The sequence below is a fragment of the Primulina eburnea genome, chromosome 15, assembly GCF_022965805.1.
Source record: "Primulina eburnea isolate SZY01 chromosome 15, ASM2296580v1, whole genome shotgun sequence".
In the NCBI taxonomy this organism is placed as follows: domain Eukaryota; kingdom Viridiplantae; phylum Streptophyta; class Magnoliopsida; order Lamiales; family Gesneriaceae; genus Primulina; species Primulina eburnea.
Window position 1 is genome coordinate 1,298,443 of NC_133115.1, and position 72,089 is coordinate 1,370,531.

Genomic DNA, 72,089 nt, shown 5'->3' on the forward strand with positions numbered 1-72,089 from the left:
ATATATTGTTTTTATTCGAATTCAGACGTTCACACAAATATCTAATATAAAAATACACCAAAAGTAACATTGACTCAACCCACTACATAATATCTTACATGACAACGGAGATTACCTACAAGCAATTCTTTGATACATAAAATAATGTATTCAAAATATGACCATGTTCATACCATTGTTTTATCACTAAAAAGTAAAAATAAGGGACAATTAAATATATTAATATCATTAAAAGATACTGTCCTTTAAACTAATTTTGTCATAATTTACAAACAATTTTATAATAAATAAATATCAATATATAATATTTGTCACCGTTGAAAAATCAACACATCACACTTAAATTGTTATCTCATATAAAATATTTGATTTACATTGTCACTATCAGCGACAATTTTTTGTAAAAAAACAAATGACCTTATAACAAAGCATCGTTGTTAATGTTGTTAATGTCGAGTGTTCGATTTTTATTGATGATAAAGAATGCAATTATTGAGAAAACGATTATTGTAATCTCTACTGAAAGAACAAACAACACGTGCGGCACTTGAACTCATGTTGAATTGCTGCACTATCGTCTTCAATTTAAATAAATAAAATGATAAATGTGAGATCCTACAATAATATCCAATTTTGTCTGTACGTCATCTGAGTTTGCCAACCGAAATAACCCAAAAAAATGTACATAAATCCACACCCGTCCTTCCCCAACTTATGATCCAATTAAACTATAAATTCCACGTCAAAAAAACGCACAAGGTACGATACAATGGTCGACTCGCAAATTTAAATTACCAAAAAAAAAAAGGAAAAGCAAAGCCTAACAATAAGACAATTAAAATGGCCAAAACTGGAAATCAATAAGAGCAAACTCATCTCGTATGGGTAATCAATTTTACCTCTAAAAATCGCCTTTTCTTCAAACATATTCATTCAGTCACTTTTAGCCACCAGATGTTGAAACCCTTTTTTCGTTGCTAAGATTTGCCACCTTAAGATGGACTTGGAACACTAGTTAATATCACCCAGACGGTAAAAGTGGTAACCGAAAACCACTTTTAGAGAGGATATTATATTGGAATTAGTCGTCCAAATAATAATATGATCCTGCAGACTTCTGTTCCCGGTCCTTGGTCGAGTCCAGTTTGTTGATTCTTGGACGATAATTAGTCGGATCTCGTCTAAAAGTAATGTCCAGATGCTGCATACAGTAGTAAGACACATTGTCATTGGTGGTTAGAATTGGATGTACAAATTGAAGAATGAAATTTCATGGAGACCGAATTAGTAGTAAAGTTTAGGGGCTTACAGATAAGAATAGGTTCATTCCTGTCAGCAAAGATTGAGGCGAATTGGCAATGCAATCTATGGATGGCTTACCCTCGTACACAATAACCCTGTCAGCAAGGTATGTTGCCATTATGAAGTCGTGCTCGACAACAAATGCGGTCTTCTTTGCATGAAGTATAAATCTCTTAATGACTTTTGAAGCAACAATACGCTGCTCAGAGTCTAGATATGCACTCGGTTCATCTATTAAATATATGTCGGCAGGCTGCAAGCAAACCCAAAAAGGCAAATCATATATCATAAATCAGATGATGTGTCACTGTGGATGCAGTAATTCCGGGGACTGGGGTGACCCAATCATATTGGGAGCCCAACTTTGAACTTTTAAAATAAAATAAATTCAATTTTTTGGGTTGGGGGAGGGCCAATTGGTCAGGCCCTAAAGGTCATGGTGGCGATGATTCGGTAAAACCATACACAAACAAGCACACGTATGAAGCACAAAAGTAAAAATGTTGTATACATTCAATACAACTTAATCTCAGCATTTTCTGACATTTATCAAAATTGAAAGGCCGAGAAAAAGATCTTAAAGAATATGTTAAAGAGGACCAAAGCAACATGATGGATTTCCTGCAGATATTTCATATGATATCTACTATCTTATCAAGCAAAGACAACTCGCTTACAAAAATATAAATAAATAAGTACATGCAGGCAAAAAATAACCTTTCCAAGGCAGAGGGTCAAAGCAACTCTTTGCAATTCTCCACCAGAAAGATTCACGACTTCTTGATCCATTAGTTGCTCAATTAGGAGAGGCTTCATCACATCTGATACGAACTGCGGATGCATATAAGAATCACGTATTTTTTGATGTAACAGTATTCTAACAGTAGATTGGAATTTCGGACTGATCTTCTGTGGCTTGTAAGAAACATTGAATTCTGGAATCTCTACATCTGAGCCTTCTACTGAGTCAGGTTTCAAAAGACCGGCCTGCAATTCAAATGGCTACAAATTTTAGCGAAAAATGACCATATCATCACACAAACAATAAGGCCGATAAATTAATTTACCAGCATCCTAATGAACGTTGTCTTCCCTGTCCCGTTTTCGCCAAGCATGACAATGATTTGAGAATCAGTGAACTCCCCTTCCACAACCTTAAGTTGAAAATTACCCTGAGTTTTAGTCATGGTTGGATACTTATACCTCGCGTATGTCTCGATTTCCTCGGCACTTTCCTGGGGAGTTTCTGCAACCTGAGAGGAAAAGAAACGTACTAACGCAATCTTACTCAACACCAGAATTCCTGTTACGAGCTATATATTCAAATGAATTATTACAAGTTACCCTAAAAGTAAGAGATTCATCCCGAAATCTTAGATTCTCTGTTGGGACAAATCCAGCCAGAAATATATTGATTCCCTCTCTGACGGAGAACGGGAGTGTTACAACCCCATATACACCAGGCCTCCCATAAAGGCAGCAGATGAAGTCCGATAAATAATCAAGTACACTAAGATCATGCTCCACAACAATGACATAACTGAGAAGTAAAATATTTTTAGTGTAAGGTCTCGTAACAGAGAAGGGTGAACTCTGATTACTAAACAAGAGTACAAACAGAAATGTCATGAAACCTGTTGGGTCGGAGCAAAGATCTGATAACTTGAGCAGCTTTGAGCCTCTGCTTCACATCAAGATAACTTGAGGGCTCATCAAACATATAAATCTCAGCATTCTGTATAGCAACAACAGCTATAGCAAATCTCTGAAGCTCTCCACCAGATAAATCTCCCACATTGCGGTCCATAACCTGAGTCAGCTCAAGATCAACACAAAGTTCTTCTTTTACATCTCTCTCGTCTTTCTGAGTAAGAACTTGCCCAACATTCCCTTGAACAGCTTTCGGTATGTGGTCCACATATTGTGGCTTGATGATTGCCTGAAAAATGAATAAAAAAAATTGGAAAAGAAGAAGAAAAGCAACCATCAATAGTAAGAAAGGTGTCACAACTTGGAAGAAAGAAATGAGATTTAAATTCACAAGTCAAAAGGCTAGAACATGACAAGTCAATTATAATAAAAACTGAACTTCAACAGTCTCCGTTACAACAGGACTTGTCACTATTTTCCGTAAGAAATAAAATAAAACTCCGACTAACCATTTTATATAAATCAGGCAATCAGAAGAGACTAAATGCATACAATGATATTAAGAAATCAATGTGCCGTCACAAACTATCAAGGTAATTATGTAGGCTACATTCCTATAGGATTATCACCGGCCAAGAGATATTTTCCTGAATTCAACAAAAGCAGAGATCATTTCAAAAGTTTTGAACAATGTAGTGACTCAAGCAGCGTCAAAATCACTCCGTAAACAAACTTCAAAATAGAAGCAGCCAATTTCTGCAGAATTTCTAACTAAAACACAAACATGGCATCTCTTATCTCGACAGCAATTTCTTTTTAATCAGAAATTACCTTCAAATTATCTTCAAGGATACGCGTAAAATAATTTTGCAGCTCAGATCCTCGAAAGTATGTCAAAATTTCCTGCCAATCAGGAGGGTTCTGCAAGACAATTTTACACGAGAAGCATTGAGAAACAAATTAACCTCCGATGGAAAAAATTAAAAAAAGTTAAATGCCTTACATTAAAGCGTCCCAAGTTAGGCTTCAATTTGCCAGCCAAAACTTTCAGAGCAGTTGATTTTCCAATGCCATTAGTTCCAACCAAGCCAAGAACTTGACCAGGTCTTGGAACAGGTAATCTATGTAAAAAAAAATTAGAAGGTTAGCAAGTAATAGCCAAAAGCCATATACTGAGGGTAACAGCAACAAGGTCAAACCTATGCAATTTAAAGGTGTTGGGACCATAACGATGTGTGGTATCCTTATCGAGGTCTTTTGGCAGATTGATAATCTGGATGGCTTCGAATGGACATTTCTAGATAGCAAGTCAAACATTTTGTGAGTTGGGGAGCTTGAAAATTTAACACTAAGGCAAAGAAATGGTCCTCTCACTGGACAGACCTTCACACATATACCACACCCAATACACAACTCCTCAGAGATGAAAGCAATCTTCGATGCAGGAGTCACCTCAATGCAAAGTTTGCCTGCAATTATAGAGAATATCATAAATACAGGCAAAGAACTACAAATCCATGCAACAAAAATAAAAATCAATTCATTAGAGTAGCTTTTGGTATAGTAGTTTAACACGTCTCTAAAGCTGGATTGGTGGAAATCAGAATTAAATTGTAAAAATTCTGAAATATTTTTCTCTCTTTTGACTACTATATAGCCAAATCTTGATGCTCTGTGTGCAGAAACAAGCATCCCAGACACTGCAACCGTTTTTCATAATTGAGGGAAAGTAGTCCACATTCAAGCGTACAGATTTCACCCAGAGAATAAACTTTGGGGGCCGAGGGACAATGGGCAGGCAGGCAAATGCAGTTATGAAGACATAATAATCGATTTATATTGCAAACAGCCAAACAACAAATTAGCTGAGATATATAAATGACGTATAAATAGATAAAGTAATACGCATGGAGAGGTTATAAATCCACATATGAAAGGTTTTGATAACAATTATTTCTATGAGCCAAATGCAGCCAGCATACATGAAATAATGGTAAGTATATCGCGTGACAGTTGACTCTGGGCAATAATTATGCCCCTCATTGTTGTTTAGAGAAACCTATTCAAAGCTAATTACTGATGCATGATTGGGTTACACTCAATAAGGGAGCAGGATCCAGATCCGGAGCCGGAGCCCGAGCCCGAGCCCGAGCCCGAGCCGGTAAAGGTTTTATGTTCAATCCAATTAGAAGGAAATATAATCACATTAGATACGGCAATGTATTTGGAGGAAAATTCAAAAATAAATGAAAAACATTGTCCACAAACTTTAAAGCAGACCTATCCTTTCCCAAGAGAATGCTCCACAATCCACATCCTCACCTACTCACCTTATTAAAATTTTGAGCTAATCCACAAGAAAAAGTGCATCATGATGATGCTGTTAAAAGTCACAAAGCCACATGAATTATTACCCTCAATATAAATATCCATCATCACCACAGGATATATAAAACCCTCCAAGCCAAATACAAAACTGAACAAAACCCAGAAAATACACTTTCGATCAATATCCCACAATAACCACAACATAAACCATGCATAAAAATCAACCTCAGAAAAGGAGAAAAAATTACCGGTTTTGACAACAGGGCAGCTTTTTTTGCACTCCTGGCGACATTTTTTCGGCTTGCACTTATCGGAGCTCACTATAGCGATACGCGTCAGTTTCTGATCCGCCATCCCTCTCTGTATATCTTCGATTGATCACTGGCCAAATTACAAGAACAAAAACAAAAACAAAATTGAAATCAAAACTTCAAAAACCAAACAATTAAAGTAACAAAAGGAATTGCGTACAATCAAAGAAGAACTGGAGTTACCCCGTGGATGACAGAAGTAAAGAGGGAACGTGCTAATATTCTGGTGGCACACGACAGGCAAAAGAAAATTGGGTTAGGGTTCCAGGACGATATTCGATGAAATCGCATTATTTGATGATAGATAAAAAGACGCTTTCGCTGCTTTCAAAGATGTTTGTGAATGTTGGTATTTTATTGTATTTGAAATAACTGCGACGTCACGATGACGTCACGACGATATGAATTATTTTAGTTTTTTCATTTTTTGTAACAATAATAATAATAGTGTATTGTGATTTTTCCGACTTATTAAGATGAACATAATTATATAATGTTGCTCTAATGTTTGTTAGTTTGATTGACTTATATATGATTAATGTATCTTTTTAATTTTTTAAACTTCAAATTAAATAAAGATATAAATTTGTGATTAGAGCTTCGTAATTATTATTTTTTAACTTCACGTTAAACAAAATTAATTTATTTAATTGATATATCGATGCATCACTTTGTATTTTTTCCTCACTCTTAGTTAATAATTGATAATTTTTTAATTGAATTAATTAATTTAATGGTTACATAACTATGCATTATGTTGAATATTTTATTTTTGGTGATTAGAACCAAACTAAATTTTAGAAGTAAACCAAACTCAATATTCTAACTGATTAATAACCTAACTGATAAATTTGTATGAAAGATATCGTGAGCTAAATTGATTCGTGGTCGAATAATTTAGATCCACCGAATATCTATCATTTCGTATAAAATCTTTTCACTTTATAGTAAATCAGTTCAATTAGTGATTAAGGATCAGATTCGACTGTTTAAACTTTCCGTTTTTCATCGATCAAAAATTAAAGTTCAAAGAAGCGGTCAGAATTCTGAATATATCAGAAAAGATGACGACATGGCAACAAAGACATCCACATGCATGCACGATAATATTTTGAACAGGTTACTGTTGCCGATTGAAGGTATAAATAAATCAATTGGCTTGAACCAAGACACGGTTTTGACTTTCAATCGTACAAAATAAACTGATAATCTCTCGATAAAGATTTTAAATCCCAACCAAAAGTTAGCTCACCCAAATAATTCATTATCAGATCAGTTCTATGATCATTTTTGTACTTAAAAGTTTTCAGTACTATTTGTGAAGATTCGGTCATATGGTGTTTAAGTCCGGCTCAACAATATTCATTTGATGGATGTAGATATACACTAAATTTCAAAATTAACTTTTGATCCTTTTTTTTATTGTGAAGATTATTTGCACACAAATAGATTAACTATTTTGATAAATAAATTTTTTTAAAATATATAAATAACTTTATATAAGATAATGTGATTTATCTTAAAAAATTTGATTTTTGTAAAGTTATAATAAAAATATAAGAATATATGGAATAAAATATTAAAATATAAGAATGCAATATCACTTGAATCGAAAAATGAAAATAAGAAAAAATTAAAATTAAAACAAAAATAACAAATTTGTAAAAAAACAAAAAACAAAAACAAAAGTAATGATTAGTTTAAAGAATTATATTTGCAATTTCTGTTCAAGAATTATATTAGTACTGTTGTTGTCATGGGTATTGCTGGTATTTTAAAAAATAAATGTGAATATAATTTCCCAAGGGAATTTGCATTCCCAATTTCATAACATACTAATAATATTTTTGAAATAAATTCAGAATATGTATTCTTAATCCTTTCATGAAAGTGCTCTCTTATTATTATAAATTAAAATATAATTAATTTAGATTTTAAAATAATTGTATCCTATGATTTCGTACCCACAAAAATACTTAACACAAATTCTTTAATTATTTTTTTATTTTTCTTATTCGATTTTTAATTATTATGCTGTTTCCCACTGTTTAGTTCTATTTTCTTGGTTCTGTTTTTCCTTTTTACGTGGCAACTATTACCAACACTCCATGATTAATTAGATTAATTGATTGTTTCATCTTTTTTTTTTTTGCTGGTTTAAAAACATGGAAATCAACAGCGAACTTGTTTAGCCACAATTATTACAATCCATTAGAGATCGCAACTTGAAGTTAACACAAATTCTGCGTCCAAGACTAGAGGTGGGGGAAAACTATTTTGTATATTTTATGCCCGTAAAGATCTTTTAATAAGACAAAAGGTACATAAAATTTGCATATATTTAATAGATTTCTCTCCTCCTCCATTTGCAATTCAAGAGATTAATCTGAGGATGAACCCAAATGATGACGCCGGTGATGGTGACAGTGATGTTGATGCTGGTGTCTATGTCGGTGCCGGTCTAGATGCCGACTCTGTTTAGCTCTATGCTGCTCATCAGAATCTGAAGCCTCTGAAGAACTTGAATGATGAGACTTGTGCCTGCGTCTCCTCTTTTGATGCCTGCCATCTTCTGAGTTTTCTGGTGAACTTAATTCCAAATGCTGTTGCTTCTTTCTCTTGTGTCTCTTCTCCTTTGGTCTCTTCCGTTTAGCATCGCCAGAAGAAGGTCTACTGCCGTGATCGTCGCTTAATTCAGCACTTACTGGCAATGACCTTCTATGTTTGCTCTTGCTAGACTTTTTCTTGGCTTTTCTTGAGGAGAAGTTGGTTAGCAAATCAGGTATGCTGGCTTCTCCAAGGAACCCTGCATGTTAAATGATAAAATTAGCATTACCGAACCTTGAAAATGATCATCACTAGGTGGATGGACTGGATTTAAAAAACATCACCTCCATACTCATCAAATATGTCCTCTGCAACTATCTGCTGATTGGGATCATCAGGGTTGAACCCTCCGTGTGGAGGACTCATTCCCGGCTTCTGTTTCAATTCCCACTTCAGAGGCTGTGGTGGAGCTCAAAAAAATTAGACACCGAGAGAGACTAATTTATGGAACTACAACTGAGCAAGCTATAATTAAAATAATAGCAAAAACAGTTACAAAATTCCAGAAGCTAAAAAATGAAGCTGAAACAAACATGAACTTCATTTTTGTCTGGCTTCGATTTCTTAAACCCAAGTACTTTTTGAATGTACCTCAAGGAACAGCAAAAAGATAAGAACATAGAAACGTGAAACTGCAACCTGAGGCAGATAACTGTATAAGAAACTATTTAGGCCATTCATAAATTCAAAACTCTTGCTATACAATTTCGTAAAGTTCAAAAGAACTAGGATGCAGAACGTCATCTACCTATCATTTTGAAGATTCAATTTTGATCAACCGGCATAAGACCTAATGCATACTCGTGATATCATGTAAGCAAGGGCCAAGCTAGATTCTTAGTCTGAATGTGCCTAATCATATGCTGCAGTTAAGTAAACGTGAACACTGTCTGATATTGTGTGTATAGATAGACTTTCAAACCAATCTAGCATCTATGTCTGATAGAAAAAATCATAGTTGCTACTTAATCAACCAGTTCGGAATTAATATATTTACATTAAGGCATAATACAAGTAAAGCACGAAATTAAAAATTTACCTCACTAAATTCAGTTTGAGCAATGATAGTTGTTAATGGATCGTCCCTTTTCAATCGACTCTCCTCATTTGGCATTATAGCATCCTTCAGTGGGCATTCACGATCACCACTCTGGTGGCCGAAGTTACCACATCTAAGACATTTCACATTGCGGATCTCAACTCCAAATGGCTTCGCCCTGACTAAAACACCAGTTTCTAACCTGGACGAGGATGACATTTTTGTTTTAAGTAGTAAAGAAGGGATCTCACAATATAACGGTCTAAAAATCACACAATTATCGAGCGATTCTGCCACATAACAGCCCCTACAGAAGGAGAAGCATGCAAACAAACCTTGGAGCATTTTTAAGGACTTCAAATTGTTCTTCTGTAGGTAATGCACGCCCATATAGGTCTTTTGGCCTTGATTTCTTTTTCTCCACAGTAGAGGGTTTAGTTTCCACATTCCTAGCACAGGCGTGGGATTAACTTTTGTATCTCAACATCAGAAGCATGACTAAGAAACAATTTAATTCTCACAACAAAAATCAGAAGCATTACTAAGAAACAGCTTAATTCTTAAAACAAAAATAATAAGATGGATACATTCAACATGATAGGGAGCTATCTATCGCGTGCATGGTATACAAACATTGGGCCAAACTATTACATTGAAGATGAGGCGGCATCAAGAGATGGATCCTGTTCGTGATTTTTCTTCTCGTCAGCAACCTCAGCAGCTTTAGCACTTTCTGCATTGTAACCAGGAGGTTTCACATACATAAAGCTCACAGCTTTCATCATCTCCAACTGCACAACGAGTAAACGAAAATTCGATAGCATAAAATTCTCGTTTTTACACCAAGTTATGTGCTTCAGTAATAATTTAAAGTTACCTTTTCTTTCTCTTTCTGAGAAATGAGCGCAGTTTGCCTGAGAAACTCCTGCTCCTGTGCATACTGTTCAAGAAAAAAATTGATCAATTTGCTATGATATTTCCTCGGTCATTACAACATATCAATGTTTCATGACACACTTTCACAATTCAATTTAAAACCCTAATTTCAAACTACATTAAAACCGCCAAAAAAGAAACAATCCAACATCAGAATGAGCGCATACGCACGAACCTCGCGGGAAACCTCTTCGGCACGGCGCTGCTTCTCCGCGTGAGTCTGCTCAGCGATCCATTTGCGGCGCTGATTGGGGTAAGAGAGCGGATGCCACGGCTTCTGATTGAGGAAGTTGTGTGACCATGCCGTACCGGACTTTGTCCTGTAATCAACTTCCCCCTCTGTTTTCTTCCCCAATCTAAACCCTCCTCCCTGCTCATCTTCCATAATCGAATCGGAATACACACAATTACTTCGTTTTTTTTTTTGTATCTATTCTATTCTAATTTTGAGGACATGACCGTCATCTCTTCAGTGGATATATAAATTTATCAAAATTGTTTTATGTCAGAATTACACGTTAATTTCTCGTTGTTTTTTATAATTATATTTTGATTTTTTATTTAAATATAAATAAGATAAATAAAAAATTATATATTAACTCGTTGTTTTTTATAATTATATTTTGATTTTTTATTTAAATATAAATCAGATAAATAAAAAATTATATAAGTATATAACTTGTACATCGATATACTAGTAATGATTAAGATGGATATTATTTACGATTAAAAAAATTTATGATACTGTAAAAAATATTTTTTAAAAAACTTTGTTCAACTTTTTTTTTTAAAAGAAATTATCTTTTAAAGTCTATTTCAAATACACATCATTCTTTTAAAAAAATAGTTGATGAAAGTTATTTTACAAATTTTTTTGTCAAAAAATTAATTTTATGGAATACATCTTCAACATCTATTTTTTTATATTATATCAAAAGGTCTCATAATCGAGTTACCTTGTGATATTATATTGTAATTGTTTTAATTAATAAAATAATATAAAACACGTTTAAAATAAGAATACATGTTTATAAATCTTAATAAAATAGTTAAATATGTATTCAGTCTTTGTGGGATCAAAAAATTTTCTGCAGTATTTGATTCGCACAAAAATTATTTTGCGCTTCATGTGCCTACAATTATTTTTCAGATAAAATTCAGTACAAAATATTGAAAATCTGACCATATATATGATATTGTAAAATAAATTGTTTTATATATGATAATAAAGATAAAATTTTGAGTATATAAAATTGAAACAACTATAAATATCAATTTTTTGTACACTTGTTTGTATGCTCAAATATCATATATTAGTACGCGAACTGAAATATTTTATAATGAAATATCATATATTAGTACCACATATTTTATATTTTTTTTATCAATACTCATCCGAAAAAAGATGAGTCATTATTACCAAAATTATACATATTTGGGTACTCAAAAATCATAGATTAGTATCAAATTTGAAATATTTAATATTGAAAACATCATATATTAATACTAGATTTTCAAGGTGTTGTACCGAAATTGTCGGCAAATAATTGAGGGGAAGGAGACCAATCCAACCAATGCAATAAATGTATGCTGAATGAAAAACGTGGGTTGGCCGAGCAAATTTGAAACGGAATTTGAATACGCGTTTTTAACGCGTGTTCACACGGTCAAGGAGCTCTATAAATAGAGCTCCCCTCTTCATTCTGAAATCATCCCTTCTTTGAGTTTTCTCTCATCTTATAAGCATTTGAGTGCTTAGTTCTATAATATTTGTGAGGTGTTTGTTCTCCTGTATTAAGAGAGTGTGTGTTCTCTTTGGAAACACAGTGAGTGAGTTGTACACCACAAAATATTATAGTGGAATTCTTTTCATCTTGCCCGTGGTTTTTACCCTAATAATTTTTAGGGGTTTTCCACGTAAATCTCGGTGTCCATTTTATTCTTTATTTTTGGGTTTTATTATCTCAAATTCCGCACGTGGGACCAACAGAAATTTCATCAGAAAAAAACATGTCATTAATATCAAAAAAATGTATACATGTTTGTGTGCTCAAAAATTATATTAATATCATATCTATAACATTTAATTTTGAAATATCATATATTTATTCCAGATAAAAACATATATTTAATTATCGCGATATGGATTTATTGATTATTATTTTTTTAAAATAGGAGATCAAATTGTAAATCTATAATAATAATAAATAATGTACAAAATTATTAAATAAAAATAATAAATCTAATCATATACACGAATATATCTTTATGAAATAATTATAAACATATTCGTTTTATGCATATCCGTATCTAAGGTTAGAGATATTAACATTTTTCTCCATTTGAATTTAAATATTTCATTATCAAATTGCCAAAAAAATCATTTTGGGTTTTTTATGGATGAGTGGTGAGATTGTTAAGACGATTGTGTAATATGCGTAGAATATCTTCGTGTGTAGTTTAATCGTCACCATTATTATTAATACAAATTAGTATGACTATATTTTAAAAAACATAAACCCTATGTTGCGAAATATTATACTTAAATAAACTATTCACGTTAAATAAAAACATAAAAAGAAATTTCTCGAAATTGTAATTTAATGTTATCTGTCACGTTTAAAGAAACAATACAATACAATTCAGGATATTTATATAATAATATTATTTTTTATTTTCATTTTGAATTGAAAAAGAAAAACACACACGAGCTTTTTTAATCGAGAGAGATGGCTGAGTGGATTTTCACTTTAAATTTGTATTTTATTAATCCCAATTAAGTTAAACTATTATATTTGTTTGGAACTCACAAACAATTCCGATCGAGGGTCAGAATTTTTCGAATGAAAAAAGGGCTTGAATTGAATGATCTATCTGTCACTCTAGAAATTTTCATATGGGGGACGGACCTAAAGCGATATTCGAGTTGGTGGAGTATGTGAACATTTGATCAATAGTTAAAAGTTCATTTCCCCCACTTATATCTTCTCGAATGATTCTGTCGCATAAGGCTTGTCTAGAATGGTTTACTTGGCTAGTTTGGTTTACAGGGTATTGCATTAACTCGATCTACTCAGTTAGAATCGGAAGATAATGACTACGAGTTTTCACATCATCAAAAGAAAGATATGGAGGGATATCATGACATGTCAATTGATTTTTCACATAAACTTTAATCTCATTATGTACAATTATAATAACATAATATATATCATGGGTAGTTGAGAAGATATGAATATGATTGAACTGTATCGAGAGGTCACGAGTTCAAATCATCCCTGCCTTCTGCATTCTCAATTTGAGCCTGTCACACATGATTCGTCCAGTGTTGTTTACCCGGTGTTTGAAAGTTATTGAGTTGACCCTAGGATTTACCTAGAATACACAAAATATCGCGGTTGAGGGTTGTCTCATTAAAAAATAAAATATAATAACATTTCACCAAAAATTGTGACAGCGGATTCCCTTATTAAAAAAATAAAAATATAATAATAACATAATATATACCTTATCATTGTTTTTAAAAGTAAATTATATTGGGCTTATTATCATATCATAAAATACCAATTACAATCCCTTACCATATATTTTCACACATTTAAATATAGTAAGTATTACTCAAATTAACCGCTAACAATTCATTGATTTATTCTCTTTAATCCAAAGAGTATTTAGTAATTATGTAAGTACAAAGATATATAAAAGTTATTGATATATAAAAATTATTGTTTTAAATAAATTCCTTTTAAAACCAACATAATCGCTCTTTATTGCTGATTGTGTTGCATGAATTGCGTCAAATTAATTGTGAATATAGTTCCAAATTAATTTTATTTGAAGAGATTTCAATAATTTTTGTAGGACAGAACGCTAGTAGTAATGGTGCAACTGAAATCTTTTAAACCGCACAGCAGCTCAAGCACCATGGTTTGATCGTTCTACCAAGCAGGGATAATTATTGCACAGAACAATCTCCCTCTCAATAATTGCACTCCATGCAATCAATAGAAATCGAACCCGTGACCTTGGCTCTGATACCAATTGTAGGACCAAGCGCTTGCCGTTTTACCAAAAGCTATAGCTAGTAGTAATGGTGCAACACAAATCTTTTAAACCGCACAGCAGCTCAAGCACCACGGTTCAATCGCTCTACCAAGCAGGGACAATTATTGCACCAAACAATTTTTTACCTCAAGTAATGGAGAATAATTATTAAAAATTTATTTAACCTTGCATATTTAGGTTAACAATATTTATAAGATATATAAAAATTATATAACTAGGATCACGATGTTTGAGAAAGTTGTGAAAACATTCCTTGGTTATAATGTTGAAGAGAACATTGCTCATTCATACTTTTAGTCGTCAATAGACACCTATGATAACTAAAAACACATTTTCTTTGCAGTCACATAGACAGCCGTGAAAAACCAACAAACCATTCGATAACAAAATATATATCCAGCAGAAAAGAAAGATCAATGAATAACAACAATGGGAAAAAAAAATGCATGTGATAGAGAAGCAAAATACGAGCATATCAGATAAACGCGTATCACAGATGGAATAAAAAGAAGGTCATAATAGATGTTGTATGTTTGTATAGAATAACAGTCCAAAAACCTTCATCATTATTGTTAACTATAAACTCATTTTTTTAAATAGTTGTATAAATACATTTTGAACAGAAAAAACATTTGTATAAAATAATTCTCCTAACGCCTTAATGTAAATATTTTATAAAAAATTGTAAAATTGTTTTAATAAAAATATTTGATAAGTATTTATTTAGACTGAGCGTTCTGATTACACCAAAAAAGTGAAATAGAATATTATAACCAACTACACAAGAAGTAGTTAAAATAAGCAAGAACTAGATTGCAAAGTATGTCATGTAGAAGGCAAAAACTTGTGTGAGACGGTCTCACGGATCGTATTTGTGAGACGTATATCTTATTTGAGTTATCCATGAAAAAATATTATTTTTTATCCTAAGACTATTACTTTTTATTGTGAATATGGGTAGGGTTGACCCGTCTCACAGATTAGGATCCGTGAGATGGTCTCACATGAAACTCACTCCATGTAGAATGAGGGGACGTCACAACTTATGGTCATGATTTTTTATTTTTTTTAATGATTTGGTCGTTTAAGTGGATAAATGCGCCTTATTAGAACAACTTTAAATATTATCTAAATTTTAGACACAATTTCCGCAGTTAGCTGCAAACTTTTCTAGTATATATATAGGTTTGAAGAGAAATATAATTTTCTAATTTAATTTATTTCCCTAATATTATCTTTTTCTTGTTGAATTGATTGCGCATAATATTGAATGATATTTTGTCTTTCTAGATAATGAGATAATTATACAAATATTATCATGATATGATATCAATGTTCAAAAGGAGTTTGTACCTAATTAAACTCCTATTTTCCTTGTATAATATGTTTCCTTATGAAGATAAACTCTAGGAGAGATGAAGTTTATAAATAAGAGAAACAAGTACATTGTTGGGGGCTCTTGGATTGATTATTCACGTATTTTGCACGACACAAACTTTTCAGAGAAAATTAATTCACAATGTCGTTGTTGATCGAAGAAGTGTTGTTGCATGTGTTGCCGTGATTGTTGGAGACATCTATGAAGGAGTTGGCTGAAGATTTGTTTTTGTTGCTTCAGTTTTTGGCATCACGTTTTTGCTTTCTTGATTACTAGTGTTGTTAGTTGTTTAGAAAGCATTTTATTTTCTCAAAATTTTGAGGAAATTGATTTTATTAGTAACCACTATTAGTATTGTTTCTGTGTAAACTCATTGGTTTTATAGTGATTAATATTTGTCCTGAGGCACCGCGCAAGTTTTTATACTTCTGCAAATTTAATCTTGTCTATCATACTTATTTAAAATCAATTTGTATTACAAATATTAATATTCCGCTGTATGTTATCTGAAATATCGTAACATTTCGCACAATACTTAATTATGATAAGACACAAATTTTCTGTCACATACGGTATTTATCGATTTTGTTAGACAAAATAGGTCCCCTACCTTATAAGGTTAAATCAACCGCTTCCAAAGGTTAATACATTTCAGTTTTAGCAGTGCGCTGTAATTAAAACCTGGCCATGGAAAATTTGAACGAACAAAATCCACTCCTCAGTTGAAGAAATAATGAACTTATAAAAACACTTTTGCTTGCGAATGGTTAAGCATCCATCATCGCAATCGGTGCAAAGCTAGGTATGCCATAAATCTGTATCCCACCAACATCAGCACCATGATGAAAATGTCCGTCCACAGATGGCTCAAACCAACAGATTTGATGGCAGGATGATCTGCGACTCGGCAATAGACCCCATTTGCGCACTCATAGTAGTCATTCTCATTGTACTGAATCCCAAGAAGCAGCTTATAAAAGTAATAGCTGTAGCTCAGATATTTTAGCCAGACCATGAATGGAGGGATTTGTCTGACGTAGTATCCTCCGGCAATAAGGAATACCAAAGTTGTAACTGAGGCTAAAGTTGCAGCTTGTTTTACGTCCATGAGTATGGCGCCAAACGCCAATCCGAGACTTTGGGAAACAAGGACGCTTAAAAGAACAATTAGAAGGGAGAAGATGAAGGTGGCAGGGTCAGGTTTAAGGCCACCCATCCAATAAAAGATGAAGGTAAATATGGTTGGCAGCCCAAGTTCGAGAGGAAGATCTCCCACTGTTCTGGCTAGATAGTAGGAGGAGAGGCGGTACATCCCAGATGACCTTTCCTTCTTCAGCATGTTCCTTTCTTGGGGAAAAGTGAAAACAGCATTGTAAAGTGGGTAAAAGCCCCAAAACACAGAGAAAAAGGATAACATGGCTATCTGCAATGAATTAACTCTTAATTAGCATATTCGAAACTAGAATTCTACTTTAAACATGGAGGTGCTGAAAAGCTTACACGGTCGTCAATGTGAGACGGTGGAGTATGCCACCATAGAAGACCACCAAGAATCGCCACGCTTAGAACTTGAAAGGTTCTTAACCTGTTGAAGGCTTCAAATCTTCTCTCCCGAAGTCCTCGTAACAGTAGGACATGAAATTGATGCCACCAGGTTGTGCACCATTTTTCGAATTTCACTTCATCCCCTGCATCATTTGAAAACCGTGAGCCTTAAAAGCTTGCGAAAATGCGCAAGTTCTCTGATTTTGAAGGAGAAGAGTGGATACTTGCTTGTCGAGTTTTCTTTATTGTAGTTGTAGGTAGTTACATCTGAACTACACAACTCAGTTTTCAGCCTGGTAGAAATGTTCTTTTCATAAGCAGAGATGAGAAATTCTCTTACAGATGCTGGATCTTGCGGCCGACTGTTATCGCTGTGGTTGCTAGCCTGCTGGAAATCTGGTCCAATCCCTGGAAATATGACAAATTAGAACCCTTTTTTTTCCTCATATGGATATTCTAGAATATGCAAGTGTCTGAATTCATAATTATAATATCTGGCTAGCCAGAGTAAAGACATTTATTAGATAGATTAGAACAGCCTGTATGATGTCATTATACTCAACTGAAATATAAACAATCTGAGGGCGGGTTTCATTTTGTTAAACTCCATTTATTATTTTCGGAATGAAAATTTGAATAGAGTAATTGACATCTTTATGCTTCTTGAGCAGGAAAGTTGAATAAATGGGAGAAGGTCCTTTATCATAAACTATGTGCTTGTGCTAAATACTTGTTATGGAAAGCATGATTTTCTAATTACCATTAGCAAGATCAAGCAATAGATCAGCCGGGTTGACAATTATGGGTGTTGAAAACCCAATTGAAGAAAAATACTGCAAGGCAGTTGATGCAGGACCATAGTAAATCGGACATCCTTCAGAGAGCAATACTACCTTATCAAACATATGATAGAGTCGGCTAGAGGGCTGATGAATGGTGGTTATAACAGTTCGACCGCCACTAGCAAGTCCTTTGACTGTGTTCAGAATTCGTTGAGCTGTGGTGGAATCTAAGCCTGAAGTAGGCTCATCTAGTAATAATAAGCTTGGGTTGATGAGCATTTCTTGACCTATGCTCACCCTTTTTTTCTCCCCTCCTGATATTCCTCTAAAAAGTGGCCCTCCTATCATGCTATTATGACACCTAGTTAACCCCAGTTCTGTTATGACATGCTCCACATGCTGTACTTTTGCTTCTCTGGTCAGACTTTTGGGTAGCCGTAGTAGTGCAGTAAATAAAAGAGTTTCAAACACACTAAGATGTGGGTATAGAACATCATCCTGTGCAACAAATCCTGTACGACGTCGTATGGAGCCTGAAAAAGGCTGGCCATTGTAAGTGATCTTGCCTGACAAGTTTCCAGAGAGACGACCTCCAAGGGCTGTAAGAAGTGTGGTTTTTCCACTGCCTGATGGACCTAGCATCGCTAGTATCTCCCCTGGTGAAACCATCCCTGTGATCCCATTTAGTATGACTTTCTCTTTAGAGTTTGACGTTCCTCCACAACAAGTTCCTTTCCTCTCATAGTTAACTTTGTAAACAATCTCTTTGAACTGAAACACAAGAAGAATATTCAGCAGGTGTAACCTGTCGCTAATACGTTCCCAAGTTAAGAAAGGTCGTAGTATTTTTTATCTTCATCTAGCAAACCATTACTTGTTAGTAGTGACATACTAACATATATATTTTTTCTGCAACTCTGTCCTATCAACTGCCTATAACATTTTTAAAAAATGCAAGCAGGCTGGTGGCTTGCTGGAGTCTGTTTTAATGTGTGCATGTGATTCTCGGTGTGAAACTACTTTTGTTTGTCTAGACGTATGTGGGGGGTGGGGGAAAGACCTTTAAACTTATGGGAAACAAAGTCTGCTGTAGAAAGGACTGTGAATTGTTCTGAGCTGGGTAAGCCAGATATGCCGTGTCGCAGGTCTCCAGCTTCTTTGGTAGGCCTTTCTCCAGTTCAGTGCCATCATTTTCTGGGTTTGGTACTACAGAACAGAGGGGCATGGTTAAATCTACTGATGCTAAAACTGTTTTCTGTCGCGGTATATTGTTAGAGGTGGAGATTCGTGCTGTGTATTGGTAGAGGATGAAAAGGAGGCAGAAGTTTAACAGCAGCTTCTAGCTTTGGTTCACAAAGTGAAAGGATCAATACACAAATATATAACCGTGGACACAGACGAAATAATCTCATACATTAAAGTTTTTTAATGCAGGCCTAACATCTCTGGTGGGATCCTCCACTCTAGTTTATGTTAGTTGATTTATAGCACTCTCTTCCTTTTCTTTTTAGCATATATTAACATATAAGCATCCTATCTCTCTTGCTAACATCTAATGCTTTATTATTTTGCAATATTTTTTCTGGTATTTTCTTTCCAAAACCAACACTGTTTATATCTTCATGCAAGTGCTTATTACATTGTTAGTGGGAAGTGAGAACCATGCCACTGAACAATATTATTTTCTGAAGCCCCACTGTTCTTTTTGCATGCGAAGAACAAGTTGATATTAACCTATCTCTAATGATTATGGAGGAAGCTGGATTAAAGGAAAAAATAGCTATATTTTGTGATTTTTAAAGCATTTCTTAGGTGTTTATTTGGTTCTCATTTGAACATAAAGATTTCAAATCTTGTATTCTTCCTAGTGGACAACTATACCCATTTTAGCTACTGATTAGTTTGATTTATGTTTGGTTCTGCGAGTGGATTCTTACTTTATATGCATTTCAGTTCTTGTCCACCGCTTTAATTCTTCCTGTTTGGGTAAAACTAAATCGACATCCCCTGAAGAAATGCTTGAATACTAAAACGTCATGTATCATTTGAAAATTTACAATGGCATCTCTTCTTTTCAAGCAGATGCATTTATGATACACGTGATCCAATTTGCGATATAATAAATAAAAATATATTTATTTCTTGAAAAAATATTGGTTGGTTATGTTTTTCAAATCTATATTTGTACGTCATATTATCAATTTAGGCATAGTTTGGTAAATGAGATAAGGCAGGGATTGATAGGTACCTTTTTAAAAAGCTCATGATAATATCATGGGCCTTTGATAAATAATTTTTTAGAAGGATAAAATATCCCTAATAGAAGGTGTGATAATTTTAATTTAATGATAAAATACACTACAAATGACTTAATTACCCTCAATTTATAAATGATTTTTTTATAAATCTATGCTAGTAGGTAGAAATTAAAATCAAATAAATATTTTTTTTATTTTTATATATTATATAATATGATAATTATATAAATGAATTCGAGATAATTATATAAATAATTTTTATAAATCTCAATAAAATTATTATTATCACTCGATTAACCTTAAAAATTGATATTTGACTTGACTCAAAAAATCAAGGGTTCAATTATCATATTACATAATATATAAAATTAGGTAAAAATAAATAAATCATGCAAGTACTATCGACACATTAACAGATAAAAAATATGAACTCAAGCAACAACTTTGAAATTATAAAATTTATTATGATAAGGTTAATTTTGTCATTACAATCTAATATATAAATTTAATCACTCTTATTAAAATCATACCAAACATTAAATATAATATCCTACATCTTATTTATCATTAACTTATCCTTATATTATATATCACATGTTTATCCTATCATGTGTACCAAACTATGCCTTAGAGAATTGATTTCCCATGTGTTAAAAGACAAAAACTTGTGTGAGACGGTCTCACGGGTCATATTTGTGAGATGGATCTCTTATTTGGGTGACCCATTAAAAAGTATTACTTTTTATGCTAAGAGTATTACTTTCTATTGTGAATATGGGTAGGGTTGACCCGTCTCACAGATTATGATCCGTGAGACGGTCTCACATGAGACCCACTCGTGTTAAAATTATTGATTAGTCTTCAAATCATTCCTTAATTATATCCTAATTACTCATAAAGTGCCTTAACCTACCGAATTCATAATGTTTTGACCCACTAAACCACTATCTATGCACGTTTTTTTTCTCATTCATTGGTGTATAAAATTCTCCAGTCATTCTCATTTATAAAAAAATTGTATTCTCCATATTTTATTATTATTTTTTTTGGTAAAAAAATTACAATTTAATTTATTTTTCCTAAATTTTCATTGTCATATTTTGTGTACACAAAGTTTAGCACACTTGTTTTTTTATAAGTGGTCTTTTACACACATATATATATATATTCGATAAAGTTTTCCACATTTATTTTATATGATAAGTGGACATTATGTTTTTAAGATATATACATTTTAAAGCGATCAATGTTATGCTTCGTTTGGTATTCGATCATTCTCATTTTATGATTCGTTAGTTATTCGATCATGCTATGTGTGGGGACTCGGACGCTAATCATCTTCTTAATCATCGTTGTGATTTAATTATCAGTTCTGATAAACAGAATCTAAAAATTTTTCTTTTTAAAATGTAAATACGGAAGATAATGGAATCTAGATAATATACATCTCAGTATAAAATATATTTCAGTATAAAAGTACAATACTGTACAATCTAAGTCTAAGGTTCGGTTACTAAGTTCAAGTAATAAACCAAATCTACAGTAAGTCCGGAATCACCACGCTAACTCTTCTTCTTTCCTCATTCTCTTGACCTCGATCCAGTCCCACCTGTTGTCATGTACACATACAAAACAAGACAACAGCCGGATAACTCCGGTGAGAATAAATCCCAGTATAAAACATGGTAAACATGCATATACACAAAGTAAATCATGAATTATCTATCATGAATAAACTAAAAGCAATAGGTTTCATAATCTATGAAATCAAATCAAATAAGCATGCAACACAAATCAGATAAGCATGCTACTCAAATCAAATCATAAAAACATGCTATCATAACTGAAAGCAGTAGCAATGGGCTCCATAATCTATGAATCCCATTCATCTACGTATGCAGTTCTAATCAAATCATGTCATGACTCGACTCCATGCTGACTCTAGGGATCCTGGTGTGAATAAGACGTCAATGGCTGTCACCTACCCTCCCACTCGGGGTGACTGTACGTCTTATTCCTAGACTTCGGTCTGAGCTGTATCGACGGCTGCAATAGGAGTCAGAGCTGCTCCTAAGCTGAGATACACCGAACATCTAGAGGTATGACTGTCTGTCAAGACTCTCCTATATGAAATGCAATGCATATAAATCTATAAACAGAGCAGTAGCATATCAGCATATAAACAAAGCATATTCATATCAGAATATAACAATAATCTAGTATGTGATTTTATTGGGAAACTCAAATGAGATCTGATTTGAGTTATGTCCTCTCGAATATCACATGAATTATACCTTTGTCGTCCCTGTCTGACGAAGACGATGTCTCGAAGTCGAATCTGTCCATATCAATCTGATAATGACAAATCACATAATACAATATCAGTATATATCTCAGTTCAAAATCTGTTCTGATCAATACTCAACTCGGTATACAATCTGATCCAAGTCAACAATCTAACAATGAATCTCAATCAATATCATATCTGATCAATCTAAATCAATACTGATGTTTCGACGGCATAACAATACAATCTGAATAACCCCGTCAATCTGAACATCCCAGATATAATACCAAAACTCATAATCTCAATATCGGTATATTCAAAATCAATAATATACAATTCTGATATCAAAATCTCAGTCAATATCTTTCGAAAATCATAACAATTACAGAAACAATCTGTTCTTTAATCTGACTTCAATTCTATAATATCTACGGTAGCAGAAACATCATATCTGAATCATATTCAATTCTGACAACATCATAATTTCAAAACACTGCAAAACGTAATGAAACTTAAGTCTTTGTGTAGCTCGAGTCGAAAGGAACACGGTACTGTGTTCGGATTCGAATTCTGATACACGGATATTTCAAAATCACAAATCTAAAGGCGTAAGGATTTTCTCTCCAAAAGCTTCGCCCCTTTCTGAATTTTTGAAGAATGAAACGTGTAATTCATATATATATATATATATATATATATATATATATATATATATATATATATATATATATATATACTGCATGCAAATTCTGAAACGTGGCATCATTTTTCATGCAACACGCATGACCGCGGGTGCGGTCGTGTCATGCACCGCGGGTGCGCTCATGCTTCGGCATTATCTTTATTTTTCTGGATTCGAGCACCGTGGGTGCCCTCCTGCTAGCACCGTGGGTGCGGTGATGCTACGGAATTTCTTGCCAACTTACAGTCCATGCACCGCGGGTACGGTGATGTCTGGCACCGCGGGTGCGGTGCTGTTTTCTCAAAATATTCTAGTTTTGCAACATCGTTTCTCCACTTCTGTTGTTGCCTTCCTTATTCATACTTTATATATATCAATACAAAGTATCAAACTCAATTCTCGGGCCTTACATTTCTCCCCCTCTTAGATTTGAGTTCGTCCCCGAATTCACAAGTAATCAGTTCAGATATACTAGAAGGAATGTAGTATAAAGTTTAAATCAAAACTCAAATCTCTGATTCTAATCTGGAATAAGAATTCACTAAGTATAACATCATAATACTTCTCCAAATTCTTTTGACAGAATCAATCTCGCAGTACTGGCTATACAACATCCGTATATGTCAATCTACAGTTCATAGTAAATCAATACTATTAACGATTATTAATTATGTTTATCCCGATCAAGGATATATTCAATCTTCCACTCCAAATACCAAGCATCATCATCCGATGTTGGTTTATTAAATCTGTCATTTCTAATATATCTTTATTCCTTTCTGAATCTTCTTTATAAGGACTATGTAGTACTCACTGTATAATGTGTCGTCTGTAACTATCTCAGTACTCTTTTGATAGCTATCACCATACAATCACCCATAAAGTAACAATACCTTATGTCAACTAGTGCTAGCATCCAGCACTACTGCTCTCTGGATATCTTCCATATCTGGATAGTACACTTTGCTATCCGTCAATCGGTAAAAAAAATTTGCGAAATAACGTATGGTATACTCTGCCATATGTGCAAAATGAATCACAATCACAATCACAATCTGATACATTTTATTGCCACATTCTGTGCAATCTGATCATTTCTTTGACATCAATCTGTGTCATTTGCTCATGTTTGTACATCATCTTGTACATACTGATAGATATAGATTGAACAATCTGTCAATCACAATCATATCATATTTCAATCTGGAGAAAATGGCGGTAATTTCATTACGAAAGCCATAGAAATGCACTCTCATTTCTATTCAGAAACATACACATCTGTAATGATCTTCTGATTTCTGTCTTTATCTATTGGCAGTTTAGACATATCGGTACCCATTCTGTTCGTATTTCAGTATAAATTCTGTCACTACTGACTTAATCTGTCTATATCAAAACTGTCAGTTCGAATATCATATATTCTCAGTCACAAACATGACAACTGAAGTCACTACAGCGCATTTCTGACACTATCTGTGATTTCAACTTCGAATTATTCGGCATAACAATCAGTTAATAATAAAAATTAAAGAAGAAATACCTACCTGGTATTCGGCTCTGACTATCGATATCAATTCTGTTATACAATACTGAAACATTCTGATATCACAAGCTAGTCAATTTCATACAAAACACAAAATCATATATCTGTTACTCTGATCGATGCTCCATTCTGATTATCAATCAAGCTCTGAACATTCTGATCGCATTTCTGCATAGCTGTATCTCTCGAAAACAACTCTGATACAATTGAACTGTATATATTCTCAACGGTTCATAACAATCTGTATCATATACGGGTTCAAAACAACAGTAATATCAAATCAGATACAAAATATCAGTAACCTATACAGATCTAGTGAGTTCAGTGAACTCATAAAACAATGATTTCTGGTGAATATCTTCATGCCATTCTGATCAACTGTTATATCTCATCTGCAAATCAAATATGCTCCCCAAAACAATATAAGATGTCTCAAATACTGATTTAGAACAATAACAATATTCAGCAGATATAAAACAACAGTCGAACAAAGTAATCTGTCAAATCAGACAAAATACATTTATGAAATTTCTGATATTTCTGAACTTTCTGGTCTTTCTGATATTGGTATCCTATCTGTCACTGATTGCAATCTCAACTGTGTCAAAGTCAATCTGTATACTAATTTCAGATATTACCTACTCTGAATACAATCTGTTTCAAGCGGAATTCTTATCTGAATAGTTTCTGTATACAATAATTCTAATTCTCAGAATATTCACTAACATCGTCAGATATTCAACTCTTTCAATTCGGTATGTATTATTCTGTATATTCAATATTATTCTGTACTGAATCTAACATACAAACCATACCTAATCTCCATTCAATTTCTGAAGTCTATTTTTTTTTTTTTGAGATCACATAAATCTGAAATCTTATCTAGGCAAACATCAGCAACTCATATATCACTGGCAAATCTGCCAATGCTAGGCTCGATTCCAGTAGGTCTACTGAATACATAGGGATGCAATCTGCTCCTTTCTGTATTAATCGAGTCATATACAATACAGATATCAAAGGAATTCTAAATCTAGAATCCTTATCGTGGTATCTCCACTGATCAGTCATTTCTGGTCTGAATCTTACTATTTCTGGAACAAATTCTATAATATGTCTGTACTTGTTCAACATATTAATATCAATAATGTGTTCAAATCAGAAAACACAAGTACATCATAATCTATCTCTATTTCATTCTCATCTTACTGTAGTATACAATATATACAGAAATCTCTGATATCAACATTTCCTCAACAAGCAAGGATATCAATACTACAGTACATACAAACCCAACAGATACAACATATTTCCATGCAACTCAGTCACAGATATTCTTAACAAATGCATTAGTATATATCAATACATATGCAATAGAATCATAAAGAATAGTACCTGTTGTGAATTCTAGATCTGTGTTTTCAATTGAACTCTGTTCCCTACAATCTTCGAGAACGCTTCTGGGGACAGACTTTAGCAAAGTGTCCCGGCTGTTCACAAATATTGCATGTACCAGTCACTCCCTGGCATTGCTCGGTGGGATGTCTCCCTCCGCAACTCCTGCAATACACTCCAGTATGGCTTGGACCAGAGACGCTGGAGCTAGATGAACCGCTTCCCAGTTTCTTGAATGGTTTCTTCCGAGCTTTCAGCAAATCTTGCTTTCCACTCGTACTGCCTCGATCAAATCGGAGAGGGGATTGCTGTGTCTGGGGTTGTTTCACACACAACCTCCCTAGCTGTCTAATCAGACTCGCCTCAGCTCTCTTCGCTCTACTCGCGATGTCAGCAAAATGGTAAGGTCGCTGCAGATTCATAAATGCAACTACCTCCGAATTCACCATCTGATGAACTGATTTACTATAGCTTCATCATTTCCAGCTATCTGAGGAGCAAAATGCAGTAGAGTAGAGAATTTGGCGGTATATTCATCAATATTCAACTGACCTTGGCTCAAATTCTCAAACTCTGCTTTCTTGTCCTCTCGGTATGAGGTTGAGAAAAATCGTCGATAAAATTCAGTTCTGAATATTTCCCACGAAATCACTGTACCTCTCTGTTCCAACATTCTTTTACTGATAATCCACCAACTCCTGGCGGCTTCTCGTAACTGATAAGGTACCATTTTAACTCTCTGTTCATCTGTACAATCGAGTAAATCAAACAAAATTTCTATATCATCAAACCAGTTCTGACAATCTTCGGACGTCTCGATACCATTCAGAGTCGGCGGTTGCAATACCTGAAATTCTTTCATCTTTACTTTTATCTGAGTTTCTGATGCATCTAGCTGTTCAGACGAAGTACTGACCTTTTCTGAAATTCTTCGAGGCGGTATATCTGATAATCAAACAGATTAGTACATAATTTATACAATCTGTCTCAGCCCTCCTCTGATCATATACCTCTGATCCAGACTCGGTTCGGATTCAGGCTTAACAATTACATGCTGCAATCAACTCCGATAACAACAACATGTAATAGGGAAAGCAATAAATCATGCTAGCACACACAATGTAATTCAACATTGAAATAATTCTCATGCTAGCAATCACATGCAAAGAAAGAAAATTCAATCTATCTACCCCGCTCATTCTCTTCTATCTCAGTCTAAAAGATCTATCAACTCTGACTATCTCAATCTAAATGATCTATCGCTCTGATACCACCTGTTGTGGGGACCCGGACGCTAATCATCTTCTTAATCATCGTTGGGATTTAATTATCAGTTCTGATAAACATGGTCTAAAAATTTTTCTTTTTAAAATGTAAATGCGGAAGGTAATGGAATCTAGATAATATACATCTCAGTATAAAATATATTTCAGTATAAAAGTACAATACTGTACAATCTAAGTCTAAGGTTCGGTTACTAAGTTCAAGTAATAAACCAAATCTACAGTAAGTCCGGAATCACCACGCTAACTCTTCTTCTTTCCTCATTCTCTTGACCTCGATCCAGTCCCACCTGTTGTCATGCACATATACAAAACAAGACAACAACCGGATAACTCCGGTGAGAATAAATCCCAGTATAAAACATGGTAAACATGCATATACACAAAGTAAATCATGAATTATTCTATCATGAATAAACTAAAAGCAATAGGTTTCATAATCTATGAAATCAAATCAAATAAGCATGCAACACAAATCAGATAAGCATGCTACTCAAATCAAATCATAAAAACATGCTATCATAACTGAAAGCAGTAGCAATGGGCTCCATAATCTATGAATCCCATTCATCTACGCATGCAGTTCTAATCAAATCATGTCATGACTCGACTCCATGCTGACTCTAGGGATCCCGGTGTGAATAAGACGTCAATGGCTGTCACCTACCCTCCCACTCGGGGTGACTGTACGTCTTATTCCTAGACTTCGGTCTGAGCTGTATCGACGGCTGCAATAGGAGTCAGAGCTGCTCCTAAGCTGAGATACACCGAACATCTAGAGGTATGACTGTCTGTCAAGACTCTCCTATATGAAATGCAATGCATATAAATCTATAAACAGAGCAGTAGCATATCAGCATATAAACAAAGCATATTCATATCAGAATATAACAATAATCTAGTATGTGATTTTATTGGGAAACTCAAATGAGATCTGATTTGAGTTATGTCTTCTCGAATATCACATGAATTATACCTTTGTCGTCCCTGTCTGACGAAGACGATGTCTCGAAGTCGAATCTGTCCATATCAATCTGATAATGACAAATCACATAATACAATATCAGTATATATCTCAGTTCAAAATCTGTTCTGATCAATACTCAACTCGGTATACAATCTGATCCAAGTCAACAATCTAACAATGAATCTCAATCAATATCATATCTGATCAATCTAAATCAATACTGATGTTTCGACGGCATAACAATACAATCTGAATAACCCCGTCAATCTGAACATCCTAGATATAATACCAAAACTCATAATCTCAATATCGGTAAATTCAAAATCAATAATATACAATTCTGATATCAAAATCCTAGTCAATATCTTTCGAAAATCATAACAATTACAGAAACAATTTGTTCTTTAATGTGACTTCAATTCTATAATATCTACGGTAGCAGAAACATCATATCTGAATCATATTCAATTCTGACAACATCTTAATTTCAAAACACTGCAAAACGTAATGAAACTTACGTCCTTGTGTAGCTCGAGTCGAAAGGAACACGGTACTGTGTTCGGATTCGAATTCTGATACACGGATATTTCAAAATCACAAATCTAAAGGCGTAAGGATTTTCTCTCCAAAAGCTTCGCCTCTTTCTGAATTTTGAAGAATGAAACGTGTAATTCATAAATATATATATATATATATATATACTGCATGCAAATTCTGAAACGTGGCATCATTTTTCATGCAACACGCATGACCGCGGGTGCGCTCATGCTTCGACATTATCTTTATTTTTCTGGACTCGAGCACCGCGGGTGCGCTCCTGCTAGCACCGCGGGTGCGGTGATGCTACGGAATTTCTTGCCAACTTACTGTCCATGTACCGCGGGTGCGGTGATGTCTGGCACCGCGGGTGCGGTGCTGTTTTCTCAAAATATTCAAGTTTTGCAACATCGTTTCTCCACTTCTGTTGTTGCCTTCCTTATTCATACTTTATATATATCAATACAAAGTATCAAACTCAATTCTCGGGCCTTACACTATGCCTCATTGTTATGAAATCGTTTCATTTCATCCTGTCTCATTAAGTTTTGTTTAGATTTTTGTTATCCATTTCGTTTCATATTGTCTTGTTAAGTTCTGTTCAAATATCTGATTTTGAAGCATTGTTATTATTTGATTTTGAAATGGAAAGAAAACCTGATAAGATATGGCCATATACGATGGGTGCAAAACTGTACTTATGGGCCCTTTCGGTAGGTATAAAACCGGTTCAATAACCTCGCTCTTTAGAGGAGTAATACATAGGAGACAAATTCATATGGCTCTCCACGGTGGGTATAAAACCACTATATAACCTAGGCTTTTAGAGTAGTAATATATAGGGGACAAATTCATGAATGATAAAATGAAATCTACGTGCTATATATGTCCTCGCGTTTTGTTTTAATTCTTTGTTTCGAACTGTGACCATGTCATGTCTTGACACATGTATCGACATGTGATTTTCAGAATTATGTTTATATGTATATTCTAACTTTCGTAAACCCCACTTTATATGTATATATGTATGGTTGTGTTCGATTGACGCCCACTTGCTGATCGTTTCTTTAAACTCTCACCCTTTAGTCTACCCTCTCAGATAATAAACGAAGATCAAGTAGATGAGGATGAACAAGACATGTTTTGGAATTGGTGATGAAGTTTCAAGTCATGAAGATTACCCGCTTATGCTATTCTTAAGTTTCGATTCAAGCTGTAAAACGCTTCCGCAAATTTTATTTCGTTTTTGAAATATATCATTGCAAAGACAATATTATTTTGATTTAATTATGATAGACTGCTTTTGGTTTGTGCTGAACTACAAAGCTTGTTGTTTGATGATTATATGATTGTTGGACAACGCCGATGTCGACTAACCTGATCGCATAACGAGACATTTATGTGGTATCAGAGTCCGTCGGGTTCATAATCCCACCGAGGATTTTGATACACAACTAAAGTCTAGTTATTCATATACAACCCACGCCCCACGATTAGATTTTGGAATTCATGACTTCCCAAAGGAAACTCAAAAATTCAATTCCATTAATTGTTTCGGACTTCTCTCGCGTATAATCTTCAAACCATACGTCAATTGCCAGATTTTCCATCTTTTGAAAATCTTGTGAAAAATCCAATTTGAATCAAAACTCGATCGAAATGACTGGAATTTACTGTTTGATGTTTTTTCATGTTATTATCATGTTCTAAACCTTCCATTGACTTTCAAGAAATGACTTCCTACACCTTTCGTAGCCGCGCTAAGTTTTTTCCATTTTTGAAAATTCTCGTATAACTTATAACTTCGCGTAAGAAATTCAAAATCCAATTCTGCCAATTGTTACTTAATCCTCATGAATTATATTTTCATTCATATGAAATATTCCGATCTTTTCTTTTTTAAATACTTCATTGATTCTGCACCGAAAGTTTGTTATCCATATGCATAGGCATGTTCTATTTTCTTTGATAGAGAAGTAGGACATAGTTTAAGAAATAAAAATTTGGAAATTAATGTTAATGTGATTCCGTCGATTGGAATTTCTACTTTCTAGGATATTATTATTGAAACTTAAGTTAGTTTGACAATATTATGTTGTAGTTTGACTTTTAAGAGTTTTATAATACTCCAAGTGTCTGGATAAAAAATAATAATAATAACGATTGAGAACTCCTGCTGACATCACATGGTCGATAAAAAAAATTTAAATATGATTTTTGGGATTTATGTGGAATTAATTTTGGGACTAATCTTTATTTTAAATGGTCAATAGAGAATCTAATATTGATAAATTTTTTCCGGACTTGAGTTAGATTGATTTTGGACTAGTGCTTGAATTAAATCATCGTTAGAAAGTTTTAAGTCATGTTTTTTTAGATCTATTTTTGGTTGACATTTAAATGAAAATATGATACTCACGACTAATTTTTCAATAAAGTTAACAAATTATATTTAGGATTTTAAGCAAATATATATACATGTAAGTATATTTGTTCTTGATTTGAAACGTCATTCCCGATTCTACTTTTAATGTCGAATAATAAATTTTAATTTGTTTAAGTATGGTCTTAAACTATTATTAAATTCTTGTTTAAAAAAATTAATATAAATCAAATCATTTAACGTAAATTTTAATGTATAAATCCAATTGATCGGAATGTTTCATCTTTGTGCCTTCAATCTCCAATTTAATTTGTGAACGTTTCACATAATCCTATGTATATAAATTCTTCTTGCACAAAGGAACAATTCAAATCTCATTTTTTTGTTCAATTGAAAGCTGCCAATTAATTATTAAGAACTAAATATATAATACATTTCTTGAGTGGATTATATACCGTGTCTCTTCTCTTGAATTTTAAATATTCGTCTACTTGTTCGCATACAATCATATCGGCACTATATTTCACGATTTTCATATATTGTTCGAAATTTTTTCCTCCAATGATGTTTCTTTTTATCAAGCATCATCATTTACCTACCTTATGTATCATTGTCGATCTATAAAATTTTGAAAGCTACATTGAACACTATAATGACAAAATTTTAAATGAATTTAGCTCTCACATTCACCCATATTTTTTAAAAAAAATTGAATCCACTTTAAACTCATTTTTGAAAATTTAAGCTCTTAATTAACATGTAATTAAAGGCTTCTTAAATTCGAAATTTAAATGCATTCATTAACCCAAAAATTATTGCTCAATTAAATGCTAATTATAACAATTAAAATTGAATTAATGGTCTTAAAAATGTTACCATACATATTCTCCAAAATACCTACATAAATTCCTTCTCATAGATGAAAAAAGTCGCACCAAAAATCAACAATCCTCTTATATTTTCGAGCCACCTTTCAAGCAAGTCTCAAAGAAGCCTCAAGATTGCTCAACTTCGTGTTCGAAAATGATGACCCATGCCAAGACTTTTAGCGATCTCGAGCTCGAAATCAAGCAACTTTGGGGTATCATTACGAGTTTACTTCGTGCAAAGAGAAGTTGAAGGAAGCTCGGATCGCGTTCAAGTAGAAATGAGACAACTCTCTTTCGACAAGAAATTTACGAAAAAACAACTCAAAGATTACAAAGAAAAGTTGCAAGAGTCGCAAAAGTATGTTTAGCAAACATTAGCCATCTCCGAAGCTTGGTGCATCCACTATCACTCCACGAAAGGTTTTTGTTGTGAAAACCCAAAGTCTTGCAACAAGAAAACCTGTATATGTCATAGGAAATTTCAGCTCATTTTGGCACAAAATTTTTTAGTTCCATGCAATCATAATCTTGAAAATTTGAATGATCATTTTCCCCTCATTATTGACCATTTATCACCATTTTAATGACTAATTTAAACCACAATAAATCAGCTATTAAACTGCCTATACTAAAAACAAAATAATGATAATTAAGAGGAGGTTAATGACCATGAATAAGAGTTTTTAATGTGAGATTAATATTCATGAATATGTGTTATGTGTCATTAAGAGGAAGTTCATGACCATGAATAATGACATTTAAGGGAGATAAATGACAATGAATAGAATGACCATTGACCTTACTCTTGGAGGCTTATAAATAGAGGCTTTGGTTTAGTGTAAAATCTCTCCAAAAATCCTCACAAATCACTCATAAGTCTCGACCACTTAAAGAAAAGATGAGAGGATGCATTCGTCCATTGTAGTGCTGTCAAAGTGCTGCCCAAATCATGGCTGAGGTGCTACCCAAGTGCTGCTCGTGTTCGACCCAAGTTTTACCCAAGTATCGATTAAGTTCGAATCGTACATTTGAACCAAGGATAAGTGGGCTTTTGATATATATATATATATATATATATATATATATATATGTATATGTATATATATATCGTCATAAGTGGGGTTTTGCTGTTCTTTTATGTACATTTGCTTTTCATAAGTGTACTATTTGATATATATATTGACATAGTTGTTCTTAATAAGTGTGTCTACGTTTGCTCAAAAATAAATTATTTATGTTTCTTGAAATTCGATCGGCATATGCTATTCCTTTGATTTGCTAAATGATATTTGAAAACATGTTTGAGAAAAATACTTTTGAAAGCACTGTTATGATTCACATTTGATATGATCAGAAAATTCTGACATATGATTTGATTTGGCCTTGATGCAGTTGGATATAATAACCGATACTAGGCCTTGACCCGTTAGAGGATATAACTTAGGGAACTAATAAGTTAGTCATGTAAAATAAGATGATTTTCAGTGTCATTTGTATGATTTGATATGATATGATATAATTTGAACATATTGTTTGTATTCGACTGATATACGATATATGTGTGTGTATTTGTTATCAACTATGATCGATCGGCCCCTACTTGCTGAGTGTTTCTTCAAACACTCACCCTTACTCTACCTTCTTCAGATAAGAACGAAGATCAAGTAGAAGGGGATGAACAAGACATGCTTTGGTGTTGGTGATGGAGTTTCGAGATATGAAGATTTCTCGCTTATGTTCTTCCAAAATTTTGATTCAAGTTGTACAATGCTTCCATATGTTTTTTTATTTCGTTTTGGAATTTATCGATGTAAGACAAATTTATTTTGAGTTAATTATGAAAAGACTGGTTTTTGTTTATAATGAACTACGAGGCTCGTTGATTGTCGATTGTGTGATTGTTGAACAACGTCGGTGTCGACTAACTCCGGTTTCGGGGCGTGACATTTATAACCAACTCCAACAAGAGTTCAATGCATATAGTCATGAAAGGAAACTATGTGCGACAACTTGAGCTCAACAACCAAAACCTGAGTGCAGAAAAATCGCCAACCAACAAACTGTACTCGAGCATATGTAACAACTGCTAAATGCACAAGGAGAAGAGGTTAACGAGATTATGTGATTGTTGAACAATGTCGATTAACCTCGGTCAAAGGTCGTGATAACATTTTCACCCTACCCTCACTGATGTTGCAATAAAAGAGTGTAAATCTGAGGCTACACATATCACAGGTGGTGGTTGTGACTTTTCAAATCGTGGATGTTTTCCTGCCAATGCAAAATCTCAGGAAACTTGGATATAATTCGACATTTTTATTTTACTAGTGGGAATGTTATTCGAGATCTCATTGAGATATATTCGTTTAAAAAGTGTGCAAGAACAACACATGATACCCATCTGCTTTACATTACAGTTGGTCGAATATGCATCAGCTTGTTTTCAACATATGATCAATATTTGATAATTTTGACTGATAACATGTGACACTTTTGGATCAGATCCAACCATGTATGACTGATAACATGTGACACTTTTCTCTATTAGTATTCACTGAAAAGGTGGAGAAGTAGTGGAGTTGAGGTTAGATTCTCGACACAGTTTATCTTTTTAATGAATCCTCTCCTTTTTTACTCCTTTATCATCTTTCCCATCGTTACATTTTCGGACTATGGATTAGTAAGAGAGAAGATTTAAGGAGAGAATCCGTCCATGCATTCCAAATCTTGGCCGTAAGAATAATATACGGAGCACTAAGATTGATTAAAGGAATTGGAGTCGTGGTGGAGCCACTTTTCATTGCCTCTCTGTAACTAGTCTTTCAAATTGTATTCTTGACACTGGATGTTCATTATACAGACACTGACAACCATTCGCAGGCGATGCGTGCATGTAGAGCGATAGTAAGAGCCATACGGACACAGATAATAGAAATCGAGTTGTGTCGTGAAATATGCTTTTATGGGTTCTCGCATATTCGACAAACCTCTATAAAATTTAAGGATACATCTTTCTAATTAAATTTTTTTGGTCCCTTAAATGATGATGCTCTTCTCTTAATCAGAAGTACCGTCGCCTGTCGAATTAGCTTCGAAAACTCAGCACCATTCCATGTCTTGTTCAAATTCCCTCTTGCTTTGTTCTACTTGTAGCCTAGTTTGACAGATTGCACATATGGGATTCCTATCCAAAATTATTCAAAAGGCTAGCTGAACCGTTTAAAATGGTATTATATGTAAAAACTTGCACCACTAAATCTAAATCTTTGCTTATCCAATTGAAATATCCAAACTGAAATGATTTTTACTTAGGTGCTGATGGATGGAGAAGCTTTCAGAAGAAAAACAGTAAAAAAAAAGGAAAAAAAGTTACTTCTATTGAAAAAAAGGTTATAATTTTGGTTATATATTTTTATTTGTGAAATATATTTCGCAGAAGTTGATTAAATTTGGGTATGTGATCTATGTTTTCTCGCATAATGGAGGCTTCCCACTTGAGGCAATCACTTCCAAGGAAAGGGAAATAACTTTCATGCCATGGCTCCTCCACTTGTATCTCATTTACTATTTTCTTATATAATTTTTTTTTTCAATGATTGCCCCACTGAATTTTGTTTTGGGTTGTTTTTTCAAACACACATGATTCCTTTTATCCACCATTTAGCTCTAGCATTGAGTACATTGAACAAATTAGGTGGTTGCTCGTCCCTATGGAATAAAACATGTGTAGGTTAATGCTGAGTACTATGGAGTGGGGAGGTCTCGAACTCGAGCCACTTACAAGAGGAAAGAGGGTGAGACTACTTAGGCCAAACCCGGTCTCTGGTAGTTGTGGTTGTCTTTCGATTTAAAAATACATATATTATTTGAAGTTTATGGTTTTACCATGAGCATGGCAATAACACTTTTAAATTTCAATACCATGAGAAGCCAAACATGTTACTTGAAGTAAACAATGGAGATACTATGCCCAAAGTTGGAAAGATTTGTCGTTTGTCAGACGATGGAATCGAGTTAAGAAGTTGACACGTGGTAAGCGGTCCTAATTCCTAGTGCGGATGAGAAAAAAAAACCTATTCCTTTTTTAGGATAAATAAATTAATTAATTTTTTTATATGTATTATATATATATATATATATATATATATATATATATTCTATTTTATTAAAGTTAGGAAACGATAGTAACCACCTAAGAAGGACATCTACTTTTTCTTTCAACTTTACCCTTATATGATACTAATATCACACTTTTGTTTTGTGTTTTTTTAATTTCAACACACACTTTTATTTTTATTTTTTTTATTTCATCAATTCAAATAACAATTTGATCCATCCATAATTAGTCAAATTTCACTTTAGTCAATCGATAATGATAAAAAAAACTGTACAAACACGCATCGTTTGTGTAGAATAACTAGTATACAAAATGCTTGTGAACATGATACTCGTTCGAATCATGCATATATCTTTGGTGGATTGTGCGATGGGATGTCCCTACCCATTCCTTATCTTTTCAATTTTTAATCGATTGAGAACTCCCACTAACTGTTTTTGCACATTTTCTTTATTATTCATCTACTTGAATAAATATGAGGAAATAAGATTTTTATTATTATTACTACCAAAGGGATGAAGAATTGAGAAATAGGAGTGACCCTAAAATTTTAGGGACAATAAGAAAAATGTGGAGTATTATTTTTGGCTCAAGTACAAATAATTGCTGAATTTTGCAATTGTAGATTGATAGTGTATATTGAGTATGGATGGAGATGTATGTTTTTATTTTTGGAGTGAGTCTCATGTGAGACTGTCTCACAGATCATAATCTGTGAGACGGGTCAACCTTACTCATATTCACAATAAAAAGTAATACATGTTAATGGGTGACCCAAATAAGAGATCTGTCTTTCAAATACGACCCGTGAGACCGTCTCACACAAGTTTTTGTCTTATTTTTGTCCTTCCGCGCACTCTCTTGAGTCTTGGGTACGGACTATGCTCTATCAGATATGTGCACAACAACTCTGAGATCAACGGTCTCCATTATGATTTTATGTGGGGTCCAGATTGATCCAAAGATTGTGCTTCACGAGGTGCGACATAGCCCGCACTCTCAATTGTGGAGTTAGTTTGTTGAGTCACTAGTGCATGTGTCATGGGTTTGGAGGAAAAACTTGAAAATACTTTAATAAGCTATTTATCTCGACATATCATATGTTTGGTAAGAAGCCACCGAAAGGTGATCAATCATTAATCACAAGACAATTAGCAAACCAAGTGTTGGCATGATGAATCTTTGAAGAGTAGGTCTCTTGTGAGACGGTCTCACAAATCTTTATATGTGAGACGTGTCAACCCTACTGATATTTATAATAAAAAGTAATGCTCTTAGCATAAAAGTAATATTTTTTCATGGATGACCCAAATAAGAGTTCTGTCTCACACAATACGACCCGTGAGACCGTCTCACACAAGTTTTTGTCATTCGTGAAAGGGCCATTTTTTGGTGAATCTTTTAGCATTATACATATAAATGAATGGTCATCTTCAAAGTGATACGCGTGCTGCTATTAAAAGTGGCTAAAAAGCCTCAAAATTGGGTAAAGAATAGATTGTGCCTTTACAATATTCAATTATATCGTTGCTTATAGATTAAACGCCTTGTATAATTAATGCACACTTGTCAAACAAGGGCAATTTCAAATCAAAATGTATAATTTACAAAGAGTTCTTTTGATATGCAGCACACCACCGTGCACATTTTTGTGAGCACCGATGATGTGACAGTCTCTTATTAGATGTGATGAAACATAGAAAAATTGCACATCTAACTGGTGACTGTCACTTCATTAGTGTTTACATAACTATTCACGGTGGGTGTGTAACATATCAAAACTATATATATTCGACTTAAGGTTTATCCTCGTGTCTTTATTTAACTTGTTAGGCTGTATTATTGATGCCACTAGAGAAGATTTAAGTATTTAACTTAATCTTTATCGATGTATTGTTCTCCATGACGATGAAAAGTGAAAAAAGATTAATTGTCTTTGATAGAGTTTTAAAGATGCTAGTTGTTCGAACATTTAAAATCGAGGCGAGTTGGTATAAATATCTCCCAAACAAAAGATTGGTGTATGTTCTAAACCCATATGTGTAAACGAAAAATTTCCCCGCCTCCCAAGTTTTTTTCATATCTTCTATAACCTCGACTGGCTTACGGGCAGCTCCATAGAATGGGCTGCTATAAATACCAATTTTATTAATTTTTTTTTTTAATAAAATAACATAATATCATCATTTAACTATAGTTAAAACATACGAACTGGAAAAAATAAAAAGGGATAACTAAATGGACAAAAAACTTCCCAAATTAAACTAATATTTCACAAATAGTAGGTATCTTGTAAAACGTATGTGAGACCATTCAAGTATATTCATATTTACAATAATAAGTAATATTTTTGACATAAAAATAATATTTTTTCATGGTTGACCCAAATAAGATATTCATATCACAAAATTGACCCGTGAAACATTCTCACAAAAAATTTTGTGTTTCACAACATGTAGTAAGAGTACTACTCAAGTGTACGATCTCATGTGTGTCACGCCCCGAGCCCGGGCCAGCGCTTGCGTGACTGTATAATATGCCCCTATAGCAACTACTTCGTATTCGTCATCGCTTTACGAAAATTATTAATCTAAGTTGCTATTGGAGTCCATTATAATTTATAAGTCAATAATAAATTTATTTTAAATATTTAATTTTTACCATGTTGGAGAAGAAGTATCAAAATGTGAAAGTCCACATCTTGTATGTCAACACTTATCGACAATATTTGGATGTCAATAGCATTAGAAAAAAACAGCCGCATCATAGATTTTTTCGTAAAGTGATTACATATATAAAGCATTTGATTCATTTTTCATGCCAATTAAGCCTACTCTATCCCTAGTCGAGTATATAACTATTGTTTTTATATGACATGCAATAGACAAATAATTTATTAAAGTTAACCAAAATACTATTCGATGAAAAAGACGCAAGAATATAAATATATATATGTCAAACTTGTAACCAAACCGAATTTTTCGTCTTATTACAATACGGGAATGGGTTTATTGTCAACATGTGTGAATATTGGCCTCTCCAGTTGTTAGAGTAGGTGTCCGACAAGTCAACTTGTGGCTCACAACAGCAACGAGGAGATGATAATGTCACTCCAACCATGAGGGTTTCTATGTCCTAGGTTATTCCATGTTTGTGTGATCGATCATACACATTTTAATGATATCCGATCATGAAAAGATCAAATAACTTGTGTCGTCTTATATACGATGGAAAACAGAAAGTAAAAAAGAGAGGAAAAAACTAGTTCAATCTTCTATGCACGCCTTAAATTGAGTGGTGCTGATATTGCATGCCTACATATAATACCAACTTCGATGATTTCATATCTATTAGTGGAGGAAAATGATTTCATATCAAGATTTGTAGACAAGAAAACCTCGAGTGTGCTTCTTGCTTTAGTTGTATTCCATTTCAAGCACGATAATGCTAAAAACTCGGGAATTCAATAGGATTTGGATTTTATGTATTTTTTTTAGAAAAAAAATAAAGGCGGAAAATAAGGGCAAACTTCTAATTTTGGAAACCTCGAATAAATTAGTAGATTATTTGATCGATCGAGAGAAGATGCTTGCTCTTATTCGTTTATATATAAATATAATCAAATACCATCGTTTGTATTTAATTTCCTCGAAGCAAAACAGGTTTGATCTTGGAATGTTCCGTTGACGACATTTAAATTTGAAATCGATAAGAAAAGTGGGAGAATTTTGTATCGTTTACGATATTTATGACAATATTAAATAACTATATTTAGTTTTTCAATTATATCGTTTACGATATTTATGACATCCAAGAAGGATATGAAAGTTATAAACAAGAATAGACCATAAAATTATGTACATTTTCTAACATTAAAATAGTCATATTCGTGTTGATGTCTATTCTGATATCGAGTTGATTTTACTATTGATCTAGCTGTTTTAGATCGAGCTGGTTGATCAGCTTGGTTTGAGTCGAGCTGATCCAAGTCAATCTGACCGCTTCTCTTGATTATAACTCTCATTCGTCGATTTCTTGACAAAGTGATGAACTTGAACATTGTATCTCTTTCCCTTGGGTTTCTATAGAATCAAGAATTACTCAATTTCAAGTTTATATGAGAGATATGTGCTCAAAATACTAAGTTATACATAAGCTGAAATTTGTTCTTCATTCAGTGCAAAACCAACAACTTCATCGAGGTTTTTCATCATTTTAAGATCTGATACGAGCATTGACTTTGAACAATGATTTGTAGATTTTGGTCTTAGTTTTGTATCTCATATTGCATCGTTCCATTTCGATAATCGAGGTGAGATATGTAACCAAAATACTAGAACCAGTTATGTCAAACTGATTTCAGAAAATAGTTTTAAAAGCTTCATAGAACCAAGTATTTTTCATGTAGCAAACAAATGAATGTCGCAGGGTGCTCGATGGGCCACAGAACGACCGAGCATGTAGTAATTTTCTTGAGAGAGGCATTAAGATTATATTTTTTAGAAAATTTTGACAAATTTAAAAGATGGCTCATTTAGGATGGACAAATTCTTTTGCTTCATGTGGGTCTTCAAGGGCTCCACTGTGAGTTCTTCCCCTGCCACTATTTTCACAATATCTTCACAAAATGAAATTTGTATTACTTTGGTCAAGAGATTTGGACTTCAGGCTTTCCCGGAGCATCAAGCAAACACAATTTAAATGTTTTTAAAAAAATTTAAAACATATTTTGAATCTACTCTCATATTCTCTTAAACAGCCATTAATAATTCAAGTTTTCTTTCCTCCCAAAAATAATTTATTACTATATTATATTGTAAGAATATCCACTTATTCTCGAAAAGTTGAAAATTTGCAGTATTTAGAAAATATAACCAAGCATTCATCACATTCTTCTTTTCAATTTATGGAAAGTTTTCTAGAAGAAAAAAATTTACTTGTGGTGCATTTCTTGTTCCCTCTGTTGTCATCCCTTTTCCTTAGCTCAAATTGCATCGGATATTTGACATCTGATAACGAGGTTTGTAAAATTGAAGTGCTTTCCAAGTGTTTATATTCATTCACCCTTTGTAATTCTGTATCCACTGCAACCCGTAGCATCTACATGGCTGTCCACAATCTTCCTTGGAAGGTGGCCAATTCAATTCAATCCCTTCCCTTGTATTGTTTCAATTTCCAGTGCATTTCGCTTCATTTTACTCCACCTTCCAGGCTCATCACAATAGTCAAGAAAATGATCTTTACATCTATAAATATTTTGAAATGTCATGAATGATAACCATACATCTCGGTCAATTTTCTCGCCCACTCGGAATAAATTATGTCTCGTAAAAGTGGAAGAAACTCCACAAATCAAAATCTCACTGTACATAGATCTCTTCGGGAATATCAAGAGAATTCACAGAAAGGCATGTGTTCTGTATACTGTTATCAATCCAACTCCTTCCCGGGGTTTTTTTCACCCCTCTTTTCTGCATTAGGTTCAAAATTTTATGAGAATCTTTCCATCGACCCACTGCCTTGTAAATGTTAGCTAGTAGTACATAACTCAAGTGAAAATCAGGTTTCAGTTCAATCATTTTCTCAGCGATCCGTTCTGCAACAGTTGGATCAGTAGAGGTAGCACAAGCTCCAAGCAGAGAAGCCCAAAGTGATGAGTCGTTTCTGAATTCCGAATTCATAATCAATTCTTCAGCTTCTTCTATGTTTCCACAACGACCTAAAAGATCAACCATGCAGCTATAATGTTCGATTCCAGCATTGATCCCATAGTTGATCATTGAGATGAAATGTTTACGCCCTTCATCAACCAAACCACTATGGCTGCAAGCAAATATAACTCCGATGAAACTTATGTAGTCCGGTTTAATTCTTTCTTTAATCATCTGATCGAATAGTCTTACAGCTTCTCCACCTCTCCCATTCTGAGCAAATCCACCGATCATCGAGTTCCAAGTAATCAGATTTTTAACAGACATGTCCAAGAAAATTCTGTGAGCAAAATCCACGCAGCCACATTTAGCGTATAGATCAACCAAAGCTGATTCCACCACCACATCTCTCCAGCCACCCCTCTTCAAATATTGGCCATGTACCTCCTTCCCAAGCTTCTCAGCAGCCAAACCGGAACAGGCACGCAGGACGGTACCGAAACTGTAAAGATCCATTTCCATATTCCGGAACAAGTCAATAACTCTTTCGAAGTTGCCCTTCCGACAGTGTCCCCCGAGCAATGCGCACCACGAAATTGAGTTCTTACTGTCCATTCTATCGAAAACTTGTTGTGAATCTTCCATCGACCCACATTTTGCATACATATCTACTAAACTACTATCCACAAAAACATTCCAACTAAAACCACCAGTAATAACTTGCGCATGCACTTCTTTTCCTTGCTTCAGTCTTTCTAAATTCCCCAAAGCGGTCAAAGCACTCCCGAAAGTAAACCAATCTGGAAGAAACCCGTATTTCCTAGACATCAAATAGAACATTCCCAATGCCTCCCTGTACAAATCGCTCCGGGTGAAGGCAGAAATCACAGAGGAACAACAGATGGAATCTGGTTCAAGCATTCCATCGAACAGCTTGTGACAATCCCCCGGCTCAAAACTCCTCCCGTACATATCAATCAAAGCACCAACAATAACACTGTTAAACTCAAGCTCACATTTTATCACCAACCCATGTAAGCATTTCCCCAATTTCAACTCCCCAGCTCTGCACAAGCTTTGACCACCGCTGATAAAGTGAAAGCATTTGGGCCAATGCCATAATCCAACATATCAAGATACAACTTAATAGAATCACGGGGTTTTCCTGCACGAATGTACCCGGATATCATCGAGCTCCAAGAAACGACATCCTTGTAGCATAACCCATCAAAGAGTTTTCGAGCATCGTTAAAATCTGAGCCAAGTTTGAAATAAATGGCCAAAAGAATGTTACCGACATAACGATCAGTTTGAAGGCCAGACTTTATGGTGTGGCAGTGGAGCTGAAGGCCGAGGGTGAAGTTGAAGGATTTGAAGGAAGAGTGTAAAATCGTGGCATACAAGACTTGTTGGGAGACGATTTTCTTGCGGTTGGTTAGGGAGTTCAGCAAGGTGATGGCATCGGAGATTAAGCCTGCTTTGCAGAATTGGATAATTTGAGATGGTATGGATTGTGGAGAAGCGTGATTTCGCGCCTTAAAGAAGAGATTCATCAATTTCAATTTCTCAAATTTCGGAAATGAAATGCAAACATCTCATCCCAGATTTTTCTCGGAGTTTACAATTTCGCACTATTGATCCATTAACGCTTCATATTACGTTAAAATATATATCCTTCGTTGTGTGAATAAATTTTATACGTTCAACAGTGTTTTATATATATATATATATATATATTTGAAAAAAAAATAAGTGCATTTACTTGTATATGGTGATAAATAATAAATGAAAAGGATATGAGAAATATAATTTTTTTATAAAAAAAATATATATTTTAAAGGAGTTATGCATTAATGATTAATATGAATTGTCCAACTTTACAATGCGATGATGTAAAATTATACTTCCACACCTACCATTTATTTAAAAAATTATTAATAATAAAATAATCTAATATCACTTGTCGTTTTATCAAAAATTATAATTCGTGGTGATGATGAACTCAAATCTTTTAAACAGTACAAGAACTTATACACCATGTTAAGATTGATCTATCAAACATAGACAATTATTCCACTCACCAATATTTCTCTCAATAATTACACTCCTTGCAATAAATACAAATCGAACTCGTGACATTGACTATTATACCAATTGTAAGATCGAACGTCTTATCGTATTTCTTGAAGTTATAGCTGTTAATAATTGTGCAATTGAAATCTTTTAATTCACACGGCAGTTCGAGTACCACGTTTTAATTATTATATCAAATAAAGACAATTATTGAACCCAACACATAATATCTTATCATTGTCCTTTATAAAAAAAAAATTAAAATACAATTATTATCATATCATAAAATACTAATTGAAATCCTATGCTCCATATTTTCATACACATCTAAATTTAGAAACTAAATATCTTAATACTGAGTGCTACTCAAATTAACCACCAACAGTTTTTTCATGTCTTCCCTTTATAGTAATGTACTCAAACTATTGGCAAAAATACATACATAACATATTTTCCGACTAGGATCGAAGATATTGATTCTCATCCCTATCATCTTGGTTCTTCTCCATAGATGCAGCAGCAACATCTGATGCATACCCTGAGTCATTCACCGACCCAAAATCATCATATTTTACATTACCATTTTGGCAGAAAATCGGATCCTGGGACCTCGAGTAAGGAATTGATTGCAGGAAGTTGAAGTAGGCATATTTGATGTCGAACCCCATATCATACCCTGCCACACATGCCAGGTTACATATATAGATTTCTCCAACCACTGAAATCAAAACATAGAAGAAATTTCAAGATTTTAGTACAGTAATTTATCGCGATGGTGAGTCCTCTCTCGTCTGAACTTTGTCTAACATGATGAAACCACATGCTAGGCCTGCATGGTATTCAGTAAACATTGTTATCGTGCAAATTCAAATATCTGCAAGAACAAAGGAAAAAAATAACAGAATCACTAAAGCTCACAAGTAGAGCATCTCCCCTGCCTTTACTGTCACTTCATATGGCTTCGGTCCATTGAAATATAAAGGAAATTTATTGATTTCTCTCTGCTTTTCGCAGGGTGAGGGGTATGGATTCAAACTGCTCCATGGGACATACCGAACTGGATCTTCTAGCTCCAGTGTGAACTCTCCCCTATCCTGTGAAGTAACATAGTATTTAGAATCAAAAGTCGACCAATGAAGTAGAAGGAGCGATCTCTTCCTGCCCACGATTTGGCCCGTCCTGGAAGTAGGCATCCGATTCAAAACCAATACTACATTTTTCACAGACTCAACCTTTCCTACCATTGAAATTGATGATCTCCAAAATGATAAACCTTACATCTCTCGAAAAGTTTGTCATAATTCTAGAGCTATGATATCTTAAAATCTTCAAAGGTGACTCGCTGAAGCAACAATATGTCATCCAAGAACCAAGAAAATCGTTCCCAAAAAAAAAAAAAAACCAACTCTTTTCACTCATTATGAGTAGTTAAACGCTAACTCAAACTCAATTTCCAAGAGTATCAAGCCGATCAATCTCAAACTTGAAAAGCACGAAACATTTTTACACATTAACAGTTATAGAACGTAGACCGAGCTATCATTGGCGGCTAAGCTTGCTTAGCATGCGTGATATATTACTATTTATTCGTAACAATTTCACACCAAATAAACCAAATTTTATGGCAAAAATGCACCTGGTTATAGCAATAGTGAGCAGCTGGATACTCTGTTATGTACATTCTATGAACATCGGTAGGGGGAAGAAGAAGGAAATGCTTCTCTCCGCTAATCACTACATACAGATTCTCATAATGATCCTTGTGAAATGAAGTCTCAGAGAACTGGTTACCGATCCACAAATTCACAGCATCCGGCTTGCACCCCAGTGCCTCGCTCGCCCACCGAATATCTTCCTCGCAATCACCGGCCAGCGCCGCATATTCACTGCGGAAGCAGTCATTCTGCTGCTGTAAATACGCTACTCTATTGTCTTCACCGGATCGTAGAACCATTTCTAGAGCCTCTTGAAAAGGGAGGTTCTGGACGTGGGCGGAGGCGAAGCAGAGGGAGGAAGGGGTGATGGGATGGGGCGCGATGGAGTCGGCGTGGCCGGTGGGAGTCAGATGGAGGGAGACGGGCCCGGAGGAGGAAAGGGCGTCGAGGAGGTACGAGGTGGAGGTCCATGAGGTAAGTGCCGGCCAGTGGGTGACGGCGGCGGAGATGAGGCAGGGCTTGTTTGAGGTGACGTAGTGGCGGAGGAATTGGAGGGGAGTTGGTGGGGTGGGGAGGTGGTCAATGTGCGGTGGGTTACCTAGGCTTAGGTCGCGAACTTCCTGCCATAGATTCTGTATAGCTGCTTCAACTTCTTCGTCTTCCATTAATGGAGGCGGGTAAGACGACGGCGGCAGCGGCGGCGGAGGCGGAGGAGGAGGAGAAGGTGTCGCTGGAGAGTTATGAGGCCACGTTATTGGACTCTAAATTTGGCCCATTTTATTGTAGGCCAAATGTATTGGTTTTCACTCATTACAGGGCCTTGGGCCCAATAAAATGGTGGAACGATTTCATAATTAAAGAAGGCCCAAACTCATATCCCTAATACAAGTTTTTTTTTTTTTTTCTAAAACAATATATAAGAAAATAAAATTAAATAATTTTGTGATATTTCATTGTAGTTTTTTCTATTTTTTTGAAATTTTTTTTTCTTTTTATTTATTTTGACTTGCATCGTGTTTTTTTTATATAAAAAAAAACTTAGGCAAAAACTTGTGTGAGACGGTCTCACGGGTCGTATTTGTGATACGGATATCTTATTTGGGTCATTCATGAAAAAGTATTACTTTTTATGCTAAGAATATTTTTTTTATTGTGAATATGGGTAAAATTGATCCGTCTCACAGATTAAGATCCGTGAGACGATCTCACATGAGCCCCACTCAAAAACTTATCTCTTCAAACAGCGTTTTTATCTTGATTTTCTGAAAAATAATCACAATGTTGTTTAAAAGATATAACAACATTATTATTTAAAACATAGGGTTTTTTATCAAACCGTTGCCCCATTTTCTTTAAAAGAAACACCGTTACTAATATATATTAACATAAAGTAAATACTTCAAGATATATTACATTTAGGCATAGTTTGGTACACATGATAGGATAAACATGTGATATATAATATAAGGATAAGTTAAGGATAAATAATATGTAAGATATCATATTTATTGTTTGGTATGATTTTAATAAGAGTGATTAAATTTATATATTAGATTGTAATGACAAAATTAACCTTATCATAATAAATTTTATAATTTCAAAGTTGTTGCTTGACTTCATATTTTTTATTTGTTCATGCGTCGATAGTGCTTGCATGATTTATTTATTTTTACCTAATTTTATATATTATATAATATGATAATTGAGCCTTTGATTTTGTAAGTCAAGTCAAAAATCAATTTTTAAGGTTAATCGGGTGATACTTATAATTTTATTGAGATTTATAATAACTATTTATATAATTATCATTTTATATAATATATAAAAATAAATAAAAATATTTATTTGATTTAATTTCTACCTACTAGCATAGATTTATAAAAATCATTTATAAATTGAAGGTAATTAAGTCATTTGTAGTATATTTTATCCTTAAATTAAAACTATCACACCTAATAGAAGGGATATTTTATCATTCAAAAAAATTATTTATCAAGGGCCCATGATATTATCATGAGCTTTTTAAAAATGTACCAAACATAGGATAAGGAGGATTATTTATCAATCCCTCCCTTATCCCATGTACCAAACTATGCCTTAGCTTATAAGAATCACGAAGTTCATAAATATAGGTTATATTAGGTATTTAAAAAAAGAAAGAAAGAAATAAAGGATGTGTTGTGTAATTACACCCAAACAAAAAATAAAGAAAAATAGAGTGTGTATGTTTTATATGTCTCAAATCGACTGGATTAAGTGTTTTGAGTTATATATATTGATTTGTGCATTCTTCTCACTTTGAGTTAGCTTTTAAAGTAAAGTTAAACATTCATTATCTTAACATGATATTCAGCCCGAACTTTTTTTTTCTTAGGCGAAAATGAGAGGTGTGCTAGATTTTCGCATCAAAGCTAACCTAGTTGCACTATAGTTTAAGCATTTTGGGTCCATTATAGTAAAGCCTTGGTCAGTATCTCGGTGCTGAATATTTATGTATGGAAATTTATATAATGTCCAAGTAGTCAGACGAAAAATGGTCCAAATCAATGGGTCGAGAAACTAAGAAACATTGTATTGTTGGAGATATATACCAGGATCGAACAAGTAGTTTTTTTGTATCTAAGTCTGTATCGACTAACCTATTAATTGTACAGTTTTATCTCTAACAATGCTATTATTTCGTTCTAACCAGAGAGTCGTCGGGGATAATTAGGATTTAGGAACAAAAATTGAAGTTCTGTCTAAGTGGTTCATTAAGTATGAATACCAAATAATTACTACTCGATGTCTTGGTGTAATTTTTGACATACAAATGTAATATTTTTTTTGTCTAACTTTCTTAAAAGTACTATTTAACTAGGTTAACTTAAAATTATCTCACTTTTTCTCCATTTTTTTCTTCTGTGATCTCTTATTTCAAATTTACTACATACACACACATGTATGGTTTTGTTATAATGTCCGCCAACCATATCAATTTTTGTATCTATCAACGAGTGATACACACCTATTATATATACAATTTTGATATAGTTTATCATATACAATAGATGAATCTCACCTCGTTGGTTCATCTCCAATGGAGCTAGTTATTTTGCAAAATAGCGCAGCTCCATTTCTTCTGCGCCAATTTTTTCTTTTTTTTTGTTTTGTTTAATTATAAATATTGTTTATATAATAATATTATATTATTATATAAATTTAATAATTAGATATATTTAAATAATATTATAATATTTATTATATTATTTTAATAATTAGATAATATTTATTGTATTATTTTAATAATTAAGTATAAAACCATAAAAATTAAAATATTTAATTATATATTTTTATAAATATATTTTAGAATAATTTTAAAATTAAACATCTTACACATAAATTTATTGAATAATATTTAAACATTCAAGTACACAGTTAAATAGTAAACAAAAAGAATATTCTAGAAATATACTTTTTAGTGTAACATTTGAAATAAATGAGTTGGTGATGAATGTTATATTTGGTGCAGAAACTGCATTATTTTAATACAAAAACTGTACCAAAATAGATTTGTAAGTTAGAGATGGCCTAAGTGTACAAGGTTAGTAGACATTATAACAATATATATATTTATATATATATATATATATATATATATATATATATATATATATATATATATAATGCCTGCTCATTTTATATCATATATATGTACGTAAACTTTATTTTATATTATATATGTGTACCTAAACTTTCTTGTATATATATGTATGTAATGCCTGCTCATTTTATATTACATATATGTATGTACCTAAACTTACTTGTCCTGCCGATGCTTAACCTAACGTTTTAAGGTAATATAAGAACAATAACTAATGGATAATCTATCCTTCATTGAAATCTTCATTATTTTATTATATTTTAATTTAATTGTTGTTTACTGTTCAAAATATAATTAAAAAAAATTATTGGAAGAAATTTGCACGGCTGATGTAAACAAGTGGTACTACCAAACAACCATATTGGTTCACCAAAACATCGACTAAAATATACCAACCAAATATAAAATACCAGAAAATCCCACTTATTATATCCCCATGACCACACCATTCCCATGCAAAAACAAAAAAAACATGGAACTTTTCTTGCATCACATGAATACAAACACATCAATCCCTCAAGAATCACCATCCATTTAAAATGGCCGAAGGGCTATCTCCCTTACTCCCCCTACTTCTAGTGGTGGCATTCGGCCTCCTCCTTCGAGGCAACGTCAACTTCCTAGTCGTCGACACCGCCTTAGAACTCTCAAAGACAGAAAATGCAGTATTTTTGTGCGTTTTGCTCGTACCCTTTATAGTACTTCTCGCGATTTATTCGAATACTTATACGATTGCAATGCCGATTCTATTTGCGATGGTAATATACACGGTTACAACGACTCTTCTTGGCCCTCTCGTGCTTATACTTGTCGTGTACTTGGTTTTTGCTTGCTTGCCTAGTTTCAATTGTAATGGGGAAGAACTTGGGTGGGTTTGCTTGCTTGGACTAGGGTTTTTGTTATTGAAATGGATAGTTTCGGATGAGGGCCGACAATGGGTAGTGGTTGCTTTGACTGTAACAGTATACCTATGTTACCATTTCTTGTCATAATAATATCATTTAGTATGTTTCTGTATGTGATATAGCAGATGATATAGCTTACACGTAGAAGAAATATTTGAAAAGAAACAGCTGTGCTGTATTGCTACGAATATTCCGCAATTTTTTGGATAGAGGTATTAAACATAATACATAAACTGAGTCAAGCCAAGGAATTCGACGGACCAACTTCAAATATTTTCATGTGTTATATATAATATGTTTGACAGAATATGGATTCAGAGTACATGAAACAAAAGCACAAATAAGTAGTATAAGTACGGAGACTTGAAACATTAAAAACTTCAACAATTCGGAACTTCTGGCATTGGTAGATCATATATAAGTACTGCTTAATTGGGGTTAATTCATCATGTAGAAGCTTGTTCCTTCAGTTGCTTCACCTTGGAAATATAGTCGCTCATCGCCTCCTCACACGATTTTCCTGCCACAAGTTATGATATACGTTGAGCATGAATCATGCTAGAGTTATCAAATACAAGCATTCGTCGCACATAAGGCAGCTCAAGCTCGAGTAAGGTTATTCTCAAGCTCAACTAGATTTAGCTCATATTTGCCATTTTGTTCAAAAAGGGTGAACTTCAACAGAGAATAAAAAAAATTATCTCCTGAACCAATACATCAAATAATTCAACAATTATCTCGCATCACTCGTTTGTTAGTCATGTCATCCAACGTCATAAATGAAATGCGAATTGAATACCTTCAACGGCCTTCCAAGCATCCCACTTTGCTCTCTCCTTCATGCTGAACATACCAGGACGGCCTGCGTTGTGAAGGGTTAATTTTGTTTTTGCATCAACACAATAGTAGAATTGTGATGAATGCAGGATTTATTTTAATTTTAAACCGAATTTAGCGAAGCCTAACTTGTGTTGACGTTTCCAACTGTAGCTTTCTTGTAGAGTCCATACAGAATCAGCAAATTTTCATTGGTCGTGGTATCTGGCAAGGTCTTAGCTAGATTAGCATGTTCCTCAAATTCCTCCTGAAGCCACAGAAATGTATGGACATGAGTTTTAGCAGTTATTGTTGAATAAAATATCCCTAGATGATAAATGAAGATAACCACATGATATCTTGACCAAGTACATCCATAACAGAAAACAACCAAGAAGTTTATAGTTTTGAATTTTGATTTCATTAGAAATCCCTACTATTAACAATGTTGAAAGCAAGTCGCTTCAGGACTGCCCAAATGCCATTACAAGAACCAAATGCAAGTTCAATACAAAAAAATTATTTGAGTAAGTTAAAGCACAGGTCGACTCATTTTGTCAAGATAAACACCAGATGAAGTTATTATAATATATTATTTCAATAGTTAATGATTTATTGTGAAAATAACCAGATGAACAATCTCGCCATTAATTCGAGTCATTCAATGTATAGTACTTGGTAGGCCGTTTGGCTTGGGGGAAATGAGGAAGAAACGATTAAAGTGCAAAGTATATGACATGTTTTGCACAGGTATTTCAGTTCTTTCTCATACAATTTTTTGAAAGCATTTAACGCAGTGAATAAACACATAGAGATCGAAAAAGTCCTGTAGACTAGACATTATTATTGTCTCAATTTTTTCAAGAATCCTAACAAATGAAAAAATCCTTTTTCTTAACGGTACACTTGTTATTTTTATGAAGATGCAGCGTAGCATAATAGGCTTTATCTTGAAAATTAACAACAAAAAGATCATCAGACATAGTATTGTTCCGATAATTGACTAATGCATCTGAAATTGAAGAAATATCCAACTAACACCATTTTCAGATCCTGCTAAATCCTATGTCACCAAACACAGTACAAAGAATTCACTCAAAGGAGGAATCGACTACATGGAGACTTTTTTCCTATACCTATTTGCTGCAACCTCATATGATGAATACATCCAACTGCTGTCCCTGATAATTGCATTGTCAATTCCTATACCTTAAGGTTTTCATTTGGTATTGGTGATCATAATTCAATTTTGATGGTGTAATTTCTGAAGGAAAAAAACTGATTGGGAGAGAGACTTAGTTCCATTTAAAAAGCTATATATACACCTCTCATCAAGGCACAAACTGACAAAGTGAATTAGTAGCAGGAGCGACGGTTGAATAATTGACTGCATTGTGCAGGAAAGAATTCTATTGTTGCAAAATAATGATCACATGAGGCGGGACGCATTTGGATTGTTGTAAAGTATTGATCACACATGAGACATGGCAATTGAATTGATGTAAAACAGTTCATATTTCATCTGGATGATGGTTACTTGCAGTAATTAATTATGGAGATGCTGGAAAACAAGAATTCACATTTTAATTACAAGAATCATTTTTTTGTAGCTTGTACTCTGTAGTCCATCCATATATCAGATCATATTCACAATAAACAGGGATTGAATAGACCAGCAGGACAGTGGATCAGAACGATCATTTTTCACCAATAATTTATTGAAAATAACATAAACTTTGGCTTCCAAATTTTCATTATACACCGAAACATTTTTGGCCTCCTAAATCGAGAACAAATCAAACTGATTATCATTATACACCAGGGGCTAGTTCAAGAGTTCTAACAGCATGCCACTTGTGGCAGATGGCAGATGGGTGATCATCCCCAAATAAAAATCTTTAAATTTTGTCTATAGTCTTTTGACAAACAGAATAAGCCACCTGCCCACCCATCATCCAAATACAACGAACAAGGGCTGAACATTTCATGCGTTTGCAAGAACATTGATCAAGAATCTTAAACAGGAAGGGAAGAAGATCTTTTTTTTAGGAGATTCAACAACAAATCATTTTGCTATTAAAATCCATGATCTCCCAGCAACAGATCAACCACCAAAGACAACCGTATACGGTATACCCCTTGTAATGACATACTCATATGACCAGATCAAAACACATGGATCAGACAAAACGCAAAAGGAAATCACACCCATGTTCGAGAAAATTGAATTTCCAGCCAAAAGTGAAAAAACAAACGCGAAATTCTCAATGCATGTGCGATAAGCAATTACCATACCTTCAAACTCATCTTGTCAATGGAGTTTTCTTGAATCACAGAGAACTTTTGACGTTCTTTCGATACGCAAGTTATGGGAAGATTGCTTATATAGCTGAGTATTCGCCACTGACGGAACTTTTTATGCGCATGCACTTTACAGCAAAGTTTAGTGTGGAGGAAGTATATTCGCTTTTTTAAAAATAATAATAACTAGCTGTTTTCCGTGTACAGTTTTGTTTTTTTTCTAATTATCGAAAAATTAAAATGAAATTTGAGAAATTATCAAAGAACTAAAATACTATTTGAATTGTTGTAATTTCAAAAAGTAAAAACAAAAATATTTGTTGAAATTAAAAATAAAAATTAAAACAAAAGTGTAATATTGGTATAAAATTAGAAGAACAAAAACAGACAAAGACACTATTTTTTTCACTATCATAGATATTAATAATAGATAAATAAATAAATTAATTAAATATAAATTATTAATTAATATATGCCAAATAGAAAATAATATTCTAACTTAGCCCACCTAGAAAATGATAATTCTAACTTAGCTCAATCTATACGCCTAACTCAATACAGCGTTAGGAACTGCTGGAATAGCTATTCATAGCGACTTTCTGTTCAAGTATCATGTTAAAAAAAATAAAAACAGAAACATTTGGGAAAAAGTATGCTAAAAATAAGGTTCGTCTCTTGTACATAAATACTCGGGTATATACATTAAGGTAAAATTCACGTTATTATCAGTTTTTAATTTAGGGCACCCACATTGGTATGTTAATGGGTGTTATTAACACCCATTAACATTAAAGCACCAATGTGGGTGGAGGTGTTATTAATTTTTTGTGTCAAGTCAGCAGAAAAATTCATCAGAATGAACGCCGTTAATCCGAAATTTGCGACGGTTTTTGAAAAACCGTCGCAAATTCAAAAGCGTCACTACTTTCTTATTTTTTTTAAAAAAAATCGCAACTTGCGACGGTTTTGTAAAAACCGTCGTTATTTGCGACGGTTTTGTAAAAACCGTCGTTAAAATATATTATGTTAACATGCATTATTTTGCACAACATGATTGTTGAGGATGAGGGGTGTAACGTGACAAATTGATCTAACGACGAAGGTGACGAACCCGCACAACCTGTCCAAGGCTCAAACCGAGGATTTCATGATTATCTCCGTAGAAATTCCGAACTACGTGACTCTGAAGTACATCACCAACTTCGTGCCGACTTAGTTGAGCATATTTGGACAGAGTACAACAACAATTAGTGAAGTCAGTTTATTACAAATTTCAAAATGTTTGATTTATATGTTGTTTTTCATTATGTTCAACTGTTGTTTCCTATGTGTACGCTTTCAGTCAAATTTGTAATAAATTTTTAAATTGAAATATTGGAATTAAGTTATGTTTTAATGTCTTAATAATATTTTAATGAATATTGGAAATAAGTTATTTTTAAAATAATAATACTATTTATTTTCAGTAATATTTGTTGTAAAATGTTAAAAATATTAGAAAGATATTGAAATATTAAAAATATAAAAAAATGAGTAAGTGGACAGTGGGACCCATAAATAATGAAAGTTGAAATTAAATGAATGTGGGTGTGTGTTAATAATGGGAAAGTGTTAATGTAATGAATATGTGGCTCGTGGACCCCGTCATTTTTGATGAGATGGAGAGTTATTAACATGAATTAATTCCGACGGATGCGGATGGCCTTATAGGTTTAAGGCTTTAAGCCATCAACTTTTTCACTATTCCAAACTTGATGTCGGAAAATGTCAGAAACATCCTCAAACTCCCTCTTACCTCATTGTTTATGTTTACTTGTCACTTTTTGCATATAAATCGAAGGATCGGGGATCACATCGATCGTTAAATTCACAATCTGATATCTTAAAAAAAAATCTTAAATCAAAATCCAACGTGAAAATGTGCAATTTGTAGCAGCATAGAACGCTGATGCTCTCCCCTTTTTTAGTCTAAAGAACACTGATTTTAAATATATAACTCTGTAGAACGTGTAGATTTTTATTTTGCACTTACAAGTCGGTCGAACTACGAGGTTCACACATTTCATTCAAGAAAGAATTCATTTTGTTCATGGAAAGAGCATACATAGAGAACCCCAAATAGCACAGATCTACATAACTAGGCTAGTACTAGAGTAGGGAAAATAAACACTATTAAAAATTTAAAACGGATCCATCTGTTTTGTGAAACAAATTTGTCCAGATTCAACTTCTTGACATTCTTCTCAAATATCAGCTGCAAGAAAACTTCCTGTTAATGTTACCTGCCAAGGGAACGTAATTGTGTCGTTAATTACTTTCTTGTACATCACAAGCTAAAAAAAGGAAATCATCTAACGCCTAAATTTCCTTGAATGGAGGTGAATGTAAAACATTTTGGCATACTCGGGAGGGAGGTAGATTCAAATCGTTTTAGAATCATTTGGAAGCATAATTCACATATGTCTAGATCCCCGGGAGTTAATTACAATGAGTATAGGAGTTGTTCAGTAAAGTTGGATATCAGTAGAGGTACCTTCTCGCCTGGTTTAAATGCTGGAAGACCCTTGTAAGGGCATGTACCACATCGAAAAGCATCACCAAGACCACACTGCACAGACAGCAATCATTAAATGAGGTTATATGGTTGAAAAACAGAGTTCTTTATACAAACAAGCTCCATGGCCGATGAAAAAAGTGACTAAAACTCGCAAGCACCAAACACACAAGAATTCATCATATTTTGTACTACCTTTCCAAAGCCAAACATTAATTAAAAAAATGTCTGCATATTGTCACTGTTAATATAAAAAAAGTGATCAGCTTGGAAAAAAATAAAAAAGAAACTAGCATATAAAAAAAACAGTAGTACCCTATTATTTTCAGGAAGTGTGGCATTTTTAAACCCAGAAACTAAAAAAGGATTTTAGAGTTCAATTGAACTAACATTTCCACAAGCAGATTGAGGATTATTCAGCTGGTCCATGGTAAGTCCAAGCTCCAGCACTTTTTCCTCTTCCTCAGCCCTTCCACAAGTGCAGTTTTTACAGGCTTTCCTCGTACTTCCAACTTCACAATCACCTAGCAAGGGTCAATATTTTCAGAATTTCTACCTACCAATCATACATAAGACTATAAATAAGCAATTGAACCGCAAGCATAAACACTAACCAAGAGGCAGCTGAGGTTTTTTCAGATCATCTTCTGTGATGAGGCTATCCTCATCAATTAAGTCCATATCATCAACAAAATGAACTTTGGGTAGAAGTAGAACAGGCGTGGATTTCTTAATGGAAAATGATGAACCAATATTCCATGAGGGCTTCTTACCCACAATCTGGCGGCAGAAGACAATCAGATCAGTTTTAGAAATTCCATAAAGCCAAACATCTAATGGCTCACAGCATATAAATAACAAGAGAATAAGACATACATATGGACCAGATCAATACAATACAATGGAAATCAGTGAGGATAAAGAAAGCAAAAATCGAGGGGTATTGATGCTCACTGCAAGAGATTGGCTACTTTCAGAAGTTTGTACATCCAGAAACCCATTCAGCAGTAACTTGCGCACAAGGGAAGATTGCACCTGTAACAAGAATTGTACACGAGATCATTCTGACATACATCGAGAAAAAACTATTGTCGCCGAAGACTCCAATAACCAAGATATTTCACCCAGTTGCGAACTTACAGCATGCCCATTGGCAGGTTCCGAAGTCAAATAAACAAGAATAGTTCCACCGGGCCTTAACACACTATAAATATTGACCAGCAAATGATCACTGGGAAACTCAAATGATTTACAAACACAGATAATATCATCTGTAGATGAAGTTTCCTCCCCCAACAGACCTGCCACAATGTATGAACTCACATGAATTAATGAACTCCAAAGACCATAAGGTAGGTTCAACGCCCAGAATGTTATCGACTCAACATTGGATCTATAAATTGGAAAGGATTGGATAAACTTAAATTGATGAATTCAGAAAGAACGGGGAGGGCCAATGGCCATTGATTACACATTTTACGTATGCAAATAGCTGCAGGCAATCTTATGTGACTAAGAAAATGTGAAGGATTGGGGAAACACCATAGTTTCCATTTGCAAACCTGTAGGCCTCCTTCCGGCTGCAAATGGGTAGCAGACCAGCTATCAAGGAAAAGTGCAAATCCCACTTAAAAGGGAATACAATGCTCTCTATATCGAGGAAACGTGACATTTGCACCACAGATTGCCTTGTTTTAGAGTCATATGGATATAATAACAGTAAGAAGAAATACAGCTTGATGAGTAAAGAAAAACGTCAAAGATAAAAAGAAAATGATATTGATTTAATATAATCTTGAGATAAACAATAATCAACTTCACTAGATACTATCAGATAACAGTAGGATTTTTAGGGGTTATCATCATTTGTACTTGGACTAACAAAAAGTTGCAAGCTTATTATGAAGAAAAATATTGATGCATAAAAACAAAAAATAATTACAGTCTGAGGAAGCTTGAGTGATGATCAAAGGATCAAGCTTTTCAAATCCCTCCTTCCCCGCCACCTTGATTGCCTCCCAAACAGTGGTAAGAGACACTGTCACTTGATCAGTCAGCACCACCAACTTATCATGCCCCATTTCTATGCCCTACATTAAAAAATAGAGGGAAAAAATACAGATTAAGAGCTACCTATATCAATTAGCCAGCAAAAACCCTCTAAACCATAAATCTTGGTTTCATACTCCTTGATTATATTCTTTTCGTCTCAGAAAACAAAAATACTGTACATTTCCGAATAACCTAATTCTAGCTCATACTTTACCTTCATCATTTGCGGAGAATTTACGAATTACAAGTGATGTAAACAAGGATGCACAACCCCCTCCCGCAAAAGAAAAATTATTCTAGGTCTACACAAATTCATTTTGATACAAGATAAACAATCAGCTAAGCGAAAGCCAAACAGAAAAAGGCATTCAACCACGAGAACATATGATTTACAAAGGGATCGAACTACATGCAAATTGCAATCGATTAAACCGGGAAAAGTGGATTCCAGCCACATAATCTCACGCAGATAAATAAAAATAGGGAGACAACAATTACGGCACAGAATAGAACGGGCATTCGGATCTCACCGAAGATAAGGTGGCGCCTCCAATCGAGAAACAATAGACGGCAGAGGATCGAAAACTACGGAGGTATTCTTCGGAGAAGCCGACTCAACTCACAAAATGAATTTTCGAATTATATAGACTGGGGAAGTTGCCGCTATATATCGTCTCCCCGCCGACTTACTACGGTGCTATGTAGCGGAGCGGTTCTTTCTCACAACTTTATGAAGTCGCATTCCACTTCTTCCACTATGTCAAGTGCGTTCCACACTTCTTCCACTATAATTTAATAAGTGAGAAATCGCACTTTATATAGTGGAAGAAGTGGAATGCGACTTCATATTTGGCTGCATAAATATGAAAATTATTGAAATAATAATTTGTTAGAGGAGATGTCCTACAAACCAACTGTTGGCTAGGGATTTTATTGACTCAGTTGTAATTAACAATCTTTATTTTAATATAATTCATTATTTCATGGTTTGTTATTACTTTATCTGTATACTCATGTTATCAAACATAGATAAAGACCTTGATTATACTTTAATAAAAATGAATCGTAATTCGATGTTGAAACTCGTTTGTAAACACTGTATGATCTAAATTCGTTCCGAGTCGATTCAGCCGCCTAAAACATGGATAAATGTCGCTTGAGCTTGAGACAAGTATCTGTAATGTTGTGTACTGCGTTTCTTGGTAAGGGCATAAAGATGTCCAAACATGCAGATGAGTAGTCATATGATGATTATACCGAACAACCCTCCCTCAGACTTTCTATGTGGTTATTATTCATCGAGATGATAAGTCTGTAGTTATGATTGTACACCATTAGTCCTTACGACCCGAGACAACACCGAGGCTCTATATGCTAGAGCTGTGTTTTGACTCGTTTACCGACTCCAGGAGAGTCGTCAGGTGGCGAGGTTGGGTACAGTTGCAACACATATAAGAGCCAATGTATTGTAGTCGGGGATTCACCGCTCACCTGCGGGTGTGGATATCCTATGTGATATGATGAAATTATAGTGCGTGGAATCTCTGGCCAGAGTATGAGATATACATTGGAGAAGGAGTTCTCCAATGGTACATGCGATGCCACTATTTATATTTATCACATAGTTATCGAATTAATATGCAACCCTCGGTGAACCAATGATTGCAAATTTGATCGGGATATATGAGATGAAGGGACCGTACTGTACGCTAATCATAACCGACTGCTTCTTGCAGGCACTATCAGTGGTACATAGAAAATCATGGGACGATTCTACTAGACGCTCTTACCATGCTTCGATGGGTTTAATCAGAAATATGATTTCTGACATTCTCATTATCAATTGTTGATATAAAGAATGAGGCGAATAAGGGTAAGCCCGAATAAATGATTATGTCCTGAATCACAAGGAGTTGTGAACCCACGACTAGCTGTATCCCTGAGCCATTGAGGGTCACACAAGCACTGAATCGTTTGTTCCCGTTGAGAGAATAAATTCAAGATGTTGAATTTATATTATGATAATGTAAATTCAAGGAGTTGAATTTATGATAATTAAATTTTGGGAGAATAAATTCAAGGAGTTTAATTTATAATTTAAATAATAAATTCAAAGAGTTGAATTTATAATCGATTTAATTTATTAAGCTCAAAAGTTGAGTTTATTGAATATTAAATTAAAATTGGTGATGAGTATGTTTATTGGAAGAAAACCGAGATCCAACATAATTTAATAGTAAATGTCTTGTGAGATCGGTACTTAAAGTGAAAAATAATATTTTTAGCATAGAACATTATTTTTTATAGGTCGGGTCAGGTAAAAGATTCGTCTCACAAAATTAACCCATGAGACGTTCTCATAAAAGTTTTTTGTGATAATTTAATTCTATTAATATTAACTATATAAATGTTTTAATATTCTGAAAATACTTTTTTTTTATGTCATAAGTATTACTTATTATTATAAATATGAACATGGTTGATCCATCTTACATATAAAAATCCATGAAACCGTCTCACATTCTAATAAAATTAAAAGAATAATTCACTATTGGTTTATAATATGTATGTTGTGTGTGTTAGATAACTAATACAATGACAAAAATATTTAATATGATAATTTATTTTTTTAAAAAAATTATTATTATATAATATGGAAACAATATAAAGTTTTAGTTAAAATCTAATAATTCACTTATTCAAAAAATAAAAGTCCATCATTCACCAAAAAATTCAGTGGTCTGAATATCCTTTAATATGGAATGACATTTACCTATGGGGAAAAAATACTACCCAAAGAAGACAACTTGCTGACAAGACTGTCCCATCATCTTGTCATCATCTTCAAAGGGTATCTATGATCACATTCCTTCACCGTTGTCATTCTCTTTTCAAGAAAGCAAATACAGGAGTCGACCTCTGCTCGGGCCAGCCTGAAGAAACTTGAAAAATCAGAGCATTATTTGCGGAAAGTGCACCGAGTTCTTGAAAGTCGTTTACACGTAGAAGTCTACGTGTGTATTGTGTATTGACACACAGTATTTGCAGAAGGTAAATTCTTAAATTTTTTTTCCTGCTGTGATTAGGGCGGTTTGCCTAGGATAAGTATCTTAGCCGGAAGTTAGAAATTTTGAGGAAATATAGATGGATTTTGAATGCTTTAAGATGAAGCAAAAGTCTTGGTCTCGGGGGATATATTTTGGTGTAAAGATTGAATCTTTAAGCAATATTTCTCATTAATTTCTGAGTATTGCAGTGTGAACTCCCTTCTTACTATTCCTTCCTTCTCGGGGGAAAATTTGAGATTAACTAATCAAATTTTATGGGCTAGGGTCAGTTTTCTTGGTCTAGTAGAATTAAGAATATCATGTTGAGTTCTTTATTCCAAAGATTAATCAATTAAGGAGACCTCTTGCTCGGATGGTAGTGGTATTGAGAAACCCTTTTGGTTTTATCTTTAGTTTTTGTTAAAAAAATTTGAATATTGTTATCCTGAATTATTTTGAATATTAAAATTTTGGTTCTTTTCATGGGTCGCTTTCCCTTTCCTCTGTACCGTGTACTGTGCAATGATGCTTTGTCTCTTTATCATGCTTGTGGTTGCTTTTTCGTTTTTTTTAAGTGGTCTTTTACTGTCTTCGTGAGATTAACTAAAAAAACATTTCTGCCTCGTTCACTCTGACCCAATCGTGGTTAAAGGCTGTCATATGCCAATCGATGGGCTGGACAATACAATTTCAGAAAATCGTACTGTATAAATTGAGCAACACCAACACACATGGATTTTTTTTTATAAATAATGTAAAAATATAAATTTATTTCAAAATTAATTAAAAAAAATTTCAAATATAGTTTATGTTTGCTTGCAGCAATTGTGAACTCTCAACCTACTCAAGTCCAATCCATTTGGACTCGAAGAAATAAAAAAGTAATAAAGTTACACAAAAGGGTTTTCCAGATACTAGGATAAATATCCGACGAAGTAGAACCATCTCTCTGGCAACTTTACGTAAGGCAGAGTTTGGTTAAGCACGGACGCTGCCTCCACGTTGGAGCGGCCGTGCTTCGTAAAGCGCGGACGCTCCAACGTGGAGGCGTTCGTGCTTCATAGGCACGGACACTCCACGTGTCCTCTATTTACCAACGACACATATGTCATCAACAGTTTCTTCATTAACCGTTGATGATATTGTCAAAGTGAAGAGGTCAGACAATTTGATTTGGAAGTTATACATTGATAATTATATACAAAATCGTGTACTTGCATATTTAAATCATAGGAGTTTCTATTGAGTTTTAGAATGTGGCTCTCAAGTTTTTGATAATCATTGATTACTGCTCTTGTTGAACGTTGGCGACGCGAGACACACATGTTTCATTTTACATGTGGTGAAGCAACAGTCACGTTACAAGATGTTTCAATAATTTGGGGTCTAACAATTGATGTTGAAGCAGTCACTGGAATAGATGTGTCACATAAAGTTGAGGAATGACAACACATCTGTTTTGATTTGTTGGGATTTGTGCCATCCTCAAAAGATTTGAAAGGTGGTCATTTTTCTATGACTGCACTACACGATATTTGCATGTCTAACCTTGTTAATGATGATACTTCAGAAGTAGATGTTGTGAAATATACACGTTGTGTAGCGTTAATGATTATTGGAGGAATAATGTTCCCTGACTATCAAGGAGGGTATGCTAGATTAATATTTTTACAACCGCTACGGGATATTGATAACTTGAAGTCTTATAGTTGTGGTAGTGCAGTTCTAGCATTTCTATACCGTGAGTTGTGTAATGCGTCACGTATAGAGAAGACTACAATGGCTGGACCTTTATATATTATGCATGTATATTTAATGTAATACGATTATTTAACACAATATTCTCCATATGGTGCACGGTAATATTTAAAAATTATTGTGGTCATATCAAATATATCTCTTATAATTTTTTGATATGTAATTGTTTTTGTTAAATTGTAGGTGAAAAATTGGATTTAGTTACACACATTCGCCAACACATGCTGTAAGAATTATAAGGGATTCTCTAGATCGTATTAATTATAATTAGGTATTATAGAATTTTAATATTTAATAGTGATTAAATGAAGGTTATTTTGTTTTGACTAAATGAATTTTTAATTTGAACATTTCTATTTTTTACAGTTTAATTGGACCGGTTACCAGAAAAATGACATATATGTAAAGACGATTATTGATTTATACGACAACAAAATATGACGATGTGTTTGTCCCCTTATTTGCTTTGACATCGTGGAGATGCATCGTCCTAATCGGGTTATGCGACAATTCCGAAGAGGACAAATCAATTCCAGTGTTTGATGTCGACAATGATGATATGCATAATATCACGAGAATAGGTCATCGAAACACCAATTGGAGAGATTATCATAAAAATTCAATTGAGTTGTGGAATAGTAGGTTGAGGTATGTTGCTAAAGGGGTACGACACGGGCGATCGATGCAAGCTGACGAAGACTACTTCCAATGATATAATCGAATAACTGCACGCACCATATCACCTACAGTTAATGTCGTTGGTTTTCAACCATACCTGTACAATGCTTTTGCGGACAATTTAATGTCCAGCAAAATTTCAGTACGCCTTCTCCTTTTTCGCATCAGTCATCATTCGGGTGGGGAAGTGATATGGTTAGGCAACCAAGTGGGTTTGCAGGAACCTCTACAACTATTCCGTCAACTGATTTGAATATTGCAGGAACCTCTACTACTCAACCTGTTTTTTCAGTGATTCAGGGATTGCTGACTTTCGTTCATTTGGTCAGCATGATTTTCAAATTCCGTCTTGGTCGAACATACAAAGTTTTACAAATTTGCTTAATGTTGGTCCTCAGTATCTTGTGCATGACATTCGACCACAGATGAATGTTATTTCACCTATCACTTTTCCAGGTTACTCGAATGAGGAAAATCCTGAAGATATAGGATTGCGTAGAGGGACGAGAAGACGCAATCCACCTGATTGTGGATCAGGGAGCCATTTGTATCATTGTAATTATGAAGATGATTCTTCTATGTAATTGTAACTATATCATTTCTATTGTTGTACTGTTTGCATTGTTGCATCGTCTAAATTGTATTATTTCTACAATATAGTGATCATAAGCGAAAGATAAGATGAACAAAATCAGAAGTGCCGAATAAAAACAAAGATATATAATTAAACAAAGCTGAAATCAAACATATAAACAAACACGTCTAAAAAATGTTTTAACATTGACACATCTCAACACAAGAAAATACACAAGCGAAAGTTAAGATGAAAAAACATAAGTGACGTCTTTGTCCTCAAATTTGTTGTTATTTGTTTCGTGCTCATCTGCGAAAGGTTATCCCAGCTCTTCCTCTTCTTATTCCTTTGATAGAACGATAAAACTCGATTTGTGACTGAGCGGCTCGGGCTAGGTATGACCATTCCAAAATTCATAGAAACCCGATTACAAAGCGGAGATTTCGTAGACAAAGGGAGGAACGGTACGTAGGGCCTCTTGTGAGGTTGGAGAGGCGGAGATAGGAAAAATTTGGAGCTCAACCTAACACGGCGTCGGTATCAGTGGTACGAGAATTTTATGCCAATGTGGGTGAGAGGACGGATGACAAGGCCTTTGTTCGGGGTACACTTGTGTCGTTTGATTCGGGTACAATTAATACATTTTAGAAACGCCCGAGGTTGATGATTCCGCCTTTCAGGCATTGGTTGCTGTTCTGATTACACTGTGATACTCGATACTTTGTGTCATCTAGGGGCGATCTGGAAACCAGTAGAGGGGCCACCGAATTGTTTTGGTGAGAAATATCCGAAGGCCGATATTGCCCTTTGGTATTTGTTTTTAGCAAGGAGAATGATGCCGGTCTTACACAAGAGTGAAGTACAAAAGGAGCGGACCGTAGTGCTATATGCGTTATCTCAGGTTACCACATCAATATAGGAAAGCTCATCAATTCTCAAATCATGAAGAGCGTTCATAATAGCCACATTGGGCTTTTCTTTCCCACTATCATATCAGAGTTGTGTGCGAGGGCAGGGGTTGTGTTCCGTGATGATGAGGAGTGGCTGCAACAAATAAAACCCATTTGTGGACAGGACTTGCAGCGGAAATACACGAAACGACAGAGACTTCCCGAATCATGAGGGAGATACACGTGGATCGAGCACCGCCGCCCCGCGTCGCCCACAGCCCCACAGGCGGTCCCAAAACGACAAACTAGATGAGACTCGTGCCTTCATGGCTCATCAGGAACAAGTCACTCGAACTTCAATGAACATTTCGCCTATGTCGAGTCCATGATGCGCACAATGCTAATCCACGAGGGTGTTGACCCAGGGACCATCCCTCCACCTCCGCCGTTCATCCTCCGTTTCATTTTCAGTATGACTATCAGCAGCAAGGGGATGCATCGAGAGTGCCACCACCAGAAAATGACGAGGATGAGCCGTGATCAACGATTCCTGATGCTAGATGAATGATGTATGTGATCTCATATTTTTCTTTGTTTATTACTGTACATTGGAGACATTGCATGTACTAAAGTTTGGGGTTCTTTAATTTTAATTTACTTTTCGCAGATGAGCACGAAACGAAGAACAACAAATTTGAGGACAAAGACGTCACTTATGTTTTTTTTCATCTTATCTTTCGCTTGTGTATTTTTTTGTGTTGAGATGTGTAAATTTTAAAACATTTTTTAGACGGGTTTGTTTATCTGTTTGATTTCAGCTTTGTTTAATTATGTATCTTTGTTTTTATTCGGCACTTCTGATTTTGTTCATCTTATCTTTCGCTTATGATCACTATATTGTAGAAATAATACAATTTAGACGATATAAAAATGCAAACAGTACAACAATAGAAATGATATAGTTACAATTACATAGAAGAATCATCGTCATAATTACAATGATACAAATGGCTCCCTGTTCCACAATCAGATGGATTGCGTCTTCTCGTCCCTCTACGCAATCCTACATCTTCAGGATTTTCCTCATTCGAGTAACCTGGAAAAGTGATAGGTGAAATAACATTTCTCTGTGGTCGAATCTCATGCACAATATGCTGAGGACCAACATTAAGCAAATTTGTAAAATTTTGTATGTTCGACCAAGACGGAGTTTGAAAATCCTGCTGACCAAACGAACGAAAGTCAGCAATCCTTGAATCACTGAAAAATCAGGCTGAGAAGTAGAGGTTCCTGCAATATTCAAATCAGTTGACGGAATAGTTGTAGAGGTTCCTGCAAACCTACTTGGTTGCCTAACCATATCACTTCCCCACCCGAATGATGAGTGATGCGAAAAAGGAGAAGGCGTACTGAAATTTTGCTGGACATTAAATTGTCCGCAAAAGCATTGTACGGGTATGGTTGAAAACCAACGACATTAACTGTTATTCAATTATATCATTGGAGTCTTCGTCAGTTTGCATCGATCGCCCGTGTCGTACCCCTTTAGCAACATACCTCAACCTACTATTCCACAACTCAATTGAATTTTTATGATAATCTCTCCAATTGGTGTTTCGATGACCTATTCTCGTGATATTATGCATATCATCATTGTCGACGGCAGACACTGGAATTGACTGTCGTCTTCGGAATTGTCGCATAACCCGATTAGGACGATGCATCTCCACGATGTCAAAGCAAATAAGGGGACAAACACATCGTCATATTTTGTTGTCGTATGAATCAATAATCGTCTTTACATCTATGTCATTCTTCTGGTAAACGATCCAATTAAACTGTAATAAATAGAAATGTTCAAATTAAAAATTCATTTAATCATAACAAAAATAATCTTATTTAATCGCTATTAATATTAAAATTCTATAATACCTTATTGTAATTCATACGATCTAGAGAATATCTTATAATTCTTACAGCATGTGTTGGCGAATGTGTGTAACTAAATCCAATTTTTCACCTACAATTTAACAAAAACAATTACATATCAAAAAATTATAAGAGATATATTTGATATGACCACAATAATTTTTAAATATTACCGTGCACCATATGGAGAATATTGTGTTAAATAATCGCATTACATTAATTATACATGCATGATATATAAAAGTCCAGCCATTATAGTCTTCTCTATACGTGACGCATTACACAACTCACGGTATAGAAATGCTAGAACTGCACTACCACAACTATAAGACTTCAAGTTATCAATATCCCGTAGCAGTTGTAAAAATATTAGTCTAGCATACCCTCCTTGATAGTCAGGGAACATTATTCCTCCAATAATTATTAACGCTACACAACGTGTATATTTCATAACATCTACTTCTGAAGTATCATCATTAACAAGGTTAGACATGCAATAATCGTGTAGTGCAGTCATGAAAAATGACCACCTTTCAAATGTTTTGAGGATGACTCCAATCCCAACAAATCAAAACAGATGTGTTGCCATTCCTCAACTTTATGTGACACATCTATTCCAGTGACTGGTTCACCATCAATTGTTAGACCCCAAATTATTGAAACATATTGTAACGTGACTGTTGCTTCACCACATGTAAAATGAAACGTGTGTGTCTCGCGTCGCCAACGTTCAACAAGAGCAGTAATCAAATGATTATCAAAAACTTGAGAGCCACATTCTAGAACTCCATAGAAACCCATATGATTTAAATATGCAAGTACACGATTGTGTATATAATTATCAGTGTATAACTTCCAAATCAAATTGTCTGACCTCTTCACTTTGACAATATCATCAACAGTTAATGAAGAAACTGTTGATGACATATGCGTCGCTTGTAAATAGAGGACATTGGGATCTTCTGGACCTCAATTATCTGTCATTCTGAAATAAATTGTCGATCTTCTAAACTTCGTTTTTATGGTAAGCAACGATCTCAAAAGTTGTTCGGTGACGAAGAGAGAAATTGCGACATACAGAGAAATGGAAAAATGAAAATGGATGAAAGAGGAAGTAGAAGAGAATGACAATGAAAATGGATGAAAGGGGAAGTAGGAGAGAATGACAAGAGAAGAGGGAGGGATTGACGGAGGGATAAGAATAAGGGGTGTGAGGCGGGGAGATGGGACACGTGGAGTGTCCGTGCCTACGAAGCACGGGTGCTCCAACGTGGAGGCAGTGTCCATGCTTCCTAAGCACAGATTAAATTATATTTGATTTTTTTTAAAATTAATTTTGAAATAAATTTATATTTTTAAATTATTTATAAATAAACCCCAACACACACCACATTTCGAAATTTTACACACACTTTAAACATCTAGATATGTTTTAAATAATTCTCAGTCAAAATGGTCTTGTTATATTAAAAAAAATGATTTTATTTCAAACTAATATTAGATTTTCTGGTAATATGATTGAAAAAGGAAAGATAATTCATGTTCAAAGAAGTATTGAATTTGGTTCAAAATTTCTTGATATTATAAGTGATAAAACTCAGTTACAAATATTTTTAAAAAGTTTAAATTATATTTTTCCTTATATTAAAAATTTTACTGATAATTCTGATATCTTATATGATAGATTAAACAAAAATACTTTATCTTTGTCAAATAATCATACCGAAGCTGTTAAAAATATTAAAGAGAAAATTTAAAATCTAACTTGTCTTATGTTTGCAAATCCCCAACGGATAAAATCGTAAAACCTGATGCTTCTGATATTGGTTTTGGAAGAATTTTTAGAAAAATAGATTCCAAAACAAAGCAAGAATATATTATTAGATTATATTATGAAAAATGAAATAATGCTCAGAAAAATTATTCTACAGTAGCAAAAGAAGTTTTAGCTATTGTTAGATGTATTTTAAAATTTCAAGATGATTTATATAATAAAAAATTTATTATAAAAACTGATTGCAAATTTGCAAAATTCATGTGTATGAAAGATTCTGAACATGATGTTTCTAAACAAATGTCTGCTAGATGACAAGCTTTTTGATTTTGAAATAACATATATCTTATTTCTTAACTCGAGAATATTTATCACGATTTCATGTATGTACCAAAGAAGTAGAGCTGATTCCTCTTATAGAGGAAAACATGGTAGGGGAAAACCTGCTAATATTATTGCTTAACATGGGAAACAGAGACTTATAGCCCAAAATATTGCTAGCTTTTCAGCTAGTAACATCATTGATCAAAATGATCTATTATATAATGATTTTCAAAAATTCTTAAAACAAAAATAGAAGAATAATACATATTCTTCTCAGACATCATATGTCAGTATTGCCAAAGGTGATGGTTGTGATTCAGCTCTATATATAGAGACTAAATATCGAGATTTAATTCTTCTTATAAAAGAAAAAGATATTTAATGGGAAAAAACTTCACTATTATGAAATGATATCTAACCAATTCATCATATGTAAATGGTTCTTATAAACAAAGAGGATTTTATGAAAATCTTCTGTTATCTACTAAAAGTGTTGAAATAACTCACTTTTTCAGTAATATTCAACAAAAAGAAAGTTATAACTTCTCAAAATTTATTATAAAGAAAATTATTTCTATAGAAGAATGAAGTATATCTCCATTAGTAGAAAAAGAATTTTATTATCATAATCATCAAATGAATTTTAAATTCAATTTTTGGGATTATATTGAGAGTATTAATAAAACTCTATTATATGAAAATGAAAAAAGAAAACATACTTGGTTTTTAAAAAATCTATGAAAATCTGTGAAAATGTTTTTCCGTTATCGAGTTCCATTATCAAAAAGTACATAGTGATATTCTCCAACATTAGTAATACATTTGAAAATCTAAAAAATTCATTAAACAACAATATTAAAGATGACTAAAATATTCATCTTTAATATATTAAGATACTGACAAATTTAGGAGAATATCACTATGTACTTTTTTTTTTTGTGACCTTCTCACTATTTGCTTTTATAAAACATTTTATATTTGTAGTTGGAATCCAGGGTTTCATGTCTGGCTCTTTCCTCTATATATATGATGTATCGTGCCCTTTAAGAGGCACGATCGAGTTTGCTCTCCTCTAATTTTCTTCTAAGAATTAAATAAAAGCTTGAAGCCTTTGGTGATAAACTTGTAAGTTTTCCGTTATTTACTGTTTAATTTTTAATTTTAGTTTAAAAATTTTGTAATACATAGATTAGCCAGAATGACAAACTAGATTATTTGTTCTAAGTCATTGTCTTACTATGACATGATCTATATTTATTTGTAACTTGGAATTTTAATGAGATAACAAAAGATTTATTTGAGTTTTGAAATTTTTGATTTAATATAAATGTTTTTAGTTAAAACATAAAGTAAGAGATGAATCAGAAAATGGTAAACACAATGTTCGAGTTTAACCAGGAAATAATAAATTCATGTTGTAGCCCTTCAGCCTGCTTAGCCGAGAGATGGCGTTTAAGTCGTTTATGGGTGAATTTTTTATGAATTTATGTTCCTGAGGTGGACCTCGGTAAAATCATCTGTTTTTTAATTTCTTTTGTATATCTTTGTTAAAAATCCTTTTATGTTTTGTAAAAGTTGCATAGATGAACCTTATATTAATCATTATTCTAATATTTAAATGCCTCATTTTCTTAACTTAAGTTTATTCCAAGCCTCATATGGCTCCTTATATTATTTCTTAGAATTCCAAAACTTAAATAAATTTTTTGTTATCTCATATTGATTCCAAGTTACAAACAAATATAGACAATATCATAGTCAGGCCATGATTTAGCACAAATAATTTGTCCTGTCATTCAGGCTAATCTATGTATGATTTATTTTTAAATAAAAAATAAAAAATTAAAGACATAAATTAAACTTACAAGTTTTGTATAGCAGAACCTTGAACTATTATTAAACTTCTTGAAATATATTACAGAGAGAGAGGGAGAAAGGGGAACAAACTCAACCGTGCCTCTCTAAGGGCACAATACATCCTATATATAGAGGGAAGAGCCAGACATGAAACTCTAGATTCCAACTAAAAAAAATAAAATGCTTTTATAAAAGAAAATAGTGACAAGGTCACAAAAGTCAAAAAGTACATAGTGATACTGAGCATTGAGAAGATATTTCTTTGGATCTTGAGCATCCTGCATTTGCATTAAATGGATGAATTGATTTTCACTTGATTCAGATGCCATAGATTTATCTGATTTGAAATTTGAGCATCCAATATTCTTAAAAAAATTTATTTTTCGATCACCGGTGGGGCCACAATCGACGGTCAAAGCTTCGAAATTTAAAAACAAAGAAAACGCAGCTCTCGGTCGGGAAGATGAAGACGAGGAGAGAGAAAAGATATTATACGTTTATCCTTTTTTTTTAAACTTAATCTTTAAATTTGGGCCGTGTGAGAACCGAAATTCTTCAATATTTTTTTTTACATGTGTAAGGAAATTTAGGGGTTTAGGATTTTGAATTATTAAGTGGAAAAAATATTGGAAATCCTAGTATTAGGAATCTTAAATCTTTGGCACCAAGTTAATAATATCTACACCAAGGCATGATTTTTCGAAATTGGGAAGAGAATTTGTGAGATTTGATGCAAATTGAAAGAATTAAGGCATGATTATGGATAGGAAATTTGAAAATCCCACTAAAATACATGCCAAATTATTGTGATGCTTGGTGAATTGGAAGGAAGTCATCAAGATTGGAATAAAAATAAAACGTGGGATCTAGCCAACCAAGCAAGGGAGGAGATTAAGGAATTTACCCACAGATTAGGTAGCAAAATAAACCATGCTTGGAATGAAATTTTGGGAGTCAACCATAGGATTTGGAGGCCAACTTTGGACATGATTGACTACCTTGTTTAGCCTCCTCTCATCCACCTATAAATACTCCATCATTCCTACTCATTCTCACACACTAGAATTTCGAAAATCCTTGCTGAAACTCTCGAAAATCCAGCAGCCCCTTAGCCGAAATATTGCCCAAAAAAATCGTCCCGAAGTGAGACCAAAAGTCGAAGCAGAGGCGCTGTCCGAGCAAGAGCAAGAAGCGACCCGATTTCCGAGCCGAGCATCCACGTCTTTAGCATCAATTATACAGTAAGTGGGCTTGTTTTTAAACTTAAAGTTTCGAAAATTTTATGCATGTGATTTTCGGTTTTTGATAAAAATTTCAGTCGAGTACAATTCTCTTCTACTCCTT

General features: G+C 33.9%; 6 protein-coding genes and 1 pseudogene across 8 annotated transcripts; all 7 read right to left on the reverse strand.

Annotated features, from left to right (window-relative positions):
- Nucleotides 1–782: 782 nt before the first annotated feature.
- Nucleotides 783–5,923, reverse strand: LOC140814267 (ABC transporter E family member 2). Its single transcript, XM_073173199.1, has 12 exons — nt 5,775–5,923; nt 5,529–5,661; nt 4,336–4,421; nt 4,152–4,249; nt 3,956–4,073; nt 3,784–3,873; nt 2,937–3,241; nt 2,647–2,842; nt 2,370–2,555; nt 2,020–2,289; nt 1,310–1,555; nt 783–1,201 (listed from the first exon to the last, which is right to left on the reverse strand). The coding sequence occupies exons 2-12, from the start codon at nt 5,632–5,634 to the stop codon at nt 1,082–1,084; spliced, it is 1,821 nt and encodes a 606-aa protein (XP_073029300.1). The 5' UTR covers nt 5,635–5,661; nt 5,775–5,923; the 3' UTR covers nt 783–1,081.
- A 1,844-nt stretch (nt 5,924–7,767) lies between these two features.
- On the reverse strand, nt 7,768–10,610 carry LOC140815032 (uncharacterized zinc finger CCHC domain-containing protein At4g19190-like). Its single transcript, XM_073174136.1, has 7 exons — nt 10,349–10,610; nt 10,115–10,177; nt 9,889–10,028; nt 9,573–9,686; nt 9,238–9,439; nt 8,483–8,597; nt 7,768–8,397 (listed from the first exon to the last, which is right to left on the reverse strand). Exons 1-7 carry the CDS (start codon nt 10,556–10,558, stop codon nt 7,973–7,975), a joined length of 1,269 nt encoding a protein of 422 aa, XP_073030237.1. The 5' UTR covers nt 10,559–10,610; the 3' UTR covers nt 7,768–7,972.
- A 5,728-nt stretch (nt 10,611–16,338) lies between these two features.
- LOC140814477 (ABC transporter G family member 14-like) lies at nt 16,339–19,375 on the reverse strand. 2 transcript variants are annotated; one of them, XM_073173482.1, is made up of 5 exons: nt 19,004–19,375; nt 17,922–18,714; nt 17,390–17,569; nt 17,117–17,328; nt 16,339–17,039 (listed from the first exon to the last, which is right to left on the reverse strand). In XM_073173482.1, exons 1-5 carry the CDS (start codon nt 19,166–19,168, stop codon nt 16,395–16,397), a joined length of 1,995 nt encoding a protein of 664 aa, XP_073029583.1. In that variant the 5' UTR covers nt 19,169–19,375; the 3' UTR covers nt 16,339–16,394. The 2 variants fall into 2 exon arrangements, with proteins under 2 accessions (XP_073029583.1, XP_073029582.1); XM_073173481.1 differs by having other exon boundaries at nt 17,117–17,304; nt 19,004–19,372.
- A 21,947-nt stretch (nt 19,376–41,322) lies between these two features.
- Nucleotides 41,323–43,574, reverse strand: LOC140815147 (pentatricopeptide repeat-containing protein At1g03540-like; annotated as a pseudogene).
- A 666-nt stretch (nt 43,575–44,240) lies between these two features.
- LOC140815100 (lysine-specific demethylase JMJ32-like) lies at nt 44,241–46,426 on the reverse strand. Its single transcript, XM_073174210.1, has 4 exons — nt 45,625–46,426; nt 44,907–45,082; nt 44,747–44,817; nt 44,241–44,664 (listed from the first exon to the last, which is right to left on the reverse strand). Exons 1-4 carry the CDS (start codon nt 46,306–46,308, stop codon nt 44,447–44,449), a joined length of 1,149 nt encoding a protein of 382 aa, XP_073030311.1. The 5' UTR covers nt 46,309–46,426; the 3' UTR covers nt 44,241–44,446.
- A 4,016-nt stretch (nt 46,427–50,442) lies between these two features.
- On the reverse strand, nt 50,443–53,448 carry LOC140814202 (acyl-CoA-binding protein-like). The gene is made up of 4 exons (XM_073173108.1): nt 53,303–53,448; nt 51,158–51,275; nt 50,991–51,053; nt 50,443–50,711 (listed from the first exon to the last, which is right to left on the reverse strand). The coding sequence occupies exons 1-4, from the start codon at nt 53,312–53,314 to the stop codon at nt 50,638–50,640; spliced, it is 267 nt and encodes an 88-aa protein (XP_073029209.1). The 5' UTR covers nt 53,315–53,448; the 3' UTR covers nt 50,443–50,637.
- A 1,842-nt stretch (nt 53,449–55,290) lies between these two features.
- LOC140814897 (anamorsin homolog) lies at nt 55,291–58,667 on the reverse strand. Of its 2 annotated transcripts, none has more exons than XM_073173992.1 (8): nt 58,445–58,667; nt 57,805–57,952; nt 57,003–57,163; nt 56,817–56,897; nt 56,477–56,642; nt 56,253–56,386; nt 55,842–55,916; nt 55,291–55,590 (listed from the first exon to the last, which is right to left on the reverse strand). In XM_073173992.1, exons 2-8 carry the CDS (start codon nt 57,941–57,943, stop codon nt 55,552–55,554), a joined length of 795 nt encoding a protein of 264 aa, XP_073030093.1. In that variant the 5' UTR covers nt 57,944–57,952; nt 58,445–58,667; the 3' UTR covers nt 55,291–55,551. The 2 variants fall into 2 exon arrangements, with proteins under 2 accessions (XP_073030093.1, XP_073030092.1); XM_073173991.1 differs by having other exon boundaries at nt 58,413–58,643.
- Between the last annotated feature and the right edge of the window lie 13,422 nt (nt 58,668–72,089).

Bases quoted from the DNA above. Each gene is read 5' to 3' on its own strand.
- LOC140814202 (XM_073173108.1), bottom strand. The intron at 51,054-51,157 runs GTTAGGCTTCGC...TTCACAACGCAG, and splicing joins AGTTGGAAACGTCAACACAA to GCCGTCCTGGTATGTTCAGC. The intron at 50,712-50,990 runs GTATTCAATTCG...AACTTGTGGCAG, and splicing joins TGCTTGGAAGGCCGTTGAAG to GAAAATCGTGTGAGGAGGCG.
- LOC140815100 (XM_073174210.1), bottom strand. From the start codon at position 46,308: ATGGAAGACGAAGAAGTTGAAGCAGCTATACAGAATCTATGGCAGGAA. The intron at 45,083-45,624 runs GTGCATTTTTGC...GTTACTTCACAG, and splicing joins CTCACTATTGCTATAACCAG to GATAGGGGAGAGTTCACACT. The intron at 44,665-44,746 runs GTACTAAAATCT...CATGTGTGGCAG, and splicing joins CACCATCGCGATAAATTACT to GGTATGATATGGGGTTCGAC.
- LOC140814477 (XM_073173482.1), bottom strand. From the start codon at position 19,168: ATGCCCCTCTGTTCTGTAGTACCAAACCCAGAAAATGATGGCACTGAA. The intron at 18,715-19,003 runs GTCTTTCCCCCA...CTTGTGTTTCAG, and splicing joins TGTTTCCCATAAGTTTAAAG to TTCAAAGAGATTGTTTACAA. The intron at 17,570-17,921 runs GTAATTAGAAAA...TCATATTTCCAG, and splicing joins ATTGCTTGATCTTGCTAATG to GGATTGGACCAGATTTCCAG.
- LOC140814897 (XM_073173991.1), bottom strand. From the start codon at position 58,433: ATGCCCGTTCTATTCTGTGCC. The intron at 57,953-58,412 runs GTAATTGTTGTC...TTTTTAATGTAG, and splicing joins TGCCCGTTCTATTCTGTGCC to GGCATAGAAATGGGGCATGA. The intron at 56,898-57,002 runs GTAAGTTCGCAA...TTCTTGTTACAG, and splicing joins AACCTGCCAATGGGCATGCT to GTGCAATCTTCCCTTGTGCG.
- LOC140814267 (XM_073173199.1), bottom strand. From the start codon at position 5,634: ATGGCGGATCAGAAACTGACGCGTATCGCTATAGTGAGCTCCGATAAG. The intron at 2,556-2,646 runs GTAACTTGTAAT...TTTTCCTCTCAG, and splicing joins ATGAATCTCTTACTTTTAGG to GTTGCAGAAACTCCCCAGGA. The intron at 1,202-1,309 runs GTAAGCCCCTAA...TACTGTATGCAG, and splicing joins GAATGAACCTATTCTTATCT to CATCTGGACATTACTTTTAG.
- LOC140815032 (XM_073174136.1), bottom strand. From the start codon at position 10,558: ATGGAAGATGAGCAGGGAGGAGGGTTTAGATTGGGGAAGAAAACAGAG. The intron at 10,029-10,114 runs GTAACTTTAAAT...CTCGTTGTGCAG, and splicing joins CTCAGAAAGAGAAAGAAAAG to TTGGAGATGATGAAAGCTGT. The intron at 8,398-8,482 runs GTGATGTTTTTT...TTTAACATGCAG, and splicing joins CATATTTGATGAGTATGGAG to GGTTCCTTGGAGAAGCCAGC.